The sequence below is a fragment of the Heloderma suspectum genome, chromosome 3, assembly GCF_057233095.1.
Source record: "Heloderma suspectum isolate Gila_16-S chromosome 3, 16-S_ref, whole genome shotgun sequence".
Classification (NCBI taxonomy): Eukaryota; Metazoa; Chordata; class Lepidosauria; order Squamata; family Helodermatidae; genus Heloderma; species Heloderma suspectum.
The window spans coordinates 86,508,176-86,580,264 of record NC_139460.1 but is presented as its reverse complement, the minus strand read 5'-3'; the positions used below and the strand labels follow the sequence as shown (position 1 = coordinate 86,580,264).

The 72,089-nt window shown below is 42.8% G+C and overlaps 2 long non-coding RNA genes across 3 annotated transcripts; one reads left to right on the top strand and one right to left on the bottom strand.

Moving 5' to 3' along the window:
• Nucleotides 1-15,990: 15,990 nt before the first annotated feature.
• On the bottom strand, nt 15,991-40,306 carry LOC146349869 (uncharacterized). Of its 2 annotated transcripts, XR_014789106.1 has the most exons (4): nt 40,171-40,306; nt 32,181-32,432; nt 23,078-23,152; nt 15,991-16,366 (listed from the first exon to the last, which is right to left on the bottom strand). It is a non-coding gene; the product is annotated as an uncharacterized LOC146349869 (long non-coding RNA). The 2 variants fall into 2 exon arrangements; XR_014789105.1 differs by lacking the exon at nt 32,181-32,432.
• LOC146349868 (uncharacterized) lies at nt 37,201-40,960 on the top strand. Its single transcript, XR_014789107.1, has 3 exons — nt 37,201-37,501; nt 39,095-39,176; nt 40,754-40,960. It is a non-coding gene; the product is annotated as an uncharacterized LOC146349868 (long non-coding RNA).
• Nucleotides 40,961-72,089: the final 31,129 nt, after the last annotated feature.

Here is a 72,089-nt window from a genome sequence, read left to right as displayed (position 1 = left end):
AAGATCTAGCACATTAACACCAATGGCTCTCTGTGAGAAGAGAGCCATGAACAAATAATATACATTATTTGGCTGTGGTTTCATATGTTCTTATAATTATACAGAATGCCTCTCCTGGCATGAACCAACCCATACACTGCACTGGCTCGGAGGCAGCAACAAGGGAGCTGGCCTTTCTGGTCGTGGTTCCCATTTATGGAATAATCTCCCTGACGAGGACCGCCTGGCACCAACATTGACATCTTTTCGGCGCCAGGTTAAAACTGCCCTCTTCGCTCAGGCATTTGGCAGTGTATAATGAGTCTCTGATTGTCTCTGGCTAATTGTTTTAAATTGTTTTAGGTATACGTTGTTGTTGTTGTGTGTGTTATTTGTCTTGTGTCATTATGTGAATGGTTTTTATATTTTACATAATGTATTTTGAAGGTTTTTTTAATTGTTGTGAACTGCCCAGAGAGCTTCGGCTATGGAGCGGTATGGAAATATAATAAATGAAATGAAATAAAATTATTGGGACAATGGTTTCATACTTTAAAAACACTCCCCCCAATTACATATGTGATATGACTAAATGCTGCATATTCCTTCAGTCACTACAACATCAAGTAATATTGTGCATACATGAAACAGCCACCACAGAACAAATGCTTTGGATGAAGCTTTCATAGCTCCTCAAACAGAAGTGTTTTTCATGGAGAGAATTCACATCTTCAGCTGTGAACTGACAAGTGGCATTGGTGGTAGTTTCTGTGTCGCTGTCGTTCTTCCACCCTCGCTCCCAAGGGAGTCCGGGGACCTATCTACATGGGGTATTTACTCCTGCTGCGGCTCGAAGACGATTGTGGCAGATGACGCATGCCTGTCTCAGTGGCAAGCACACTGTTTCTTGCTGTAAAATCCAGTGTTTTGGAAACTGGCTTTCTGACAGATTTTCCCATCGCAGTGGCTTCAGAGCAACTTGGGAGTCTGCGTGACCTGGACTGCCCTCGGGACGCTCTCCTGGGAGCAATGCTGATTGGCAGAAGGGAAAGTTAGGCGGGGGGAGAGCAGAGGGCTAAACATGTCTACCAGGAAGTAACTTCAATTGCACTTTGCCAAGTACAGGAACAGAGGGGTTGGGAGAATTGCACTGCACTGTTATAGAAGCGCAAAGGTGTGCTCTTATGGGGGTTCGCAGGTACACAGAGCCTTACTGATTTCAAAAGCTGATAGCCCCCTAATGACCCCTGATCCCGCAGAGAAGGGCTGGAGATGAGAGGTGTGAGGAGCAAGCCTCCGCTCATTCGCTGCCCCACACCTATGCAGTGGACGATGTTCATTTTTACTCGTGGGACTCCACCCACCCAACCCCACACTAATGCAGTTCCAGGTGCTGTTTGCCCCATGCAAGTGGGTTTTGTTTTAATGTATAAACTGCTTTACCAGCTACCATTTGCCCCAGGAGGAGCTAACCTGATTTCATTAAAATCCGGATTTAAACAAAATCACTTCAAAAACTGTCACTTTGTAGATTCAGCCCAGGGCAGTCCACAAGATAACAATTTTTTATGTAATAAAGACATCAACCATAAAAAAAAAGCAGCACACACACACAATCTTACGTCACCAAGGTCCCAGGGTCAAGCTGCATTTCAAACATCCGGTTGAACATATACATTACTAGTTGTTCTCTAAAACTCAGCAATGTGGGAATCAGCTGCACTTCCCCAGGGAGGGACTTCCACAGTTGGGGTGCCACCACTGAGAAGCTCTTCTCTTGAGTCAACACACCATGGGCGATGCCCACTTATCGGATGACAAACAGGGCCTCCCCGGCTGACTTTAAAGTACGAGCTGTCGGTATGGGGAAGGCACCCTTTTAAGTACTTGGGTCCAAAGTAATTTAGGTTAATCACCGAGGCCCTTCACACATTGCATGTTTGAAGTCTTTTGCAAGTACACATAAACATATAATTTATGGATGCAACATAATTTCATTGTTTGAAAACATGTCTATTGCTGTATTGAGTAGCATGCAGATAAATCCAGATAATCAAGACCAGCCACCATCTCTGCCTTTATTCATTTATTTATTTCATGCTTCCCAACAACATTTTCAAAGCAGTAAACATCATGACAACATCAACACTGAAATTTCCAGGCACAATTCAAAGTGCTGGTTATGGCTTGGGACTAGGCTACCTGGAAGACTACCTTCTCCCATACGTGTCTTAAGATCTTCAGGAGAGGGCCTTCTTCCAATGCTGCCAGCTTTAGAGGCATGTTTGGTGGCAACACAAAAGAGGGCCTTCTTGGTGGCTGCTCCCAGGCTGTGGAACTTCCTGTCGAGGACAACTGTTGGCTCTCTCTGCTGTCCCTCTGCCAGCAGATAGATGTTTTCATTTTAAGCAGGCCTTTAGTGTGTAAGCAGCTCTGTTGGGTTGGTTAAACTATAGAATTTGCTACCTCAAGATGTAGTGATGGCCACCAATTCGGATAGCTTTAAAAGGGGGTTAGTTAAATACCAGGAGGGGAAGGCTATCAATGGCTACTAGTCCTGACAGCTATGTGCCACCTCCAGTACCAGAGGCAGTAAATGTATGTACACCAGTTGCTGGGGAACATGGGTGGGAGGGTGCTGTTGTGCTCATGCTCTGCTTGTGGGTTCCTGGGCAACAGCTGATTGGCCACTGTGTGAACAGAATGCTGGACTAGATGGACCTTTGGTCTGATCCAGCATGGCTCTTCTTATGTTCTTATGTTACTGTTTTTATTCCATTTTTGTTGTGTTTTTAATTGTGTTTACTGTATTTGTTTTATTATTGTTTTAATCAAGTTCTATTTGTCTATGATTGTAAGCGGCCTAGGTAGAAAGATGGGGTACAAATCAAATAAAGAAGTAAAAATAACAGTAATTACTGCTCAGCAATAAAACTATAATTGTAACTGCCTGGGCCACACCTCAGAGAAAGCCTGTGTAAAGAGATAGGTCTTAAGGAGATGTCTAAAAGTCAGAAGAACTGAAAATGCCTGTCTGAAGTCAACGGGAAGCATGCTCCAGGGGATGGGTGCTACAACATTAAATGCTGTATTACTAGTGTTCTTAAGGTGAACCTCAGGAGGCACCTGCAAAAGTACGCCTACTGAGGGTCACACAGGTCAGGCAAGAACATAAGGGACGAAGTGAGGTAACCTGGTCCAAAGTTGTTTAGGGCTTTATATGTTAACAACACAGCTTTAATCTTGACCCGACAGCTCAGTGCAGCCAGTGCAGGGTTGTTGTGGTTTTAGCAAAGGTGTTACATGCTGTCAAAAGGAGGCCCCTATTAGCATTCCACACCAGCTGCAGCTTCTGGACTAAGGCCAAGAGTAGCCCCATGTAGAGCGCATTAAAATAATACAGTATTGAGGTTACCAATGCCTGAACCACTGTGGCCAAGCTATCACAATCCAGGAACAGCTGTAGCTAGTGAACCAGCCAAAGCTGGTAAAAGGCACTCCTAGTCACTTGAGCCTCCAGTGACAAAGATGGGTCTAGGAGCATCTCCAAACTATGCACCTGTTCCTTCAGAGGGGGTGCAACCCCATTCAGAACTGGTAACCAACCTGTGTACCAGACCTGTGACCCACCTACCCACAGCATTTCCATCTTGCCAGGATTTAAGCTCAGTTTATTGGCCTTCATCTAGCCCACCACTGTGTCCAGGCACTGGTCCGGAGCCTGCATTGCCGCATCCAATTTAGATGTTGTAGAGAAATAGAGTTGGGTGTCATCTGCATACTTATTAAACCTTGCTCCCCAAATGACTGCTCCCAGTGGGTTGATATAGATGTTTAATAGCACTGGGGACAAAATAGTGCCCTGCAGTACCCCATAGCATAAGGGCCCTCTTCTTGCACCACTCTCTGAGACCAATCCTGTAGGTAGGAATGGAACCACTGAAATACAGTGTCCCCAGTACCCATCCCACAGAGCCAGTCCCTGTTCAACAGTGGTATTGAAAGCTGCAGACGGATCGAGTAAGAGGAGCAAAGTTGCACTCCCCCAGTCCCTATTTTGATGAAGATAATCCAACAGGGCGATCAAGCCCAATTCGGTCCAAAAACCAGGCCTGAACCCAGACTGGAATGGGTCTAGTTTATTGGTTTAATCCCAGAATGCTTGCAGAATGTTGCCTCGCCACAACCCTCTCAATCACCTTCCCTAAAAATTGGGTATTCAGGACCAGGCAATAGTTATAACAAATCCTTGAGTCCTGTGTGGGCTTCTTCAGGAGCAGTTGCACTACTGCCTCCTTCAAGGCTGCAGGCACCGCCCCTTCAGGCCCCACACCCTGGGCTCACCTGGTCATGCCCACTGGCTAGTCTTAATTAGCCATGAGGGAGAGGGATCAGGAGGGCAGGTGGTAGGCCGCATAACTGCAAGTGCCCTCTCCACGTCATCAGGCTGCATTAACTGAAATTGATCCCACAAAACATGGCTAGATGAGGCACTGGACATCTTACTCAGATCTACCATGGTGCCTAGATTGCTTCAGAACCAGATGAGGCTATCCTCATGTGTAAAGATCAGCCTGGAGGTTTACCGCTGAAGGTGACTCTTTTACATATATGTACATAAATATACATAATTGAATATTATGAAGTGGACTCTAATTCACAAACACTTATGCCATTTTATATACACACACACACACACACACACACACACATATATATATATATATATTTGTTGTTGTTCAGTCATTCAGTCGTGTCCGACTCTTCGTGACCCCATGGACCATAGCACGCCAGGCCTTCCTGTCCTGTGCTCTCTCCCGGAGCGTGCTCAAGTTCATATTCATTGCATCCGTGATGCTATCTAGCCATCTCATCCTCTGCCGTCCCCTTCTCCTTTTGCCTTCAGTCTTTCCCAGCATCAGGGTCTTTTCCAGGGAGTTTTCTCTTCGCATTAGGTGGCCAAAATATTGGAGCTTCAGCTTCAGTATCTGTCCTTCCAATGAGCAGTCAGGGTTGATTTCCTTTAGGATGGTCTGATTTGACCTCCTTGCAGTCCAGGGGACTCGTAAGAGTCTTCTCCAGCACCACAGTTCGAAAGCATCAATTCTTCGGCGCTCAGCCTTCCTTATAGTCCAGCTCTCACAGCCATACATTACTACTGGGAAAACCATAGCTTTGATTAGACGGACCTTTGTCGGCAAGGTGATGTCTCTGCTTCTTACTATGCTGTCTAGGTTGGCCATAGCTTTCCTCCCAAGGAGCAAGCGTCTTTTAATTTCATGGCTACAGTCACCGTCTGCGGTGATCTTGGAGCCCAAGAAAGTAAAATCTGTCACTGCTTCCATTTCTTCCCCTTCTATATGCCAGGAAGTGATAGGGCCAGATGCCATGATCTTCGTTTTTTTAATGTTGAGTTTCAAACCAGCTTTTGCACTCTCCTCTTTCACCCTCAACAAGAGGCTCTTGAGATCCTCTTCGCTTTCTGCCATTAGGGTGGTATCGTCTGCATATCGGAGGTTAAGGTACCATAAGACTCTACAGTAGACAAACACAGCTGCCCCTCTGGAAGTCTTTATGTAAGATGATACATAAGTGCAAGACCAGAAAGGGCCATAAAAGGTCATTTAACTCCCCATTCACTGAGGCAAGATCAGTGATGCTTAACCATCCCTGGGCTTCTTTTAAAAAAATCTTATGTGAGGGAGTTCATGACTCCCCCAAAACGCTGTTCCATTGCCTGTGTAGTTATAACGACTTACTACGTTTTCCTAATATTTCAGCGTTTTAAGGTTTTAAAGCTTGTTTTTGCTATCCAACTTTTTTTGTGGGCTGAAGAAAAAAATATCCCCATCAATTTTTCTAGAAACTTTCAGGAAGGGTGGTATTAGCTGCTCTGTATTTATTTTTTCACTTTCACTCAGACATCTTGTCTACAAAACCATTTTCATTTTTATGAGTCACTTCTGATTCTATTGGCAGACTGCTCTTAATTTGTTCCTGCTTGCTGCTAGCTGTACATTAACATGGAGAACAAACCTGCTCAGAGCTGGCTCAAGGAGGGCCCTTGGCCAAGACACTGCTTCAGGTGACACCATGATGCAGGGATAAATTAAGACAGCAACTGGTATCTGAATGGTGCAACAAGACTTTTTAATGTGTGGGAAGGTGACTGCAGGCAGATGCTTCCTCTGCAGCACACCCAGAAAAAGAAGGGGGGAAAGAAAAAGGGACTTCTGTCTGAAAAAGCCAAGGTGGGGAGAGGCTAGTGAGAGCAGTAAGGAGCTAGGAAAGACAATAGTAAGTCAGCTGGAGTGTAAGGGAAGCCAACTGGGAGCAACCTGGGGGTTATGTGCTTGTACTGGGAGGGTTAAGTGCTTGAATGTCTGAATAAATGAGGGCTGCCTGTGTGTGAGGAAGAGAGGAGAGAGAAAGGATTAGGAGACAGGTGGAAGTGATCCTTAAAATGGGTGATTGTGGTTTTTCATGTGCTTGCAGTGAGGAGGAAGAGAGAGGGATATGTGCGTGTGCGTGCATGGATACGTGTGTGTGTGTGTGTGTGTGTGTGCGAGAGAGAGAGAGAGAGAGAGAGGATGGATGGAAGGAAAGAAGGAAGGAAGGAAGGAAGGAAGATGGATGGGGGGATGAGAGAGAGAGAGCATATTATTTGTGGTGAGCCAGTATGAGAGAGAAAATGGGATAGTGGGGAATGAGCTGGCTGGCAGAGGAGGGAGGTAAAGAAAAAGTGTTGGCCTTCTGTGAAATAGATTTCTGCTGGTGCTGAAAACTGTGGGTTCAAAGGAGTGTTGAGGCTCAGACCCCACCTGTGCCTCATGCTCAGTCCTTTGGACAGGTTACTTGTCCTTTGTGACCAGCCTTGACTCTCATGGCAGCCATTTTGTAGGGGTGCCCAGGACAGTTCCTCAAATTGCCAAATGTGCCCATGAGTCCAAAAAGGTGGCCTACCTTAGTCTAGTGACTAGAAGCAACCAGCTTTCCACATCAGTGCAGCTGCAGTGCAGTGAGATTGCCACCACATTTCATGAATTAATCAATCAATGGTACACATTTTTAAAGGCTCAAGTATTTTTAAGCCCTTCATCCTCATGGATACCAGGGTGTATACAATGGGCATGATTAAAATATGCAATTGCAGTGTCTGTGTGAGTGTCAGCAACAGAGTGAACATTTCTGGCACAATTCACACAGCATGGATAGAAAATATAATAAATGCTCAGGAACACAGTTTCAGCAGTATAAATTATCTAGCTCTAATTGTTGCTCTGGGGAGGAAAAACAGATCATAAATTTCCCTTCTGTTGTATTTGGTTCTCCTAGTTATTGTAACTACTGGATATTGTTTTACTTCTTCAGCTCCACCACAAGAGGGCAATAGCATTCCCTTCCCACATCTATCAGTTCTGAAATCTATGCACCAGGAAACAAAAGAGGGCTTCTGAGGAGACCATGGGGTTCCTACTTGCCATGAGCCAATCTACATTGCGCCCGCCATTGCAATGAATTCGGTGTCCTGTCAGGTTAAACGCTCTCGCATTAAAACATGATTATTCACACTCACCCATTTTCCCCATTGCAGTGCTTCATTGAATGCGTGAGCTCGGTTCACACTCGAGCGCTGTGCTGTTTTCCTGCACGCGCTTTTCTGATCTCGGATGCTAAGCAGGGTCGGCCCCAGTCAGTAGTTGGATGGGCAACCACCTGGGAATCAGGCTTCCTGCATTGAAGCTTCACAACTTCGAAGCTTCGAAGATCATGCCTGAATTAGAAAAAAAAAAAAAACATCGTGGAGAAGCTCCGATTCTGCGAGGATAATGCCTTAATTAAAACAGCAACAACATCCGGAGTGGGGGATAGGAGAGGGGAAAACTTAATCTCATTTGAAGGGATAGAATAATCCCCTGCTCAGTGCAGGAAGCCTGATTCCCAGGCGGTCGCCCATCCAACTATTGACCAGGGCCAACCCCGCTTAGCTTCTGAGATCAGACAAGCGCATGCACATCCAGCCCTTTGCTTGTTGCTGAGGAAATGGGGGCTGCTGAGGAAGCTATGCAATCAGTAGCTGGAAGAAGACATGGGGCCGTCAAGAGCTGTGATTGGACAGGAGGGAAATACAAACACCACCGTATATGGACAGGCGGGGGAGGGGACTATGACCGGATACGGTAGCGAAGGCGGAAAATCAGAGCACATTAAGGGGAAATACCGGGATATTAGGGTATTGAAAGCGGGAGCACGGAAGTGGGAAATTCTGGTTCCAATTCGAGGCGGGTACTGCGTAGTGTGAAAGGCGGGAGGTGAAACCTCATTGGAAGCGAAAAAAGGCGGTAAGTGTAGATCCAGCCCATGTCTCCTACAGGAAGAAAATAAAGCCATAGAATTGCATATTTGAATACACTGAATTGTTGAGGTATATGCAAATTTAATTTGCCTATTGACCAATTCTCTTCAGCAAAGGAGATCATTACCTTGTCGTGGTGCTGGAGCTTGAGCACCTCAATGATGTCATGAACTAAACCGTGAAGAGACACCCAAGATGGGAAGGTCATGGCAGAGAGGTCAGAGTAAATACAATCCCTGGGGAAGGAAACGGCAACCCACCCCAGTATTCTTGCCATGAAAACTAAATGGATCGGTACAACCACAGATATGTTGGTATACCATCGGAAGATGAGACTCCCAGGTCGGAAGATGGTCAAAATGCTACTGGGGAGGAACAGAGGATAAGTTCAACTAGCCCCAGATGTGATGATGCAGCTAGCTCAAAGCCAAACAGACGGCTAGCAGCCGATGGTGCTGGTGGTGAACGACGAATCCGATGTTCTAAAGATCAACACACCATAGGAACCTGGAATGTAAGATCTATGAGCCAGGGCAAATTGGATGTGGTTATTGGGGAGATGTCAAGATTAAATATAGACATTTTTGGTGTCAGTGAACTGAAATGGACTGGAATGGGCCATCTCATATCAAATGACCACCAGATCGACTACAGTGGACAGGACGACCACAGAAGAAATGGAGTAGCTTTCATAATTAATAATGAAGTGGCCAAAGCAGTGCTTGGATACAATCCAAAAAATGACAGAATGATCTCAATTCGAATTCAGGGTAAGCCATTTAACATCACAGTGATCCAAATATACGCCCCAACCACAGATGCTGAAAAAGCAGAAGTAGATCGGTTCTATGAGCATCTGTAGCACCTACTGGATAGTACACCAAAAAAAGATGTTATTTTCATTATAGGAGACTGGAATGCTAAGGTGGGTAGTCAAACGACACCTGGAATTACAGGCAAGTGTGGTCTGGGAGAACAAAATGAAGCAGGACATAGGCTGATAGAATTTTGCCAAGACAACTCACTGTGCATAACAAACACTCTCTTCCAACAACCTAAGAGACGACTTTATACATGGACTTCACCAGGCGGTCGACACCGAAATCAGATTGACTACATCCTTCGTAGCCAAAGGTGGCGGACATCTATGCAGTTGGTAAAAACAAGACCTGGAGCTGATTGTAGTTCAGATCACGAACTTCTTATTGCACAATTTAGAATCAGACTAAAGAGAATAGGGAAGACCCACAGATCAGTTAGGTATGAGCTCACTAATATTCCTCATGAATATGCAGTGCAGGTGAAGAATAGATTTAAGGGACTAGATTTAGTAGATAGGGTCCCAGAAGAACTATGGACAGAAGTTCGCAACATTGTTCAGGAGGCGGCAACAAAAAACGTCCCAAAGAAAAAGAAAACCAAGAAGGCAAGATGGCTGTCTGCTGAGACACTGGAAGCAGCCCAAGAAAGAAGGAAAGCAAAAGGCAACAGTGAGAGGGGGGGATATGCCCAATTAAATGCCCAATTCCAGAGGTTAGCCAGAAGAGATAAGGAATTATTTTTAAACAAGCAATGCGCAGAAGCGGAAGAAGATAATAGAATAGGAAGGACAAGAGACCTCTTCCAGAAAATTAGAAACATCGGAGGTAAATTCCAGGCAAAAATGGGTATGATCAAAAACAAAGATGGCAAGGACCTAACAGAAGCAGAAGAGATCAAGAAAAGGTGGCAAGAATATATGCAAGATCTGTATAGGAAGGATAACAACATTGGGGATAGATTTGAAGGTGTGGTCAGTGAGCTAGAGCCAGACATCCTGAAGAGTAAGGTTGAATGGGCCTTAAGAAGCATTGCTAATAACAAGGCAGCAGGAGATGACGGTATCCCAGCTGAACTGTTTAAAATCTTGCAAGATGATGCTGTCAAGGTGATGCATGCCATATGCCAGCAAATTTGGAAAACACAAGAATGGCCAACAAATTGGAAAAGATCAACTTGTATCCCCATACCAAAAAAGGGAAGCACCAAAGAATGTTCAAACTATCGAACATTGGCACTTATTTCACATGCCAGTAAGGTAATGCTCAAGATCTTGCAAGGTAGACTCCAGCAATTCATGGAACGAGAATTGCCAGATGTACAAGCTGGGTTTCGAAAAGGCAGAGGAACTAGAGACCAAATTGCCAATATTCGCTGGATAATGGAGAAAGCCAGGGAGTTTCAGAAAAACATCTATTTCTGTTTTATTGACTATTCTAAAGCCTTTGACTGTGTGGATCATCACAAATTGTGGCAAGTTCTTGGTGGGATGGGGATACCAAGTCATCTTGTCTGCCTCCTGAGGAATCTGTATAATGACCAAGTAGCAATGGTAAGAACAGACCACGGAACAACAGACTGGTTTAAGATTGGGAAAGGAGTACGGCAGGGTTGTATACTCTCACCCTACCTATTCAACCTGTATGCAGAACACATCATGCGACGTGCTGGGCTTGATGAAGCCAAGGCTGGAGTTAAAATCGCTGGAAGAAACATTAACAATCTCAGATATGCAGATGATACCACTCTGATGGCTGAAAGCGAAGAGGAGCTGAGGAACCTTATGACGAAGGTGAAAGAAGAAAGTGCAAAATCCGGGTTGCAGTTCAACCTCAAAAAAACCAAGATTATGGCAACCAGCTTGATTGATAACTGGCAAACAGAGGGAGAAAACGTGGAGGCAGTGACAGACTTTGTTTTTCTAGGTGCAAAGATTACTGCAGACGCTGACTGCAGCCAGGAAATCAGAAGACGTTTACCTCTTGGGAGGACAGCAGTGACAAATCTTGATCAAATAGTGAAGAGCAGAGACATCACACGGACAACAAAGGTCCACATAGTTAAAGCAATGGTATTCCCCGTAGTGACCGATGGCTGCGAGAGCTGGACCATAAGGAAGGCTGAGTGAAGGAAGATAGATGCTTTTGACCTGTGGTGCTGGAGGAAAATTCTGAGAGTGCCTTGGACTGCAAGAAGATCAAACCAGTCCATACACCAGGAAATAAAGCCAGACTACTCACTTGAGGGAATGATATTAAAGGCAAAACTGAAGTACTTTGGCCACATAATGAGAAGACAGGATACCCTGGAGAAGATGCTGATGCTAGGGAAAGTGGAAGGCAAAAGGAAGAGGGGCCGACCAAGGGCAAGATGGATGGATGATATTCTGGAGGTGATGAACTCGACCTTGGGGGAGCTGGGGGTGGCGACAGCTGACAGGAAGCTCTGGCATCATGGGCTGGTCCATGAAGTCACGAAGAATAGGAAGCAACTGAACTAATAAACAACAACAACAATTGACCAATTCTAGCAAAGAAGCCAAGGTAGGTGAAATGTTCTGTGTGGCAAAAAAGACAGAATAAGAACATAAGAAGAGCCATGCTGGATCAGACCAAGGGTCCATCTAGTCCAGCATTCTTTTCACACGCTGGCCAACCAGCTGTCGACCGGGAATCCACAAGTAGGGCATGAGCACAACAGCACCCTCCCACCCATGTTCCCCAACAACTGGTGTACATAGGCTTACTGCCTCTGGTACTGGAGGCAGTACATAGCCATCAAGACTAGTAGCCATTGATAGTCTTTTCCTCCCAGAATTTGTCCAACCCCCTTTTAAAGCCATCCAAACTGGTGGCCATCATTACATACTGTGGTAGTGAATTCCATAGTTTAACTATGCTCTGTGTGAAGAAGTACCTCCTTTTATCTGTCCTGAATCTCCTACCCAACAGCTTCATAGGATGACTCCAGGTTCTAGTATTTTGAGAGAGGGAGTTTCTCAAATTGGGATCTGAACTCAGCAATGCTTGTCACCTCCCATTTTGCTGTCTTTGTGGTTTCAGATTGGACCCTAGTTAGCCTCACAGGTTGTAGGTTAAATAGGACTGTTATAAACTTTTACTGTTTTTTGCCTTATATTTTACTTCAGGATTTTAAAGATACATAAAGTAACACACACACTTAAACATGGGCATTCTTGAGATGACACCAGTGCCAGCTCCAGGTTTTTGAGGGCCCTTGGGCATGACACCTGCCATGGGCCCCTCCATCAGTGAGTCTATCTTCTCACCACCATTGTCACCAGCTTCCATTGCTCCGCATCCTCTTTCTCATCACTTGCTGCCATTTGTGTGCTTCGCAGGCAGAGAGCCAGTGAGCAAGTGGGCACTCGCATCTCCTGCTGCTCCTTCTCACCACCGCTGTTGTTTGAGCCAGAGGGAGAGGCAGGTGAACAAGAAGGTTGCAATGCTGCAGAGGAAGAGCAACTCTTGCCTCTTATGGGGTGTGGATCCTCAGCAGGTGCTCAGTCATGCTTACAATTGATGCTGGCCCTGGATGATATACATGTGGTGGAAACACATGGTGGGAAGGAAACATGATCTCAATGGCAGAGATGCTCACTTATCACATACCTGTGTGGGAGCCCTATACTTATACCTGGCAAATATTTCCAAAAACTTAATGCTTTGTTTCGTAAATTCTTTTGGGCTTCCTCTCCACCAAGAATATCTTTGAAAAGGATGCAACTTCCAGTTAATGAAGGCGAGTTCGATTTTGCTAGCTATGCATCGGGCCTATTTGCTGACCTGTACTAAATGTTGGTCTTTTCCACTCAGATTAGATTTTCCACCTTGGTCAGTGCTGGAATCTTCTTGTCTGGAGCCTCTCTTTAAATGGATGGCATTAGGTTCTCGGCATATTAAGGCAGACAGAGCTCCTCCCAAAATTTTGGCAGTTAGAGAAGTGTGGCATATAATGTCACGCCAATTACAGTTTGATCCATTTTACCATGCTAAATTGACTTTATGGGGAAATCCAGATTTAAGAATTGGCAAGAAAATGTTTTTATGGCGGACCTGGACAGATAAAATTATCTTTACACTGGATCAATTAGTTGGGGTTGATTATGAGTTTTTGTCATTTTCAACTTTGCAAGATCAATTTGATTTGCCTGCTACAGTGGGATGGCAATACTTGCAATGGAAACATTTGTTGGTATCTAGATTCGGTCCTGCCTTTTTACTGCTTCAGAGTCCCCTTTGCTACTGGAAATACTTATTGAAGCTGATCAGATATATCGTCCAACAATTCATGTTTATAAATATTTATTCTCAATGAATAAATATAATACAAGTGGTTTACAGCACAAATGGAACAGGGAATTGGAACATCCCATTTTGTTTAATCAATGGACTGCTGTCTTGGCATCTGTATTGGACATTTCAACGGATCTTCGGTTACACCTTGTTCAGCCAAAACTTTTGTTTCAGGTCTATTAAAAAGACACAACTTCTTTTAAATAAATGCTTGTCAAATTCGAGTAATTGTTGGAGGTGTAATGCAGTCTATGCTTCTCTTATTCATATGTTTTGGAAATGCCCAATGGTTGCCTCCTTTTGGGAATAAGTTATTATATGGATAAATCTTGTATTGGAAAGCCTATATGCCACTCTTAAGCCTATATGCCACTCTTGAAATACTGATGTAAATGTTCTTTTACCTGCTTCGTGGAATGTAACACATGGTCAGCGTAAATTGATTCTTCGTGCCCTTTTGGTTGCTAAAAGACTGATAATACAATACTGGAAGAATAAAAGCTCACCACCTATAATGCAACTGAAGACTTAACAACACTAGCAACATTTGAAAGAGTGGCATATAGGCTTAACTTGAAAATGGACTTATATGTGGATATTTGGTCTGCTTTTACTGAAGTTTATGTGTAACCTATTTTTTTCATTTTTTCTTTCTTTCTAGAATAATGTAATAATTGAAACTGAGGATTTTAGAATATGTTATTTTTTAATTATTATTTTGGTTTTGTTATGTTTTCTATTTGTTTTGTTAAAATTCACAATAAAAAATTTGGAAAAACCCGTATCATGTACCTGAAACCTGCAAGACAGCTAGGACAGCAGGGGTGGCAACACACTGCCAGTGAGCTGCATGTGGCCCCCGCCACACTTCACCGCATTGCTAAGAAAGAAAAATGGGGGGAAGCTGCGGTTTGCCACCAAACTTCAGTGGCAAACCACTACAGATGCTTAGAGTAGACAGTTTGAAAACAAGCCTCTGTAGCGACTCTATTACCTCAGCCATTTGCATCTGCACCTCTTCCTCTACTCCATTTTAAGACTCTGGCAGTGCTAACGTCATGAATTTGCTATCAAGTCAGTCTTTTTTCCTTGTCATCTCATTCCCGATTGTGGCTGTCTAGCCGCGGGAGGGCTAAGCGGGGGAGGAGGCTGCCATACGACACATTGGATGTGTCGTACAGACATTTCCGCCCTCCATGCCCCCCCGAAACGCTCCATTTTGGCTGCTCCGCACATGCGAGTGCGGAGCACGGGGTTTTTCTGAGCTGCCTGCGAGGCAGCACAGAAGTGGGGGAAGGTCAGTTCTCCGGGAACTGACCTTGGAGCCTGTGCTCCGGAAAACCAGATAGCTATGGCCATCTAGCCGCTGACTAGTGGCTATAGGTTTGCTCCCTCTGGCTACAATCCTGTACACATTTACCAGGGAGTAAGTCCCACTAAACTCAGTGGGGTTTACTTCTGAGTAGATATGTATAGGATTGCATTATAACAGTGTCATCTTATGCATGTTCAAGATAGGACTAGATGAATCAGTCTGTTTCCAGCCAGTGTCAGCTTTGCATTCTCAAGTCTGTTCTGTCCAATTTCTGCAACAGTTCATGATTTAGAAAAACACACACACACACAACTTTTTGCATTTATTTTCATAACTTTCCCCAATATACATATTTTGTATGTAACTTTCTCCTAATGTATACATTTTTGTATGCAATTTTTTTAGGTGTGTGCAAGCTGAAGGTGTTCTAATCTGCATATTAATCTGGGAAGTGCAAATTATGTCAGTTTGCTTAAAAATGTGGACTGAACAAAATTCTCCGTCATCCCTGGTTCAAGATAATGGATCTTACTCCCACCCAGGAAGGCACATACCAGGATAAGCATCCTTTTTGGGCCATGGACACATTTGGCAATTTGAGAAACTGTTTGGAGCACCATCACAAAATGACCACCAGGCATGGCTAGTCACAAGTAAACTGCCCAAAAGACTGAGTACAGGGCAGAGGTGCGGTCTGACACACTAAACAATTCCTTTTGAACCCACAGTTTTTAGCACTGTGAAACCTCTTTCATAGCAATCCCAGCTGCCAGTAAAAAAATACGTTATTTTCAATAAAATCGGGAGGGGTAGGGCAACCTGGCGCGTGCCAAGAAAGGTTTGTGAGGGTGCATTGGTGCTCACAGGTGCCACATTGTATCTAAAATGCATAACATAGTAATTGCCTGCATACAGATACTACAGCTACAAATGTTTATCACTGAATCTTCTGAAATCTCCTTCTTTCAATAAGCTACTTACTTCTTAGCAATGCACCCTTCCCTGCTACCTCCCCAATTTATAAATCAGAGTTGTTCTGTGACAATTATAAAGCAATGAAGAACCTAATTGGAAATTATAAGATGGGGTTGCCAGACACTGGAAATGCAAAACTCCTGATTTACTCCTTTTCCTGTCCTTTGTACATTGTAACACAAATGCACTAGATATTTTATTTATTTATTTATTTATTTATTATTTTATTTACAATATTTATATACCACTCCACATCAAAGATTTCAGAGCAGTGAACAACAGATAAAAGAATAAAACATGATATTAAAACAATTAAAACATTTTAAAAGAAACAGATTCCAAACTTAATAAACCGCAGCTGGTCACTCAAGGAAGGCCTCTCGAAATAACAATGTCTTCAGGAGGCGCCGAAAGCCTCACAATGCTGGCGCCTGTCTGACGAGTTCCACAGGAATGGGGCCACCACACTGAAGGCTCTTTTCATGGTGGACTCCAGCCAGGCCATAGGTCCATGTGGAACCACCAGGGACATGTTCTCTGATGACCTCAGTGGTTGGTTAAGATGAGAACAAAATGGGATTTAAAACTTCACTGCTGCTGCAGCTGCTATAAAGAAGGTAGGATGACAGAGGACAGAAAACATCTTTATAACTTAACTTGAAAACTTTATTCAGATTACTAAGAGACCTATTGTGCAACCTTCAGTGTGTAGCTATGTACATATGAAACCACCAAACAAAGCACACATTTCATTGACTAAAAATCTAGGCATTTTCTACAAGCTGTTCTTTCAGTCTTTGTGGACAAATTCTAAAACCAAAAGAAGTTTGGTCAAAACCGCAAATTCTTTCTATTTCCATGTTTGACTAGAAACCTAACTGGTTGTTATGTGGTTTCTGGTTACTTGCTCAGGGTCCACCAGCTGTGTTAGTAATGAGACTGCCACAGTCAAGTATTGGTTAATAAATGACATAAATAACAGTGTAAATGGCAAGAGCCAATGCCAAGCTTTGGGAATCAAACTGAATTCAATATAAAAGACTGTTCTAAGAATGTCCACAATAATCAGCTTTTTAAAAGGCCTTTTGACATGGAATGAATTACTATGTCAGCATGTTTTTTTTCCTACAAGAGATTATACTCCTTTCCAAGTTGAGTAATTATATTCCACTGAAAACAAAGATAATTTTTAATAAATGATACTGGTTTGTAAAAAAAAAAACCCACCACATCAATTAAACAGCAGGACCTCTGACACTGCGGACACTTAAAAAATAATCTCCTCAGAAGATAATAAACAACTGAGGGAAGAGAGTTTGTCACTCGTTGCTAGGGTGTCTTGTTGCACTGTGAATGTCATAGTAAAAGCAGGAATAATTACACATTTCAGTGGCAAAGTGAAGAACAAAAAGGTAAGGACCAGGGAAAAGCAACAACTCTCTTACCTACACTTGCTGCTCTGGGTGCATTTAGTAAAAGAACTGCATGTGGTGGTGGTGGTGGTGGTGGTGGTGGTGGTGATGATGATGCAAAATTTGGATAACTTTCCAAAGACACATCATTTCCCCCATTTCCAACATTCAGGCTGGGAGTACCATTGCTTATGTAACCAAAACGGCACAGTCTACAGACAAACGGGAGGTATCAGCAGGTTTAGGGGAACCCAAGCTTTGTAGAAGTACAACAAATCTTTAGGGGGGAAAACCCCTAAGGGTTTTGGGGGAACAGTCCAGTGTGCTCAGTGGTCATGGAATGTTGACTGGCTCTTGAGGAATAAAACAGAAAAGCAGAATAAAGGGGAAATAGAATGGAGTGGCTGAAATCTAGCATCTGGAGTTCGGAGTTATATTGTCTCTGTACAGGGAGATTCCATTAAGGTATTAGGGCTAACAACTATTGTTAGACCTATCTTCACACAAATAACTTGACAATAGTTCTGAGAGCCAAACAAGATATGAGGCTAAACACAACATTAGGAGCCATCCATTTTTTAATACAAGGGGTAAGGGTGATTTTCATCAGGACCTCAGCATGTGGGGAGGGGATGCTGAAACACTTCCTTCCCTGCTATGAGCTCAGTGAGAAACAGTTCCCTGTGCTGCTATTAGCCCCAGAAAACAAAACCTGCAATTGGTGCCAATGAGAGCTTTTTCTCTGGGGCTAACAGTAGAGCAGGTGATGATTTTCATCAGAAGCATGGCAGGAGAAGGTTAAACATCCTCATACACTGCAGCCCTAAAGAAAATCTCTCCTGCTCCTGCTTTTAATTTAAAAACAACTGATGGGCTTCCTTATTTATGTATTATATTTTAATCCACCCAATAACTGATGTTCTCTGGGGCAATTACAAAAAGCTAAAAGAATATGATGCAATACAAAAAAACAAAAACGAACAGCATAGCAAATATATAAAATATATTTAAAAGCCATAAAATCTAAAACTAAACTCTAAAATAGACAAAAGAAAGGTCTTTGCCTGATGCCAAAAAGATAACAAAGTAGATGCCAGGCGAGCCTCCTTGGGAAGGCATTTCATAAATAAATTGGGTGCCGCAACAGAGAAGGTCCTCTCTCTTGTAGCCACCTGTCTAACTTCCTTCAATGGGGGCAACTAGAGGAAGGCCTCCAAAGATGACCTAAGGGTTCAAGCAGATACGTATGAAAGAAAACAATATCCTTTCCCTACTTTGACACATTTACCATGGCCCTTAGTCCAACGGCTATTATTCACAAGACTAGTTCATGCAGTAGTTAACTCCTACACTTAAACTTTTCTGACCTGTCCTCAGCCACGCATGGGCTTATGAGCTTTTCTACACGAAAAATTTATTTATAGCATTTATTGTGCTCTCATGATTCCTTACACACAGTTGTTTATGGGTTCTTTAGACAATGACGTGATACTTTAGTTTTACTTCTGTTTTTTAAGAGCACTTTCCCAGCGGTGTTAGAGCAGGAAAATGGGGCATTATTTCTGAAAGTGAAAGAAAAGGTATTTTCCTATGTGTACAATTGTGTTATTCTTCTATAGAGGTTAAGTAGCAGAAAAGCAGGAAAGAAAAAGCTCTTTGTGTAGAGCTCAGATCTCAATTCTGTGACGAATCTGAAAGCAGATAGTGATTAACAGCAAAAGTGAAAGAAAATGTATTTTCCTACTTGTGTAATTGCGATATTCTGCTATAGCACAGCACCACCTAGAGGTTAAGTAGTGGAAAAGCAGGAAATTGAAACCTTTTTGTGTAGAGCTCAGATCTTAATTCTGTGACAAAACTGAAAGTAGATACAGTGATTAACAGCACTGTGTAGAAAAGCTCTGTTTTCTATGAAAAAACATAACATATGAAGTGACTATAACATATGAACACAATCCAGCAATTTCCATGAGCATGGTGGCACTTTTCTCATGCTATCCATTCACATATTCTGTTTCTGCACTTGCAGCGTGCACTCAAAAACACTTGGCATTATTCATGCGCATAAAACAACAGTGTGAACTATCCCCCAGGTGTTCTGCAAACATTCTGGAAACATTGAAAAGAAGCAACATTTTCCACTTTCATTATCAACTTGTTCACACTCTCCCATCTAAATACACCACTGCCCACAACCAAACACTGCCCGGACAAGATTATATTTTTCAAATGAGTACATTTCCTCACTAATTCATGAAGAGGTTGTAATTAGTTTCATTTTAGAGGAAACGTTTTTTCCCCTGCTGCTGGTTAGTTCAGAGGAAAAGGAAATCACAGGAAATCCTGCCAAAAAAAAAAAATAGACTCAAACAGAAACGTTAATGACTAATCAAAAGTAGCACAAACTGTGACATCCTGTGTCTGTGCCAGATAAGGAAAATATGGTTGCTTCCACTTGCCTCAGTGCTTCATATCTAAATAGAGAGGAGTTAAGTCTCACGCCTGAAAGTGGTGGGGTTGGGTACACCTACCCACAGCGTTGTATGAAGCAAGGATGTCCTTGCTTCACTCCTAACCGTTAGAGGGCTGGGGCTGGTTAGTGGTGAAGAAAATACATTTGACTATTATTATTTCACAGATTCCTGAGCTGAGTGCTAGCTGTGAACACATATTTGAGTCTGGAAGCCAATTTGATTAGAGATCATAGGGAGGTTCACACAACGCCTTCCCACACGCATTGAAAGAATATGTGAGGGGGGGCAGTGCACACCACTGCACACTATCTGCTGCAACTGCACACCAGTCACGCCTGCAGCCAACATTACCTGTAGCATAAACACAGTTTGGACAACAACGCATGGAAAAGGCATAGGAATGGATGGCGTGGGAAAGGACTTTCCATAGGTACTGATATATGCATGTAGAGCTCCTCCATGCAAGGAGGGACTCTGGACCAATCAGAGTTCCCCCTCGCATGGAGGATCTCTATATGCATACATCAGTACACATGGAAAGTGCATTCTTACGCCATCCAAATGTGCATACCACAGGGAAGTGTTTCTGCCATGGCAACAGCAGCGAGGGACATGATCTTGATGCATGGTGGCAGGGGTGGAGCTAGTGCAAGTGCCTCATGACCTCCCCATGCATTCTTTCCACGCATGGCATTTGTGGTGGAACAGAAAAGATGAATAAGTATATTGTGAACAATGATAGCTCTGCATTGCTACCTCCAAGGGCCTTTTCTCTAGCAGCACCTCAACCATGGAATGCCTCCCAAGGGAGGTCAGGTTGTCTCACTCCCAACTGAATTTTAGGTGGGCGGTAAAAACTGCACTGTTTCACTGGGCCTCTGATGGATTTTAACATCTGGTTTCTTTAAAAGTTTTGTTTTGGCTTTGACTGTGTTTTTTTTTTTATTATTATTATTATTATTATTATTATTATTAAATTTATTAATCGCCCACCTGGCTGGTCACCCAGCCACTCTGGGCGATGTACAACGTACAATAAAACAGTTTAAAACAATAAAATTCTACAATAAAAACATTTTCTAAAATACCCTAACCCACCCCAAATGCCTGCCTGAACAACCACGTTTTTAATGCACGACGGAAGCTCATTAAAGAGGGGGCATGACAGAGTTCCCTAGGGAGGGAATTCCACAGAGTGGGGGCCACCACAGAAAAGTCCCTCTCCCTCGTCCCCACCAGTCTAGCTGTCCTGGCTGATGGGACAGAGAGAAGGCCATCCGAGGCTGATCTTGTTAAGCTGTCTGTCTGGTGCTGCTGGAGGCGCTCCTTAAGATAGGCTAGGCCGGAACCATATAGGGTTTTAAAGGTCAAAACCAACACCTTGAATTTGGCCCGGAAAACAACTGGTAACCAGTGCAACTCCTTCAGCACTGGAGTGATGTGATCTCGCCGGCGGCTGCCTTTAATCAGGCGAGCCGCCGTGTTCTGTACCAGCTGCAGCTTCCGAACTGTCTTCAAGGGTAACCCCACGTAGAGTGCATTACAGTAGTCTAAACGAGAGGAGACCAGGGCATGTACTACCGATGGGAGCAGATGGTTGGGAAGGAAGGGGCGCAGCGCCGTATCAGATGGAGTTGATACAGCGCTGTCCGGCTCACAGCTGACACCTGAGCCTCCATGGACAGCTGGGAGTCCAAAATGACCCCCAGACTGCGGACCTGGTCTTTCAAGGGTAGCCGTACCCCATTCAACACCAGGTCAACATCCCCTAGCCTCCTCTTGTCTCCCACCAAAAGTACCTCGGTCTTGTCAGGGTTCAGCTTCAGCTTATTCCTCCCCATCCAGCCACTCAGCGTCTCCAGACATTTGGACAGGGATTCTACGGCCAACCTTGGTGAAGATTTGAACGAGAGGTAGAGCTGCGTGTCATCCGCATATTGATGACACCGCACCCCAAACCTCCTGATGATAGCCCCCAGCGGCTTCACATAGATATTAAATAGCATCGGAGAGAGGATGGAACCCTGTGGCACCCCACAAGTGAGTGGCCACGGGTCTGAAACCTCCTCTCCCAGTGCTACCCTCTGGTACCTGCTGGAGAGGAAGGACCGGAACCACTGCAATACGGTGTCTCCAATGCCCAACCCCTCCAGGCGGTACAGGAGGATACCGTGGTCAACGGTATCAAAAGCTGCTGAGAGTTCGAGGAGAACAAGGAAGGAGCATTCACCCCTATCCAGGGGTGTTGTCATTGCATTGTTGTTTTAAAGTGCACATCGTCGGTTGGGCAGAACAGTGATTTGTAAATTAAATAAATAACTCTTTGAAAAGTTATCGAAGATACATAGTCTCAGGTTTTTTGACGTGGACCCTATGGGTGTGTTCAGTTGATCACGGGGGCAAAAGATGCCATCATGGCTTCTTCCCCCACTGCCACATGTGCCGCATGCGTAACTGTGATTTGCTTAATTACCCATGATGCAGCATGGATTACTGTGTCATCCAAACCTAGCATGGTGCACAGCAGGGGTGGTTTCTTAAAATACCACAACACCCTACTACAAGCCATGGGTTTTGGCATGGGTAAGAAGCCACCCTCACTACGCACCACGCCGAGTTTGGACAACACAGCATTGCACTGCAGGTAATTAAGCAAATTTCAGTCGCACACGCAGCACACGTGGGGGCATGGGAAAAAGCTATGATGTCATCTTTGCCCCAACGATCATTCAAAACAAATCCATAGCTTGGATTCTATGATAAGTTAACTTAAGGAAGTTTGTGGAAGGAAGGTTCCTCATCCTCTCTCCTGTGCCCCCCAAAAAGCCTTTCTGGAGGGTCAGCGAGCGGTCTCCTGAACAATGTGGTACAGGGGGAATTGCCCCAAATTGGGCTTGGATCCTACGATAAATTAATTTAAGGAAGTTCATGGAAGGAAAGTTTCCTTTCTCCTCCTCTTCCCAGCAGGCTATGCCCCATCCTGCATTGCTCAGAAGGGCTCCCAAACCATTGAGAAACTTTTCAGGGGTCACAGCTGGGTGCATGTGGTATATATGTCACAACAATGAATAGATCTAAAACATCATGCTACAAAGAAAATATTTTAATTTTTCAGGATTTGTGCTCATCTAGAATTGTGGCGATGGCCCAGTCTTCTGGGTGGGACATTCCTCACAGGGAATTCAAAAAAGGTAGTGATGGGCAATTTTTCATCCTCTCTCTTTGGAGGCTTCAATGTTGTCCCCATTCCTATCTATCATCTACATGAAGCCAGTTGGGGAGTTATTTGGAAAGACGTTTAGGTAAAGAATGTGCTTTGCATGTACAAGGTCCCAGGTCCAATCCTTGGTATCTCCAGGTAAGGCTGGGAAAGACTCTTGTCTGAAAACCTGGAGAGCCGCTCCTAGTCATTGCAGACAATACTGAAATACCTGTACCAACGGTCCAACTTGGTATGAGGCAGCTTTCTCTCTCTCTTCTTTGTAACATGACCATGGTCTAGAAGTCTGCAAATAACCAGCATAGAGATACGTATTGTTAAGTACTAGTCATGATAGCTATATACTACCTCCAGTATCAGAGGTAGTATACTGGGGAACATGAGCAGGTTGGTACTGTTGCACTTGTGTCTTACTTGTGGGCTTCCCTGGGCTTCCCACAGGCAGCTGGTTGGCCATTTTGTGACTGGAATGCTAGATTAGATGGACCTTTGGTCTGATTCAGCATGGCTGTTCTTGTCCATTGATGGCAATTTCCTTTCATTACTTACGTTTGTAGCCTTGGGGTGCTTCTGGATCGATTGCTGGAAATGGACCTTCTGATGGCAGCAGTGGCTATGAGTACATTACATCCACTACACACCGCTTCAGACTGAACAACCATTCTTCCTGCCAATATTTATTTATTTATTTATTTATTTATTTATTTATTTATTTCATTTACATACCACCCAATAGCTGAAGCTCTCTTTGCTGCTTGACGCCATCAATATATTTTACACAGCTGAAGACAGTGGGCTGCCTTCCTATGTAGTGGGTTACTAGGTTTTTCCCCCTTCATGGATCACTGCCTTGTTGTGGCGAAGGGGCTTGCGTAACTCAGTGAAGCCATAAGCTATGCCGTGCAGGGCCACCCAAGATGGACAGGTCATGGCAGAGAGTTCTGACAAAATGTGGTCCACTGGAGAAGGAAATGGCAACCCACTCCAGTATTCTTGCCAAGAAAACCCCATGGAGCCTATCACAAGGCTAAAAGATATGACGCCGGAAGATGAGCCCCTCAGGTCAGAAGGTGTCCAATATACTACTGGGGAAGAGCAGAGGGTATTTCCAAGTAGCGCCAGAAAGAGTGAAGCGGCTGGGCCAAAGCCGAAAGGACACTCAGCTGTGGATGTGTCTGGTGGTGAAAAGAAAATCCGATGCTGAAAAGAACAATATTGTTTAGGAACCTGGAATGTCAGATCAATGAATCAAGGTAAGCTGGAGGTGGTCAAACATGAGATGGCAAGATTGAACATCGACATCTTAGGAATCAGCGAACTAAAATGGACAGGCATGGGCGAATTTAATTCAGGTGACCATCATATCTACTACTGTGGGCAAGAATCCCATAGAAGAAATAGAGTAGCACTCATAGTCAACAAAAGGGTGGGAAAAGCAGTACTGGGGTACAATCTTAAAAATGATAGAATGATCTCAGTACAAATCCAAGGCAAACCATTCAACATCACAGTAATTCAAGTCTATGCCCCAACCACTGATGCCGAAGAAGCTGAGGTTGATCGGTTCTATGAAGACCTACAACACCTTCTAGAACTAACAGCAAAAAAAGATGTCCTCTTCATCATAGGGGATTGGAATGCTAAAGTAGGAAGTCAAGAAATCACCGGGATAACAGGCAGGCATGGCCTTGGTGTACAAAATGAAGCAGGACAAAAGCTAATAGAGTTTTGCCAAGAGAACACGCTGATCATAGCAAACACTCTTTTCCAACAGCACAAGAGGCGACTCTACACATGGACATCACCAGATGGTCAATATCGAAATCAGATTGATTATGTCCTTTGCAGCCAAAGATGAAGAAGCTCTATACAGTCAGTAAAAACAAGACCTGGAGCTGACTGTGGCTCAGATCATGAGCTTCTTGTTGCAAAATTTCAGCTTAAATTGAAGAACGTAGGGAAAACCACTAAACCATTCAGGTATGACCTCAATCATATCCCTTATGAATATACAGTGGAGGTGAGGAATAGATTTAAGGGATTAGACACTTAAATAGACAGAGTGCCTGAGGAACTATAGACGGAGGTCCGTAACATTGTTCAGGAGGCAGCAACGAAATCCATCCCAAAGAAAAAGAAATGCAAGAAAGCCAAGTGGCTGTCTGATGAGGCTTTACAAGTAGCTCACGAAAGAAGGGAAGCGAAAAGCAAGGGAGAAAGGGGAAGATATATCCAACTGAATGCAGAGTTCCAGAGAATAGCAAGGAGAGACAAGAAGGCCTTCTTAAATGAACAATGCAAAGAAATCGAGGAAAACAACAGAATGGGAAAGACTAGAGATCTCTTCAAGAAAATCGGAGATCTCAAGGGAACATTTTGTGCAAAGACAGGCATGATAAGGGACAAAGAAGGCAGGGACCTAACAGAAGCAGATGAGATTAAGAAGAGGTGGCAAGAATACACAGAAGAACTATACAGGAAAGATCTGAATGTCCCTGATAGCCATGACAGTGTGGTCACTGAACTTGAGCCGGACATCCTGGAGAGTGAAGTCAAGTGGGCCTTAGGAAGCATTACTAACAACAAAGCTAGCGGAGATGACAGTATTCCAGCCGAGCTATTTAAAATCCTAAAAGATGATGCTGTTAAAGTGCTGCATTCAATATGCCAACAAATCTGGAACACTCAACAGTGGCCACAAGACTGGAAAAGGTCAGTTTACATTCCAATTCCAAAGAAGGGCAACGCCAAAGAGTGTTCAAACTACCGCACAATTGCGCCAGCAAGGCGATGCTCAAAATCCTACAAGCAAGGCTTCAGCAGTATGCGAACCGAGAACTACCGGAAGTACAAGCGAGGTTTCGAAGAGGCAGAGGAACTAGAGATCAAACCGCCAACATTTGCTGGATGGAATGAAAAACATTAGTTTTTCTGGAATTCTCTTGGAGAAAGCAAGAGAATTCCAGAAAAACGTCTATTTCTGCTTCACTGACTACGCTAAAGCCTTTGATTGTGTGGATCACAACAAACTGTGGCAAATTCTGAAAGTGATGGGAGTACCAGACCACCTTACCTGTCTCCTGAGAAACCTGTACGAGGGTCAAGAAGCAACAGTAAGAACCAGAGATGGAACAACCGATTGGTTCAAAGTTGGGAAAGGAGTACGACAAGGCTGCATATTGTCACCCTGCTTATTTAACTTATATGCAGAGTACATCATGAGAAACGCTGGGTTGGATGAATCACAGGTCGGAATTAAGATTGCCGGGAGAATTATCAACAACCTCCGATATGCAGACGATACCACCCTAATGGCAGAAAGCGAAGAGGATCTCAAGAGCCTCTTGTTGAGGGTGAAAGAGGAGAGTGCAAAAGCTGGTTTGAAACTCAACATTAAAAAACCCAAGATCATGGCATCTGGCCCCATCACTTCCTGGCATATGGAAGGGGAAGAAATGGAAGCTGTGACAGATTTTATTTTCTTGGGCTCCAAGATCACCGCAGACAGTGACTGTAGCCATGAAATTAAAAGACGCTTGCTCCTTGGGAGGAAAGCTATGGCAAACCTAGACAGCATAGTAAGAAGCAGAGACATCACCTTGCCGACAAAGGTCCGTCTAATCAAAGCTATGGTTTTCCCAGTAGTAATGTATGGCTGTGACAGCTGGACTATAAGGAAGGCTGAGCGCCGAAGAATTGATGCTTTCGAACTGTGGTGCTGGAGAAGACTGTTACAAGTCCCCTGGACTGCAAGGAGGTCAAATCAGTCCATCCTAAAGGAAATCAACCCTGAGTGCTCATTGGAAGGACAGATACTGAAGGTGAAGCTCAAATATTTTGGCCACCTAATGCGAAGAGAAAACTCTCTGGAAAAGACCCTGATGCTGGGAAAGACTGAAGGCAAAAGGAGAAGGGGACGGCAGAGGATGAGATGGCTAGATAGCATCACCGATGCAATGAATATGAACTTGAACATGCTCCGGGAGAGAGCACAGGACAGGAAGGCCTGGCATGCTATGGTCCATGGGGTCACGAAGAGTCGGATACGACTGAACGACTGAACAACAACTAGGTTTTCATCAACCAATGGATTGAGCAGTTGCACTGGATTTCTACAATTTTACAGGCACATGAATATACCGGTCTTAACCCACAGTGCCCTAGGTGGCTTTAGCACTTCATACTTTAAAAACTGCCCTTTTCCCTATGTGCCCTTGCAAATACTCTAAGCAGCCGAGGATGGCTTGGTGCTGATGCCCACTACATGAGTACAAACTTTTCTGCAGTGATGGAACTCCTGAATCTGATAGATCTTGAATCTGAGAATCTTCCAGAAGTAATGCAAGATTTTTTTTAAAAAATAAGTATTTTCTAGAGTTCTGTTTAGGGATGCTGGAGAAATTTGAGCTGGACTAAAATGAGCTCAGATTTCTAAGAATTCGACCTGCAGAATCCACTGCAGAGCGACCTCCTCAAGCTGGGGGAGTCCGTGAACTTTTGGATCTTTTTTTTTTACTTTCCTGAAATGTACACATATTTATTCATAGGAAAATACGCATGTTTCTGCTGAGGAAAAGTAGAATGGAATGGGAGACAGTACGCTAAAGTTCACGGATTAGGCTAAATTATGTAAATTGTTGCAAACCCGCTTACGGAATTATTTGTGTATTTTTCCGCATAATGAAAAAAAATTCAAATCCATCTGTGAATGGACAACGGAACAAAAGGCACATGACAATCCACAAAACACAGGTGGAGCAGATTTTACACAATCCATACATCCCTAGTGATGTTTAGTTCTGAGAGCATTCATAATTAGTTATAACATTTTAACTAATATTTTAAATGCTATAATGTCATTTTAAATATTAAACTTTTTTAAAAGTCCTACTCACAGGGCAGTTTTAAACCTAAATAAGCAAATAAACCCTATTAGAAGCTATCTGGGAAAACCTAAATAGTTTATTAATTACAGTGTAGGTTTCAGTTTTATGAATGTTCAGCCAAGTTTACATTTTAGTCATTGTAGATGTAAATGATTATTACAATAAGGTCATGTCAGAAGAAGAATAGCTCTATAATAATGGAATGCAGAAGTGAGGTATAGAAAATAGCAGGAATAATGTTTGTGAAGGATAGCCATAGTACTCTCTATATATTGTACCTAAAGGATGGCATACAGAGATGAAAAATGTATTTATTCGTAAAAGTCATGCCACATAAAATAAATTTTAAACACATGTTTTGTAATCACATCAAGCCAATAGGGTATATTTGATCTGGATCTGGCTTAAGATCTCAGTTGATCCAGTAGATGGCAGGGGTGGGGGGGATGAGTTGAAGGGTTCTTTAAGAAATATGCTATACAGACAGCACATTCCTATATCAGGGGTGGTTTGTGAGTTATGGTTGAATTGAACACACAAAAGCAGGGAGATCATTTTTCTATAATGCCAGGTCCCTTTCAAACCATAATGTGCCTTGGGCAAAGGAACCAGCACATGTGTGGCAAGTGACAAAGGGAAGGAGCCCATTGGGGCCTATCAGCCTAGTTCAGTGAGGCTTGCTCCCAGGTAAGTGGGTCTAGGTCTGCAGCCTAAAAGGCAAAAATGGTCTCTCAGAAGGAGACTGATAGAGCTTTGCTTTTCCATTTCTGCTCCTATTAGGTGAGTATTAGGGCTACCGCTTTCTCCCAGAGCGGTTTTGGAGGCATTTGCCATCTGTGACCTTCAGATATAAATTGGCACAGTCATTGTTACTGGTACATTGTACTTCCACTTCTTCCACCTTTTGCATGCATGGTCACTTCCAAAGCAACAACAGAAAGATTAAGCCAAAGGTATCAAAAGCAAGACCTGAGGTCCTGATCAGGTCCTTTAGGGCTCCCTAATATATATGGCCTACAGCAGGGATGGGCAGAAAGTAGATCTCCAGATGTTTTGGACTTCAGCTCCCAGCGTTCCTGACCATTAGCCATGCTGGTAGGAGCTTCTGGTGGTTGATGTCCAAGGCATCTGGAGATCTACCTTCTGGCCCACCCCTGGCCTATAGCATTCTTAAAATACTTCACATAAATCTCTATCCTCAGAGCTAGGAAGCAGATAGATGTCCTTGACAGGACAAAGGTGATGACTCATCAATGACAGCTATTGTGCACCATAGCATTTGATATATTTTTTAAAAAAGAGTTGTAAAAAAAAATCTAATGTTTCAACCATTAGTACCAAACTGAGGCCAAATGTTTTGGTGGAAGTATGATGGCAGTCCTCTTCAGTGGACACTGGGTGCTCCGATGTCAGTGGGGCGTTGGATCCATTCTGGGTTTCAGTCAGAACTCTAAAGGAGCTATCCAAGGTGCTCTGCACCTTGGATAGCTCCTTTAGAGTTCTGACTAGATCTGACTGAACCCTGCAGCGGATTCACTGCCACATTGATGTTGGAGCCTCTAGTGGTCCTCAGACATCAGCCTGTTGAAGTTCAGCACCCTTGACGTAAGCTATTCAAGCTGCAGACCTTTTCCCACTTACCTGGGAGTAAACCCCATTAAACTCATTGGGACTTACTTCTGAGTAAACATGTACTGACTGGATTGCACTGTAAAAGTATAGTATGGGTGAATGATACTCACCAAACCAAGTCATTTATGTAAATTTAGGGTTTACAGAGTTTGCTCTATGTAGCATTCTGAGAAAGATAAACATGTTTCAATAAATAGATTTTTCACACCCTGTTTCCAGAGAAACCAAGAACAGCACTTTTCCCCCAAAATGTTTGTGACTTACCTTCATTGCTCCCACTCCCTTCAATATACATGTACACTTAATTAATGCATATTCAGGAGCCCTGAATAACCCTTCATTATCAAATCCTTCACCATTGACTTCAATAGCAAAAGAAAGGCAAAATCAGAAAATGCAGAGCTGGATGAGGAGGAACTACCATTACCTCAACAGAAATGTGCTAATGTGAAACACTTCGTTTCCTAAGCACTGTAATATCTGTTTTTGAAGTAGATTGGCTTTATTTTGTAACATACTTCCAAGAATGTACTGAAAGAAGGAGCACAAGAAATTTTAAAAGAAATCAAAATGCAATGCACCTTGGGGTATAATGGGGTCTGCCTGCACACAACAACTGTTGGACTAGGAACTGCCCATGTAAACAGGTGCTACATCGTGTTAAAAGCTGAATCCAGAGCCTTGTGCTCAAAGTTCCCAACACTGAATCATAAACTGCAAATATAGCTCAATATGAAGATTACGACTATCGGTCTTGGCCACACCAATGAATTGTTTGGAATACCAAAAACTGATTCCAGCCACCTGTACCCACATGTGGATTCAAAACTGACAGCAGTTACTAAGTTGATTGTGGGCAGCTAGTTGCACACAGCTGGATCATGACCAATGTCCACTAGTGGTATATAGTACATTTTGTTGTTTAGGAATATATGAGACATAAACAGCAATGTTTCAACCATTAGTACCAAACTGAGGCCAAATGTTTTGGTGGAAGTATGATGGCAGTCCTCTGCAGTGGACACCGGGTGCTCCGATGTCAGTGGGGTGTTGGATCCATTCTGGGTTTCAGTCAGAACTGAAACATGGTTTCTGAACTACACATGGTTACTCAGAAATCTTTGAATTAAATAGGACTTACTTCCAGGGAAGTGTGTATCAGCTAGATACAGGCAGCAGTTTTCAGCATATTGGAAGCAATGATTTAGAGTTAACTACCTGTGGTATGTTAATTTTTGTATCTCCCCACTGTCTCTAATCAAACCCATTTTTCAGATTTTCATAGTATTTCATGCTGTAGCCTGGTAAAGTAAAAAAAAATCCCCAGAAGCATGGCCAGTTACATATGTGCATTTTGGTTGACTCTCATAGGTTTAGGAGAGTGATTATGATGACTTTCATACTCCCCTCACCTCCGACGCCCCACTCCCTCAACGCCCCACTATGCACACCACAGTTGAGAAGTATGCAAGGCAATCCAGTGAGCTTTTGAAAGCTTGTGCCTTCCAGCTGGGAGAAGACTGTTCCTTGGGCTGCTTCAGGTTTTCCACACCTACACAGATCCTAGATACAAGCTTCATACACACCTTTAACATACATCCATGTCTCAAATACAGCCTTTTTCTATAATGTTGAACTTTAAGCCAAGCCAAGGAGACCGCCTCTGCATTCTTTAATATTTAATGTTTTTAAGATAAACATCTTTTTAATGGTCTATGGATGTATATTCACCAGAGATTGAGTGGAAGATAAGTTTACATTAGTTTTAACTTCTAAATGAAGCTTCAGTCACATATAGTAGATTTTTAGTTTGTGAAAAAAATGACACATGCACAATAATCATTTTTTCAGAAAGAGATCATCCTTGAGGCAAGATAACACAGCTTACTGCTGTGAGAGGAGGGAGCAGAAAACAATGTCAAGGAGAGGGAAAATGAAATCAGTTCCCACTGTGTATTAAATCAAGGGAACTACACAAATCAAAACAACCTTGAAGAGTGGAAACCTCCCTGTTCTTTCTCAGAGCCTCTGCTCTCCACATTTCACTTGGCAAGCTTTAAATCAGAAAAACAGAACAGTCACCATTTCACAAAAAGATAAGCCACAGGCCATTCTCAAGGCATTCTAACAGCCCAGTTTCCTCCATGTATTATGGATAAGTAAAACCAACAATGTAGAATCCCACCTGAAGTCTGGATGAAGAAGCCAACCAGCCCAGAATGTCAACATTAACATGACCAACCGAAGCCACTAAATAAACTGTCAGGCTGACTCTTTTGTTTGGATGGAGAGGTTCGTGTAACTCCCAAACACGAATAACTCACTTTTGAAATATGAGAACTTGAAAACAGAAGATCTGCAAACGTTGCTTAGTGATTAACCACGTTGGCGGTTTAAGTACATAAGAACAGCTGTGCTGGATCAGTTCAAAGGCCCATCTAGTCCAGCATTCTGTACCCACCCTGGCCTGTAGGCCAACCAGATGCCTATGGGAAACCCACGAACAGGACATAAGCAGAATAACTTTTATTTATTAGTATGTTCATTCATTTATTACATTTCTATACAGTCCAATAGATGAAGCTCTCTGGGTACCTCACAAAACAACACTTAAACCCATAAAATACAATAACATAGTAAAACTCAATATAAAAATGTTAAGTTTAAAACAAAATAAAACTAAAGTTAAAAACCAGAGAAAAAGCCAACAGCACTACAAAGATCTAAAAACACACAAATACAAACATGTTAAAAACTGAAGGACTAAAACGCCTGGGAAAATAAAAAGGTCTTCACCTTTCCCTCATGTTCCCCAGCAACTGGTACTGCAGATAGTACGTATATAGCCATCACGACTATTAGCTGTTCATAGCCTTATCCTCCATGTCTAATCCCCTTTTAAAGCTGTCCAACAAGTTGGTGCTCATCACTACATCTTCTGGAAGTGAATTCCATAGTTTAACTATGTGCTGTGGGAAGAAGTACTTCATTTTATCTGTCCTGATTCTCCCACCATTCAGCTTCAGTGGATGATCCCAGGCTCTAGTACTGTCACAAAGGGAGAAAAACGTATAAATATCCACTTTCTCCACAACATACATAATTTTATACACCCCTATCATGTTCCCCCTTAGTTGCTTTTATTTTCTAAGCTAAAGAGCTCCAAACGTTGTAACCTTTTCTCCTAGGGGCATTGCCTGAGGCCCTTTATTAATTAAGTAAGTAAGTAAGTAAATTTAGTAATCGCCCATCTGGCCGGTCACCCAGCCACCCTGGGCAATGTACAACAATAAAAACAGTTTACACAATAAAATTCAACATTAAAAACATCACATTTCTAAAATTACCCTAGCCCACCCCAAATGCCTGCCTGAACAACCATGTTTTTAATGCATGGCGGAAGCTCATTAAAGAGGGGGCATGGCGGAGTTCCCTAGGGAGGGAGTTCCACAGAGTGGGGGCCACCACAGAGAAGGCCCTCTCCTCATCCTCGCCAGCCTAGCTGTCCTGGCTGATGGGACAGAGAGAAGGCCTTGGTCATTTCCAGCTCTACAATATACTTATTAAAGTGTGATGACTGGCACTGTACATAGTATTCCAAGCGGGTTGCACCATTGTTTTGTATAAAGGCAGTATGATATTGGCTTAATCCTTCCCCCTGTACCAGTTCCCACTCTCCAAAGTTGCTATTTGCACTGCAGAGAAAAACAAACAGGCTCTATAGATATGGTTGTATGTTTACCCATGCAGTGCCCAATGCAGGTGTCCCAACAGGATTTTATTTTGATAAAAAATGGCATCAGGACTGAGGAAGGCTGTTTTTCTACTCCATATTGGAAGAAGTGACATGATCAACATGACCCCTGCATAATTCAGGACTTCATATTTACAGAGTTGGGATGGAACCTCAAGATTAGCACAGTGCTCAGGTAAAATGACAATTGGACCTAACTGAAAAGCTTTTCTGCTGCAGCTAGATGTCTTTTGAATCCTCACATTTAGACATTTGATCCTAGCTTTATGAAGCAGACTGGGTCAAACGGTTAATACATCAATAACATATATTTCTTCCTGCAGCTGAGAATAATCAGTAACCTGCTACCTTTTCTCATTTTTGTTCCTATAGTGAGCTTAATCCCAACTAGACATTGGCCCAGATCACACGATCATTGCGCCCAGCACATCCTGGCACGTGCTGGGTGCCATTTTACCTGCCTTGGCGCAGCTTGTCGTGTCCTCCAAAACTGGGCAGCATGGCTTGAGGGGGAAACAAACTTCAAATAAGGTGTGGCCTGTAGTTGATTGTGCCAGCCATCAAGGTGCAGAACCGGGCCACTATCTCAGCAAATATATGGTATCCACTTTCCAACTGAACGTTTACTGAAATGTTGGAGAATGTGAGGCCAGGGTACTTGCAAGGGAGTGGCAGTGGGTGGGAGGTAGGGATGCTTCTATGCCCACTGATTCTCACTGATTCCCCATGCCTATGCCCTCCCCCCAAATTCTTCCCCCCGTCAGACTCATGTTTTGCCTGCCTGGAGAAAAAAAGAAGTTTCAAATGATTGTCCTGAGCATTTATAGGGGAGAACCAGCAGATGGGGGAGTGCCCTGCCCTACATATGAGCCAGTGTGACGTAGTGGTTAGAGCTGTACTGGGACTGGGGAGAACAGGATTCAAATCCCCACTTGGCCATGAAGTTCACTGGGTGACTTTGGGCCAGTCACTGACTCTCAGCCTAACCTACCTATAATGTATCTTTATGGGGCTGAGGCCTAGTGTTGTTGCTATGTTGAAGGCCTCTTTTAGTAGTAGCTGCCTGGTGACGTTTTGAGCGGGGAGAGAGAGAGACGATCGCTTTGAACATTTATCGATGGGTAAATTCAGTTTTGATTGGCTATGGGTTCTAGCTAGTGGAAAAGAGCAGTTGGGGAATGACAGCTGACAGTTACGGAGTTGACAATTAGGCATTCAGGGACTCTTTTGTTAGAGAGTCAGAGAAAAGGCCAGTTGGTTTGTGGGTAGTGTTACGGAAGGACTAGGAGAAAGCTGAGGAGAAAGTGAATAGCTGAGGCCTGAATACTAAGCTATTCTTTCTCTGGGGGATAACCATGCATAGCTGATGAAGACCAGGAGCAGGGAACAGGTGGCTGTACTATGCCAGAAGACTGCCCTAACATCTTGCCAGAAGGTTACATAAGCAGGCATTAAACCCAGATAAACAGTTCAAGCAGCCAGAAATACAACAGGAGAAGCTTTGGGAGTCAGAGGAAGACTGAACCCAAGAGCTGCATCTGGATGTGAGTGTATTTGGCTAGGGGGGAGGTTTAGGGAATTTGGCCTGAGGTAAGAAAGTAATTAAGGGCCAATCCTATGGCCGCTAGTCAGCGGCTAGACAGCCATAGTATAGGTCAGTTCCCGGGAACCGACCTCAGGTTCCCTGAGAACCGACCTTCACCCCTCCCACGCTGCCTCGTAGGCAGTGTGGAACAGCCCCATGCTATGTGCTCGGAAAGGGGCGTGGAGTGGCGAAAACGGGGCATTCCTGGGAGTGTGCTGGGGCGGGGAAGTCGGAAATCTGGTAAGACACATCCAATGTGTTGTCCGGCCGCCGCTTCCTACACCCCAACTTCCCATGGCTACACAGCCAAAATCGGCTGTCTAGCCGCAAATGCAGGGCGGCTGAGGTGTGGAGGGGTCAATCCCCCACACACTTCTCCTGCCCTGCATTGGATAAGCAGTAGCCTCTGAGTTCGGAGGCGGCCGACTAGCCCAGTAGGATTCCTCCCTCGGAGCCTTGTAGCAGCAACAGTGTCTTAAGTCTTTAAGAATTGTCAGTAAACAGTCTTTTCAAAACCCCAGAGTAATAATAGTATTTTCTTATGTACAAAATATCCCTTTAATAAACCAGTTTGTTCATCTTATCTCTAGTGGTGGTTCCCATCTCACACCTAACCCTCTTATACCAATACAAGCTAGTAGAGATTTTAAAGTATTCTAAGAGAATTGGTGGCAGCAGAAAAGGGTCAGCTTGTGGAACTCTCTCAGTTATAGTGGCAGAGAGTTCCTTAGGCCCTGAAATAAAAGTTTTTGGTAAAAATAAGAAACCCTACAGGTGGGATTTCCCAGTGAAGAAGCAGTTTCCCCATAGATGTTGGCAGTGTTGGAGAGAAAATCCCCCATAGTGCCCTCTTTTGTCCTCTTTTCTAGTGCAGCAATGGCGTGACTCAATATAAAGCAGTTCCTAACAGACTAGGGGAAGGGAGCCTCAGGCCTGGGGGCCAACTCAGTCCCTCTGGGATTTCCCAGATTATATTATTATCATCATCATCACCATCATCGTCATTTCTATACTGCCCAATAACCAAAGCTCTCTGGGCGGTTTACAAAGATTAAAAACATTAAAAATACAGTATACAGAGTTTAAAACAGACAATACACACGAGAGAACATATATCTAAAATGTCTTCAAACAAGCAATCTCAAGCAAACAACCATAACCATAAGACAATCCAGGATCGATTAAACTTATGTGCTGCCAAACACCTGGGAGAAGAGAAAGGTCTTAACGGGGAGCCGAAAAGATAGCAATGTTGGTGCTACCCCCTTTCTCCCGGCCCCACCCCCTTTCCCCCAGCCCCCTATTATTCGTAGTTCCCCAACTTTTGTGCGGTTTTCCCCATTCTTAAAGGTCAAAATGCCTCTCCTAAGGCTCAGTTACTGGCAGTAGGAGCTTTAAGTGAAAATAGGCTGGTGGTTTTTGTGATTTTGCCCCCACCCCCTTTGCTTCGACCCCACCCACCAGTGGAATCCAGCCACTGCCCCCCCCCCCAAGCTTTCCCAAAATTGAATTTGGTCCTCAGGCTGAAAGAGGCTGCCCATCCCTGTTTTGGGCTATTACAGCCTTCCCCAACCTGGTGCCTTTTGGATGTGTTGGACTACAACTCCATCCAGTATCCCCAGCCAACATGGGGATGCTGCATGGCTGGCTAGATGTGCTGGGAGTTTTAGTCCAACACATCTGGAGGGCACCAGGTTGAGAGAGGCTGGGCTATATTATAGGTGACACTGTCAGCCCACATTAAAGTGTACTAGAGGAGTGAAGCTCTCCTGCACCACACAGGAACTTTTTTCAAGAAACTTGCCCTGGCACGATAACTGGCAGTTATCAGGGCCCTGGAGTCATTTCATAACTTTCTATTTAGTGCTTCGTACTTGTCAGCTTCAACCTGGGCTTGCAGCTTTCAAATTATTAGCTCTGTGTGGTGCCACATTTTTGCTTTAAGTAAACCCAGAGAAATCTGATATTTCCCCCATGTCACAATAGGCAACAGTCCTTAGAAAGCAATAAGGCTTCCCCCTTGAAGGAAAAGAGTAGTGTTCATCCTCCAACTATATATATATATATATATATATATATACACACACACACGCGCGCGCATATAACACATCATTCTGGAAGGTCTCGTGGTAATCCTGAAATCCCCCTTGGCTCTCCTATAAGAGAATGGGATGGATTTATAGATCTGTTTCCCTCCTGTTTGTTTCGTATCCCTTTGCAGTTACAATATTCATAATGAATCAGCTGCCAATAAACTCACAAGGATAGGCAGCAGGCTTATCGGGGTTTTCCCTCTCTTCCCAGTGAATTATATGAAGTCGGAAAGAAAAGAGGCATCTAAAAATAATGCTCTTAACACCCTACGTGCAGATGACTTTCTCCAGTTTTCCACTGACCTGCTGTTGTATGCTGTTCTTAGCATTAATAGCAAAGCCCTGAGCAGGCTCAGTACTTTTCCATGAAACGATGAGCTCTCTGGGAGCAACGCTGTATATCAGAGGAGAAGGACATGTCTGACCTGGCTCCATTTCAGAGAATAGCAACTGAAAACCTCACGGCCTATTGTGTTGACTTTACAGGCTCTTTATCTAACTGATGGTTTTCATGCTTCATTAGGTCTGGGAAGGGGGGTCGGAATGCCTACGTATCTTCTAAACTTCGTTAGCTGAAAAGAAAACTATAATGGATAACCGGCTACACAAATTTGCAGGGAAATGCCATTGGCTACATGGGTGCCCCACCGGAGGAATAACATGGAACTGAACGGCTCTTTTCTTTGTGAGGAATCTGAGGGCCTTTATGAGGGATATTCCCTTGAGGGCATATTCACACATGAGGTTTAAATTGCCTTTGGGTTTTTCCCATGCTATTTATATGAGCGGTGTAATCAAAATTAATGCAAAAATACAAAGACCAAAAGAGCATTTGAAATTTGAATGAGCGTGCTAGGCAACAGTTGGTGTAATGTTTGCATGAGAAAGCATTTTAGGTCCCCAAAGCAATTGCTTTAAATCTCATGCGTGAAAACGTTTGCAGTACCATACTACGTGAGATGTTCAGCTGTATGTAGTTTCCCCCTCCCTGGTGTTTTCTTGTTTGTATAAAATGCAGCCAAGGAAGCTACCTTTCATTTTTAAATTGATAATCCTACCAGCTCTTGTTCTTTCCCTCTCTTTCAGGGCCAAACTATATGTGATTTCAAATGCATCATTTGCAGTTGCATGAATTTTTTTAAAACGGTAAATGGTGGCTGCTGGGGAAAGGATGCGTAATCCTTTCCTCTTGCACTACAGTTCCGACAAAAATCAGCCCTATTTGGCAAGGGAGGGAAGCTTGGCAGCCATGGAAGCTTCCCTCCCAGGGTTAATAGCAACTTTGGTGAATGTTTTTTCGTTTGGATCATGGTAGGGGAGGAAACAATTAATCATCCCTCTCTCCACATGCCACAGTCCCAATTGGAGCCCCCACAAACTTTCCATTTTTAAAAGATGCACACCATTGGAAGTTTAATGTCATGTAGCTTGCCCACCCCCCATTCTCTCTATCACACATATGCACATGCGCGCACACACACACACACACACACTTGAACACATATTCAGCTATAGAGCAATAATCAAGTTACAGGAAGCACATGTTTGTACTAAGATATCACTCGCTCAGCTAAACACATGCTTGATGGAAATCAAAGTTTGTGGTAAAAAACGCAAACAACCATTTTACTACAGGCAACACATTTTAGGACATTAACAGAATTTGGAATATGTAGTCAATGTGTGACTCAATGGCAGAAACAGAAAGAAATTCAGAGGACCAAGGGCTGGTGAACAGGGAAATATACCTGGAAGCTGGGGAGGAAGGATACATAGCCAGACAGGCAGCATGTTATTTTCACAAATAATGAGATTTAGAAAACTGCTTTCTCACACACACACACCGCTTTTTTTAAAAGATGGGAATCGCTGGGTATCATGTGCATCCTAGTGATGGGTAAACAGCACTGTTTATATTAAAAATGACAGCTAAACAGCCATACTATGTTCCCACTGCAATCAACAGCAAAATTCAAAATTATCGGGAGTGTTCTGGATAGAAGTTCTACAGTGGCTATGAGCAGTAACAATATAATGAGGTGACATATACTAAGCATTTATACCAACGCAAACAGAAAGTAGCTCCTTTACACCTCCAGCCACAGTGTTCCAAATAACAACACCCATAGACTCCACGTGCTTGGAAACATGTTTGATGTGCTTCACAATGCTCCATACCAAAAATATATTCTAAAAAAATATATTATTTCTCAGGCACCTCAGATAGTAGCCCTGTCTTTCAGATAAGTTAGAAATGAACCTTGTTCTTTTTTTACAGATGGCTTTCCTGCTTGATTTTCCAAAGCTCAACATTAGGAAGCTGGAGCTAATCACTTATTTCAATGTGCCTTGAACACAAAGTAAGTGAGGGCTATATATCTTGTTGCAAGATCTGTTTGTGATTTAAGGGCATTTCAATATTTCTAGAAAGTAAAATAAATCCCCCCAATAATCACATCATGTATTGACTAGTAATAGTCAATAACAGCAAAACTAGTAACAGCAAAACCCCACATAGACTAGCTCCACCCGCTCCATCTCATACTCAAAAATAGGGGTTCTAAATCAGATGGAGGGTGATGAAGACTGTGACAGTGTGGACAGGGATAGAATGATCATCCCCACTCTCCCTCCTCACATATAGGGCCTACACACTTTTAGAACATCTGAGGAGGAACTGATTTTTTCCCTTGAAAACAGTGGGGAGGGGGGAATTTGGATTGAGGCTAGTGCTGAGGGAGGGGCCTGCAACCCTTTCCCCAAGTGCCATTTCTCCCATTCGATCCCCCCCCCCAGCTGCTATTAACAAGGGAGGAAGAAACATACAGGTAAATGGGAGTGCTTTCCCCAATGAAAATATGCCATACATTATTACTACAACCTTATTCCACATCTCCATTCATTTCTCTCTAGAATTAAAAAAGATGGAAGTGTGATCATGCCAGAGCCAGGCTTAGCCCACTGAACCATTTAAACACCCATGTTGAAATGATTTTGCCAGGCACTGGGACTGATTGTCCTCTTTCTGCAGGGTGCCAAGCATACTGTTAGTACAAAACAACGCTTACATAATGATAAGCAGCAACATTCCTTTAAAAAAAGCGGGGGGATAGAGTTCTCTATATAAGATAGGTCAGATCATCCAGGTTGGATCATTAATGAAGAAATAAATTAGCCATACTCATTGGGGCTCATTCAAAGACAACAGGATTTGACCCATGATATAGTGGGCTTCAAGCCAAGTCCATTCTGTTAGGTGATTTTAACAGATTTTAGGAACCTGGATGTGAATCAACACCAGCCTTGCTGAATATGCCCCATCTTTAAGACTTATTTGAAATGTATTATTCTTACCATGTGTTTGTTCTGATACCTGGATTCCTTCATTTTACAGTAAGGCAAAACGAAAGCCAGTTTTAACAGCAATTTCTTAAAAAGTTGATGTTGTTATTCCAAATCCTGTAATTCCCCTTTCGTGATGAAAATGTTCAAGGTACCCTAAGGGCATTTCTATTTATAGGCTGTCAGCTTCACAGCTCAAAGGTTTTTAAGGATCATATATTAACAAAGATTATCTTTGAAGTCCTATAGCCCAAAGCCAGGGTTGTTCATGAGACAACACATAATACAAATAGAGAGACCTTCAGGGTATTAGACAAATATGTTATAAAATCAATGATTTAGTTACAACTAAACTCTTGTTTTTGAACCAAGGGTTGTTTTGTAAAACCTCTGTCATTGGAAAACTCTTCCCATGACTTCTGATGTCTATGTGAGAAAGCTGGATAGCCACAAGACACTGTATTATAAGGACCATATTGAGAAAGCAGAATACCACTTTGGAAGGCTACAAACATCAGCTCTCTTATTTTGGGAAGGGAAGAGTTCATTATTCTGAAATATATGTATGATGTGCTTTGTTGTAAACTGCTTCCAGGACATAGCCAGTGAAAGGAATGTAGCCATCTGTGAAGAGACAACTCTACCTAATGAAAGCAGATCTAGGCTTGGTCATCCTGGTCACATCCAAAATAGACTATTATAATGTACTCGACATGGGGCTGCCTTTGAAGATGACACCAGTAACTTCAGCCTTTCATGTATTAATAGATTATAAACTAAACTACTACGTATTCCACCTACTAAGAAAGTGTATCTTCCTTATTATTGCTAAAATTGCTGCAAAAGGTGGGAAGTTTCAAATATGGGCTAATCCTAGCTCCTGCTGAAGTATATCAGTAGAACGTTACCAGCTCTCATATTTTGTCAGGTACTAAGAAGTATTGCCTCAGGGCATCCACATTGATAGTTCTTCTTACAGAAATCTTAGAATCAAGAATTGAAAGGGGTCCTGTGGGGTGATCCCATAACAATAAATATATCAGAGGGCAATAGCCTACACTGCACATGGACAGTGGAACAGAATCCTAGCACAACAGGAACCAGGGGTTCCTGAAACAACTCACTTGTTTCTGGAACAGGGCAGTTCAATGGAGCTCACAGAAGGGAGCTCTGCTGACCTGTCCCATTCTGGAAATGAGTGTTTCCACTCATTTCCAGAGTTATGGAAATGAGTGGAGTGGTTGGCCAGTGTGTGAACAGAATGCTGGACTAGATGGACCCTTGGTCTGATCCAGCATGGCTTTTCTTATGTTCTTATGTTGTGGAAGACAAAGAGGCCCTTTGGCACATATAAGAACTTCCCTGCACTTAGACTGTTGCCCTCTTTTTCTAACCACAGCTCTTCATGTTGCCTAACAAGTGGCTTCTGCCATTTGCTTGAGTTTCCACAGTAATTTTTGGGGGGTGTACAGGGGATGCATTCCAAAGGGATGCATTCGAAGAAGAGAGTGTCAGCACTGTGACGTCCACTTGAATGTGCCTGTACGTTGAAAGCTTCAGTTAGCTGGACATCCTGGTATATATATAAGTATTGAAGTGAACTAAGATTTTAACACAGCAAATATTTTACACAGTACCTGGATTTCAATATCAATGTGTTAACTGTAATTAGTGGGGAAAAAATAGACAAATCTGGTTTCTAGCTGCCACATTCTACACCAATTGCAGTTTCCAACCCACCTTTAAGGGAAGCCTCATGCTGAGCACATTACAGTAGTCTAGCCTGACTGTAACAAGGCATGTGTCACTGAGACAAGGCGTGTTTCTACATTAAGCAAAAAACACGCAAACCCCCCCCCCCATCCTTTCCGGAGCTTCATGCTTTCGGTTTCTTTGCAGGATTAGGAAGGGCTTCTTTACATGGCAGCCATGTGGTTTGAACTCAGGGAGTGCCTTCCTCTCTCCCTGGCATGTGTGCAAAGAAGCGGGGGGGCGGGGGGCGGCATCTTGTTTCAATAGCTTAACTTCTGCTGTACTGTTTTCTCACAGCCCCCAGGAAACCTAACCTCTGACTTACTTCTGAGTAGACATAAAATGTAGGATTGTGCTGCAAGTCTGCAACCCTTGGCACACTTATATGGGAGTAAGCAGCATTGAACTCAATGGAATTTACTTCTGAGTAGACATAAGATCACCCTGTAAGTCTGCAACCCTCAGCACACTTACTTGGGAGTAAGCCCCACTGAACTTAATAGAGTGCTCTGAAACAACAGAGGACATTGCTTCTGAACTTGGTGGGGTGGGGGATCAGATGTGTCTCCCTTCATTGCAGGGAGACATTTTTCCCTCTTCTCCCTCCAACTGAGAAATGCAGAGCAGGAGACGCAATGGGCAGGCGATTTTCCCCCTCACTCCTGTCAAATCTCATCCTGACCGCGTCCCCAACAACTGAAAACAAATGGCCACAGCACGCAGACACAGCAGTTTCTTCCGCTATTGGAGAATTTCACAGGGACGTCATGGCGATCCTGTTCCATGGGCTGGAAAAAATACCACATTTTTTGCGTTTGGGGAAAATATGAGATAGGCTGGAGGAAATGGCAGGAGACACCCTGGAGGGTCACGGCGTCATCTAAAGAGCCCACAAAAATCCGAGAGAGAGCCATCTCAATAGCAGGATAAAAGCTCCGTGTGATGAACCCGGTCTGCCTTTTCTAGAAAAGGTCTGCCTTTTCTAGATAAGGCCACATTCTGAATTCAGTTCTGTTGTACTGAAAGTACCTAAAGTACAAGTGCAAAAAGCTGATTAAGGAGATAAGAGCAAACATAAATAGATTCTTTAAAAATAGCATTGATTTTAAAAAAAAATGATTGTGAAGAAACCTTAGTCTTGAGCTCTATTTCCTATTCAGCTGTGGATCCACTAAGTGGCCATGGGCAAGTCACTCAGCCTCCACCTACATATGCCTTAGTTTCACTTTTTAAAAATCTGGTTCTTCTCTAATAAATGATTTTTACTTTAATAAGCCAGATGTTCAAAAGGTATTGGTTTTCAGAAACAACCTGTCTAGATTGCTTATTTTCTAAATCTAATCAAGCAAACTACAGTGACTAGGCTCATGAAATTAAACAAATAAATAATAAAGCTTAAATTATACTATGAACAGGTTATCCTTTTCTTTTCTTTTCTTTTTGATGGTGTAAATCTAGCTCCGAACCTTAAATTCAAGCAACAGAAAAGCCACTAACCTTTAAAATCAAAGCGTGAGGGGGTGGGGTGGGGGAGCTTAGAACTTTCCTAGTATCAGGTGAGCTATTACCATACTTCACGCTCCAGAAAAACAAGGCTGAATGATTCATGTGCATTGTTCATTAAAAAAACAACAAAAAACCCAGCTATGGGAAGTGGGGAAGTGATCAATAGTTCCGTAATCCATCCCAGTAAATAGTTGTTGAACAGCGTAAAATCTGCTACAGTGCCTGTTGCAGTCAATATTATGCTCTTCCTGACTATCCAAAGACAGCTTTTAAGCATCAGAAAGGTTAGCATAATTCAAACATTTGCCATGTGAACAAATTCTCTTGGGCTGAAGGAAAGTTCTGTTTCACGCATGGCTTGAGCAACACTAGGCCAGAGCGGTCCCATGTTAGTTGGACGGAACGAGAAACATAAGATCACTATAAGAGTTGTTAGTTTGTTCTCAGAAAAGCTCATGCCCCAATTGTGAGTCGAAAAAATGCTGAGGCATGCTGGGAGTTGTAGGACTCTTTTCTGTCTACACACGCATGGGATTGCACCCTTAATTTAGAGGGGTTTGCAAAACAAAAAGTTGAGCTTCCTTAATAATCTCAGGAGCTAGGCCTTTGAGAAAGAAATTATCTCACAGTGTGAGACCTAGCAACATAATAAGTGCCACCGCTGGCACTTATTTTTGAGAGATTGCACTGACAAAGCTTCTGTAAACAAATGCAATGACAATGCAAACAGATCTGCTTCTATCCCTTCTGTCAATGCAATCTTGCATAAAACTGTTTCTGGTCAAACAACAACAGACACAAAAGTGAGAATTCAGTTCACCTTATCCACCGGTGGATAGATTAATTATAGAGCATACTTAAGAAATTACCTAAGAACCTACATTCCCCCACCATTTTAGGGGCACTAGATTTTATATCACACACTGAATAACCAAGCATATATCACCCTGATATTGCACTAAGAATCCTGGCATCCAGCCTATAAATAGCCCTCATACATTGTTGTTAAGTATTTAAAATTCTACTAAATTTATAACTGCAAAGAAAAGTCTGGAAATAGGTAGTCTTTATGAGCTGACTGCCCACCCCACCCAGCCCCAAAAGGTGGCAGTCCAGCCCAAGTACCTATTCATCTTAAACACATTACGACTTTTGACTGCTAATATTAGTTGGGTTTTAGTAGCTGAGATGCCACTACACTCATCACTGCAGCACAATGACAAGGGGAAAACCATTGAGACTGCAAAATATCATCACATCATATGGCCATGAACTCAGCACTTACTATATTGGCCACTTGGAGTGGAATTTGATTCCAATTATACTTCAGGACCCCACTCTTTTAAAAAGTGTATTGTAAGATTTCAGTGCTCTTACTGTTTTAAACGTTGGTATATTATTTCAAAATTTAGATGAAAGATAGGTAATATCCCTTATAAGTTACTACTTCTAAGCAGCTAGAGATAAGAACACCTGACAAAAGCGGGTGGGGGGGATTTTAATGAACATTTGTCATTGTCGAAACGTCTCCCCTGCCCTTTGGTGATTGTAAAAGGTGCAACATTTCTTCTCCTTTTCATTATTGCTGTGTCCTCCTAAGAATATTGTATTGTTGGGAAACTGTAGTTACCAATTAGGTTGTTGGTACTGTTTATTTCATTTATAAAGACAAAAATAAAATAAAAAGTATTTAAAAAATAAAAAGTAAAAGGTGCAACATGATTCCTCATTAGCTACTATCACCCATATGACCAGCCTAGGAAGCATTGTCCTCACCTTCACTTATTACTTTTCTACACGAGCCTGTTAATTGCTATATCTACTTTCGGTTTTGTCGCAGAATTCAGATCTCAGCTCTACAAAAAGAGCTTTTCCTTTCCTGCTTTTCTACTACATAACTTCTAGGTGGCACTGCGCTATGGCGGAATAGTGCAAATATACAAGTAGGAAAATACCTTTTCCTTCACCATCAGAAATAATACCACATTTTCCCTGCTCTAAAAAAATCCAGGAAGGTAAAACAGAAGTGAAACTGGAGGATCATAACATTGTTTAAAGAACAACCATGAGTAAGGAATTATAAGTGCACTATAAATGCCTCATGTAGAAAAGCTCTTAGCATCATTTGCCCTCAGTGGTGTTAACATGTAACCAAATCTGACTGGCTACACTACATTCTGCTGAATTTAGTACAGTTACATCTCACTTTCTTTCTATCATGGTACTCAAGGTGGCATACCTGGGGTTTCTAGCGGTCTTCCATCCAGGCACTGACCATACCCCCTGTTTAGCTTCAGCAAGGTGGCTGAATCATGTGCCCTCAGACCATGCTCTAGAACAAAGATCCCAAGTTGGCTGGGATCATTCTAGGAGGTAAAAGTCCTCACCAGAAAAAAAAAATGGTGCTGAAGCAGCAGCATATTAGGGAAACAAATGTCAGTCAACAGAAATGAAACAGGTAAATAGTCGTACTTTTCAAGAAAGACTTCTCCCCCATAACTCTGTAAGCACTATTCTTGCTCTGAAAATTGAAATGGGCACAGCACAGCCATAGAAATGCACCTTTAAAAACTTGTATTATGTTTATACAACAATCCTGTGCGATAGGTTAGGCAGAAAAGTGGTGATTTGCCCAGGACCACCCAGTAAGCATCATCACTGAGTAGGGACCACGCACTTTGATTTGTAAAGCAGATATTCCTGTGTTTGTTTTCAAAGCTTAGGGCTGTCTTTCAAAGGCACATAATTATAGAGGAGAGAAAAATGTCACTGTTCCAACTTCAAAACCAATTCTAGCAATTAACTTGTCAATGGCAGCATCTCTCTCTTTACAGAATATGTTCCATGGATTTAATTAAGTCCTAATGCATTAAAAAAAATAGGAAAGAATGCTGAATAACTCCCTTAAAACACAATTAAGAATTAGATCTCTGAATGGAAATAGACCTATCGATATATAGTACTTAGGCAGCTGGTCAGCATAGCTAGTCCTCACATTTAGTATGAAAATTACCTATTTCCCCAGCATCCCAAGCCTACGAACTTCTGTGCTGGGTCAGAAGCTCCCAAGATCTGACACAAGAGTTCTAGTGCTCAGAACTTTATTGGTGTTATTGGTGTTCAGGTGATCCTTAGCAAGCACTACTTTATTGGGTAAGCGACCTGTCCTGGACAGGGTTGCAGTCCCCCTGAAGGAGCAGGTGTGTAGCTTGGCAGTACTCCTAGGTCCATCCCTGTCACTGGCTTTCCCTGCCTTTCCTGGACAGGGATAACCTAGGCACAGTAGTACATGCGCTGGTAATTTCCCGATTAGACTACTGCAATGCACTTTAGATGGGGCTACCCTTGAAGACGACTCGGAAGTTGCAGCTAGTGCAAAATGCAGCAGCTAGACTGCTGACCAGAACACCTCATCAAAATCATATAACGCCAGTTTTAAAGGAATTGCACTGGCTGTCAATACGCTTCCAGTCGGAATTCAAGGTTTTGGTGATGACATTTAAAGCCCTAACCGGCTTGGGACCTTGATATTTGAGGGAGCGCCTCCCCCTATATATGCCTGCCCACAAACTGAGATCTGTTGGAGGGGCCCTCCTCTGCGTCCTACGAGACATACACTATGGTGGGATGTGGGAGAGGGCCTTCTCTGCTGTGGCACCCTGGTTGTGGAATGCCCTCCCCTTGGAGGCCCGATTGGCGCAGTCATTGGTCTCATTTTGGTGCCAAGTAAAAACATGGCTTTTTACCAAAGCCTTTGAGGGCTAAATGTATTCCCTAGCACATTGTTTTAACTGTTTTATTGTTTTAGATTTTAACTGGTTTTAGCTTGTTTATAATAGTTTAATATGTTTTCGGGTGTTTAAATTATTTGTTGTTTTATACTGTTTAAATTGATTTTATCTATATGCCGCCCTGAGATCTTAATGATATAGAACAGGACAGAAATGTTTTAAATAAATAAATAAACTTAGCACGGGTCTATTTCAGGACATGGTGGGAGAGGGAAGGGGTGAGCAGACACTGAGATGAACCCTTGGACTGGCCCCGATGCATGATAGAGAGGGCTTTTGGAGCATCTCTAAAAGAGAGGGCACAAACTAACATATTATGTATTATTAATAATGTATCATCATCATCTCAATTTCTATCCTGACTTTCTATATTAGAGGCAGCTCACAACAAAGGGCACTCTCCAAGTAGGCCATTGTGTAAGTGGGGGCTGTTGGCAATTCAGTTCAGCAAGCGGTGCCCACCACTTGTACAACAGGGATTTAGCACTTCTCTAGGAACTAGAAAGGAGTGGAAACACTAGTTTCTGGATTGGGGCAGGTCGGTGGAGCTCCCTTATGTGGAACAGAATCAGTGGTGGGCTCCACTTGCGGAGCCGTCTGCTTGGATACTGCCGAATAACAATAAAAATACAAAAACAACAAAGAGTCTTGTGGCACCTTAAAGACTAACATATTTATTATGTCTAAAGCTTTCATGGACCATAGACCACTAAAACTCTTCATTGTTTTTGCTGCAACAGGCTAACATGACTACCCTTTGGGGGGGGGAAATTAATACAAACAATTAAAACAATATATAAAAATAAAATCAAAAAGAGCAGATAAAGCTGATAAAAATTGAACCAACTAATGCTAAAACAGCAAACAATAGCCAGTTAAAGCAAGCACAAATCAGCTTGACAGGCCAAAGGCCTGCTGAAATTTTAAAAAATGTTTACGTCGCATCAGCAGTATGTACTAAAATTATGTTCTTAATTTTGATTTACTTAATTAAAACAATTTATACCCTGTCTCTCATAACTGATAGAAAGCAGCTAACAAATAAAACATAACATGTAATATAAAATAAAAACATACAATATAATAACATTTTTAGATTGTTAACCCCTTGGCATATGTACCTGTTCTCCCGTTCTTTGTAATAGTTATTATTGCTACTATTACTTAGTTATTGCTGCTACTACTATTCCTCCTATTATTACTACTACATGATAAAATCAGTATTAATAATATTTTTTAAGTTCTAAAATATTAAAAACAATACAAGCACATAATGAAACACATTAAATCTTAAATGCTTTTCTCAAATTTTGCAGGCACCAACAGGTTTAACTTTATATTTCATAACATAATGCTCGCCGGAGCTTGATGGTTGTATTCAAAAGGACATGCCTGATGTGGTTCAGGAGATACATCAACACATCTCCATCTCTTTAAAGTGTTTGCAAGCATGGGTTTGGGGGTTGTGGCAAGGGATCTCAGCGGCTGCTGAGGGAGGGGCACAGGGGAAAAAAACTTTTTTAAAAGATCCTTTAGGTAAGAACCAGGTAATCAGATACAATCCTGTCAGCTTGGGAACATTCTCAACAAATTCAGAAAATGGCCTGACTCCATTGCATCAGTGCAGCTGCAATTTAAAAGAAGAGTTTCAAGAGAAGAAAATGTTTGAAACGCAGTTAGAATATAGCAGCCTTCCCTACTCTGGTAGCCTCCAGATGTGTTGGACTACAACTGCCAGCATGGGAGTGCTGGGAGTTGTAGTCCAACTTTATTCATGTGATTCAATTATTTTCCCTCTCCCCTCCCCACCCCCGCATATATAGTTGGATGCTTCTGTACTTTCCATGGATTCCAAAGACTTGGTTTATTTCATCTTATGGCAAGATTTATTTCAAAATAGATTAAAAAGTTCTCTCAATAGTTTCATTTTAGTTATATATATAGCTGTAAAGGGACAAGATTCTGTGGGATAGCACCACAAATTTTTGTAGCAACAACAGATCAAGGAAACTGAAATTGCAAACAAACAAAAATATGTGATGAGGCCAAAAGGACTGGAAAGTTCAGCTTGCAAATAGAATAAACAAACAAAGAAAAAATTAGCTTTCCAAATTAACATTCATTTTAAAACAAAGAAATCCCACATTTTAACAGCACAATACACAAATAAGGAAAAAATAATCATGTGTAACTGGGTCTCAGCATTTAAAGAGCAACATTCACATTATTTATTGTTTATAATAAACAAATATTTTTGTATATTTGTTTTATATTTATATGGGCATATTTGTTTTATATTTATATGGCCATTTCAATAATTAATAAAGTGCTTATCTTTCATTCTTAAAAAAATCCTGTGAAATAGATGGGTTATTACACCCATTTTATATAGCAGGGAATTGAAGCTGAAAGGCCACCATACTGTTCAAGTCTAAAATGGGATGGGCACAGAGAGAGACTTTAAAACTCTGGGGCTGCAATCCCATACTCATTTACCTCGGAGTAAGTAACTCAGGGGTCCTTTACAGAGAGCTTTTATTCTGCGACTGAGATTGCTCCTTCATGGAGGTTTGCGGGCTCTTTACATGACGCCATGACCTGCCATGATGCTCCAGAGCGTCTCCTGCACTAAATGCCCTTTGTTCCGTTTTTAAATACATCGCAGATAATGAGCTATCAAATTACCCCGTTGTGTTCTGCTTCAGTTTCCTCTGTGAAAAAAGTTAAAGTGGCGAGAAGCAAGATCAATGAAAGATAATGGGAGACTCAGATATGGGGGGAAGGGGAGGGGTGAAAGGAAACCAGTATAAAGGGAGTCAGTTGTGATCCTGCATTTAAAATAGAAGCAGAAAGCCCCATTTTAATTGCAGGATTTTAGGCTGGTGTAGAGATGCCCTCAATGGCGCTTACTTTCTGCATAGACATGCATAGGGTTGTGCTGTGAATATCAGACCAAAGGTAGAGTTTCATAAATTTAAGAAAAGTTGTCCATGGACCTCTGCTACCTATCTCCAGAGCACTGTGTTATCAAAGCATTAGCATTTCAACAAAGAACACTGTGACATCACTAAAAGGCAAGGCATGCAAAATGAGAGGTCAAGAGTGAAGAGAACCAGTGTTAGTTAAATGGGAAAATGAACCTCTCAAACTAGTTTTGTGTGAATGTTACCAATGCGAGACAGGAAGGAGAAAAGAGCCATGTTAAAATCAAATGTACATTCTAACCAGTATAGGTTTTGTATTTGAATTTTAGATGTAATAAATGCAAAAAGCTCTTTTAAAGATAGGTATGAAAATGTTAACCATCACTTCAAATGCATAGAGAACAGGACTGGAAGGGAAGTACAAATATTCTGATGATGAGATACATGTTAATCTGGATCAGTGGTGGTAAATTTTGAAATGCAGGCATTCATCATGGCAGTCCCCATAGCCACACGCATGAGGAGAGTCCAAAAACTCAGGCACATATCAACAAACCAGTTCTAGCAGTTTTCATATCCACTGGGAGCAGGTCTTTTGTGAAGCTAATGGGTTTTAGCTGCCCATTCAAGACCAAGCCACCCCCAAATACTTTGCATTACAGCAGGGAACAAAAGATTGTTGGGAAAATTCATTTCCCCCGCCCCAGCTACTGTGAGGATTGTAGCTAAACTCAAAGGAAGTCTGAGGTGGGATGGCAGATAACATCAGCACCCCTGCAAATAAAAAAAATGCCGGCACTGCGTCCCTGTGAGCCCTGGCTCCACTTCACCACTGGGCTTAACAATAAGGACCACCATGGCTCTCAGTGCTCTGACTCACTGCAGTTCAGAATCACAGTTAGTCATCATTATAAACTGAATGAAATACAATCTCTTAACACTGCCTGTATTGTTATGAAATGCAAATGATCATTGCAAACTCTCCCAGCCCACCTAGTGCCACTTAAAAAACCACATGTATTTCATGCAGATTTCCAACAGTCAAATATTTTGTGGTGAGCTATAATGAAAATGGCATAGCTGAACAATGGCCCAATACAGCAAGGTTCCATGTGCACTTTGAAGTGGGCCTGCATGCACATATCCTTAGCTGGATGGGGAAAGCACATGTTCAAACTGCTGCAGCAGCATGCATGAGTCCCCTGCCCAATCTGGCAGACTGGGTTGAACTTGTATTCATGAAGCCCCAGTTAGATGCTCTGAATATTGTTGATCAGCTGTTTAGGCCAAGGATGGATTTAGGACGCTCCCAGACAAGGCTTTTATGGTGGCATTGTCCTCATTCACAGAGATTTACTGGGGCGAGGGTCCAGACAACAATGTCTAAAAGCACCCCTAGATTCCATTGTTTCCCACTCCTTGCCATCTGACTAGTATATTCCGAGTATCTAAAAGTGACTGCATGTATGCAGCATGTGTTGCTTTGGATCAGAGCCTTATACTGGAGACTAGTGCCTTTATATAGAACCATTTTTCTTTCTCCATGAGGAAACATGGTATTTTCAACTTTAAAACTATACTGAAAGCATCCTGACTTTAAGCATATGTTTACAATAATACGAGAAAGTTGATGGGAAAAGTAAACATAACGTACAGCTGTCAAGAATTGGCATTAATATTGTAATGGTTTTATTATCAATTTCTGTGAATAGGACTAATGCACATACATAGCACATTATCAAGGAATTATTTGTAAAATGTGTACACTTTTCTAGCCTGTTGTAGAAGACATTTTTACCCATTTTACAGATACATGTGAAGCTAAGATTAGTTCCAAGGGCAGTGGGTAAATAATTGACAGAAAACTAGTCAAAACTTATACAGAGTGGAACAGTAAAGAAAAGTGAACCAAGAAGCAACAATCTACAGGTCAACGTCATACACATGCATGAGGTCAAGGAATTAAGCACATCCAGAGGCTTCTTATTAAAGCCTAGTGACTGTGCCCAAACATAACATTTCATTGCTCCAACATTTTTAACTGAAACTTCAGCCACTAATTTTGCCTCCCCAGTGCAAAAACACTAGCACTCAGCTGCAGTATTCCTGTAGCAATAATACAGCCAGGAGGGATTTAAAATACAAACAAGTGATTTATTAGGATAATAATGAGGATGACCTATATAAACTAGGGAAGCAAAAGTTAATGCTTTTAAAACTATCTGACATGATCCTTAATGAGCCTCGATATTCTCAGTGTCGTACAGCCAGGAGCTAGCCCTCAACCCACACCCCACCAAAATGGGCCTGCACTCCAAGCCTTGGTGACTTTACAAAAAGTAACAAGCCTACCTGGGATCAAAGTTTTAAACTGCTGGGGAAAAGGAGGAGTCTCCTCAGGGGAGGCCTACAGAAAATGGGGTTCATTTCATTCATACATTGATTAGATTTCATAATATAAAAACTTTAATTTTGAAGAATTTAAAATAGTTTAAAAACAATCAACAATAAAAGTACCAGGACCTGATAAAAAAAAAAAACCTAAAACACTCGATCATGTGCTGTCAAATGCCTGGGAATAGAGGAAATCTTAACCTGGCACAGAAAAGATGACAAATTTCTTGTGACTCACAGTTCCAACATCTAGAAACAACAGTTATAATTAGGTATTTGCATACTGAGCATGCTCTGCTTTGGGGCAATTTCCTCCCTTTGGTTAAGCTGGCCAGGGCCCTGTTTCTACGACAACGGAAGGAGAAGGGAGGAGTGGCTCACCCGCATTTCTTTAGGGGTCGTTTTTGGTCCAGGCAGGGCTCCACGAGGGTGTACATTGCACCATTCTAAGTGGTTTCACATAACTTATTTCTGGATGGGATGGGTGGTTGGAGTGAATGTCATGTGAGTGGCAGGGGCTGCTCAACCAATAAGAGAGGCTTCCCCCTGCTCCAGGCTCCGTAAGGAAGGTGTGAAGTAGTTACTTCCCCTTGTGTGCATTTGTAAGACAAGCCTCCCAATGAGCCCCAAGCCTCATTGAACACAATGGGTGTTACTTCCGAGTAGACACACATATGCTTATGCTAGGAAAGAGGGGGGGCGGGAGAACACAGGAATGGGAAACTAGCCCTCTTTCTAACCAAACCGATACTGCACAGGATTGCTACAACAAAGCTGTGAATTAGTTACTTCCTAAGGCAATAAAGCAAACAATGGAGAATCTGAGCCTCGAGATTGTGCTTAACTGCACTTACGGAATTGGGCTTTAAACTGTGCCATTTCAATTGAGGGGGATCTCTGTAAGTACTGGTGTGGGCATTCAGAGGGCAAGCCTCATTAACCACAATGGGAGTTACTTCTGAGTAGACACTAATTGGTTTGTGCAGGGACGGGAAACACACAGGAAACACCCCTTGACCGGGGTCACGGTGAAAGGCACACCCCTGAGCAGGGCTAGCATAGCCAAGGTCAGTGCGGGGGTTGGGGCACACAGCAACTATCCTGGGGGGAACCCGACTTGAGGAAAAGAATCAGACTTTATGCAGTCTCAGGAAATCTGGTTTTTCCCTGATAAACTCTGGGGTAGTTGCTGGATAGCTACGACGTCATGTATCCCTAACAACCTACACACACAGCCAGTTCGGAGTAAATCGCTCATGGAAACAGACTCAGGGAAAGAGCTGTTTTCTGTTAACCCAACACAAGTAAAGGTTAAAAACTGAGTTCCCAAGATAAGTAAGTAGATTTGGCCTGCACTGAATTCCACTCCTGTTCTTACAGGGAGACAGGCTCTTTGACCAACTCAATAAAACTCTTTTGATTCAGTTAAGAATATAAGATCAGTCTAAAGGCCTATCTAGTCCAGCATTCTGCTCCCACAGTGGCCAACCAGATGCTTGTGGGAAGTCCAGAAGTAGGACACGAGTGCAATGGCACCCTCCCGCTCATGTTCCCCAGCAACTAGTGTTCAAAGGTATAGTGCCTCCAGTCCTTGAAGTAATACACAACCATCATTACTAGTAGCTATTGATAGCAGCCTTATCCTCCAAACAGCCAGCGCATTTATCCAGGGTCAAAACACAAGATAAGAAAAAGGAGATTTGCAAAAACAGACATCCTTCCCCCTTCTCCTTAGCTGCAAGTGTTCTTAATTCTCGTTAACAATCTCCATACCTCTGCAAAAGGCCAAGTCTTGCATTTAGCACCATACATTTCTGGGACACTGAATTTCCCAGACTGCCTAGTTTTGTGACCTGATATGAAGTCTCTGGATGAGATCTCTGAGCTTGAATTGTTGGTCCATATTTCCAGTTGTTGTTTTGTGCTTGTGGCACATTGCACTAGTCTGGATTACCTTGGTAGATTCATATCAACTGTGGGTACTTATGTTCTTTTTGACATAGAATTCTACCCCTGTGTAAGAAAGAACTGTGAGAGAAAAGGTCTGATCCTTACACAAAGGCAAGAGAGAAATATAAAGCTATGCCAAAAGGTCCAAATATGTATAAAATGGGTGGGGAACCCACAGCCACATTCCCTTGCAACTGGCCTTCTGGGCGGTGGGGGACAGGGGCATGCCAGATGCCCCTGTCCCCCACCGCAAAACTGGGGAGGTCAGAGTGGGCAGGTTTACCTCACACTCACTGTCTCATATGCAAACACACATGCATTCATACACATCCGCATCCAACACACACACACACATACGCATCCATTGTCACATATAACACACACCCATTCATTTGCACAGACATAACATTCATACACACACATTCTCACACACACACACACACACCCCACTATTATTCTTATTATTCTTATTATTATTAATAATAATAATTTCATTTCTATATGACCCAATAGCCAAAGCGCTCTGGGCAGTTCACAACAACTAGCCTTCTGTTGGCTTTTTACAGTCCAGGCAGCAATTTGGGGCGTAGGGTCAGGGGGATCGTAGCATGTGGGTGGGGAGGGTTAACTCTTTCTTCTCCACCTGTGACTTGCCCATAAATCACATACACACACACACACACACACACACACAGCAACTTACACTTGAAAAAGGACTCCCATTGGTGCCAACTGAAGACTTTTTTCAAGCTGAATTGCTTGGAGCAGGCCCCCACTCTGTGGAACTCCCTCCCTAGGGAACTCCGCCATGCCCCCTCTTTAATGAGCTTCCGTCGTGCATTAAAAACATGGTTGTTCAGGCAGGCATTTGGGGTGGGTTAGGGTATTTTAGAAAACGTTTCTATTGTAGAATTTTATTGTTTTAAACTGTTTTATTATACACTGTACATTGCCCAGAGTGGCTGGGTGACCAGCCAGATGGGCCATTAATAAATTTAATAATAATAATAATAATAATAATAATAATAATAAATAAAAATAAAAAGAAGAGGAGGCCACGGGCCAGTTAGGGACAGTCTGCAGGCCAGAGGTTCCCTGCTCCTGGTATAAAACAATCAATCTAAAAAGCTTCCTGCATATCTAATTCAGATTTGCTGTGGAATATAGTAAAAGTATACCTCTTTTTAATTCATGTACAGCTGACACATTTCAAACAGAAATCTTCATCACTGAGGACTTCATGAAACATATTTTTATTGTACGATATTAATAATAAATCTTAAAACACTGTAAAACCAAATCCTAAGCAAAAGCCCCTTCCCACAACTCTGTGTGCAATAAGAGAGTCATCTTTAGCTCACTGCAGTAAAAGAAAAAGATCAAAATGGCTGCCCTCTACCCTGTATGGGAAAGGGCAAATCACTTCCATGTATATAATGTGCCAATGTTACATGCTTGCATACGTAGACTTAGAAGGGGCCATTTAAGCCATCAAGTCCAAACCCCTATTCAGTGGAGGAATCCAGTTTAAAGCATCCCATGTAAACACTGGCCCCATCTACACGGAGACACTTTCCAATGCAATTCAGTTTAAAACCGCGTTTTCATCAAATTGGATTTGCTCCGCACACGCAGCCAATTAAAGTGGCGTATACCAGAAAAAAAGAACTGCTTTGGCATGGCAGACTGCACAATAAACAGCATTCGTTTGGGCAGATGTGGGTGGAGTCTCGCGGCATCAACAAGCTTCCTTTTTAAAAAGAGAAGTCATTAAACTTATGCTCCTCCAGGTGAGTGAGATTTGAAACAAAAGGCAAAGCAATTCCCTTCCCCACCCCTCCCTCCGCATCTGTGCTGAGTACGTGCAATGGAAGACAATGAGAGTTACTTCTGAGTAGACATGTTTAGTGGGCTGTTTTCAGCATGCTGACTTTAAGTCTCCTTTGGGGCAAAACAAAACACAATCAGCAGAGGGTAAAGCCACCTCCTCTTCTTGGGTCCACCCTTTGATGATGCAACTTTCCCCTCCTCCTATCCAGCTGCCCACTCACCCACCCAAGCTGATGATGAAGCCAGTATCACTAGTTGAGGTCACACAGACTCCCAAACCGCACCAAAGCCGGCGCGACGGGAAAATCCACTGCAAAACGACTTTGGAAAAGTGCAGGTTTTACAGAATGAAAACCCGTGGTTGAGGCAGAGGAGGGGAACACTGGAGTAAATCCCCCATGTAGATGGAGCCATTGCCTTTCCTTCCTTCCTTCCTGCCTGCCCCCCACCTCCGCCTCTCTCTCTCTGTCACACACACACATACACACACACACACACACACACACACAACTTTGCTATGTGCCTTTCTGGTCTAACTTTAGACTGTAAGCTCCTCAGCGTACCGGGCATATCTCTTGCCAGCTTTATATTGTTCCATGCATGCAGATCAATAAGTAGCAATAATAATAAATTGCTCAGAAATAAGTAGTAATATTAGTAATGATTGAGAATTATGACTGCATTGTGAGAGTAAATGCCAAACAGACTTTATACTGCCTTGCTAATACTAAGTCTCATTCCAGAGAGAAGTTCAGTCATGTCATACATAGCTCCCATGCTCTTTTTATAAATGTTTGTAAATTATTAATGCCAGGAAGGTATTTATACTCATCTAACTGTTTTAACTGTGTAAGCTCACAAAGTATAATTAACCCCAACATTTCTAGCTGCTGACCATTTTTATCTTTCTCATAACAGTGCCTTCTCGTCTGTCTGTCTGTCTGTCTGTCTATCTATCATCATCATCTATCTATCCACCTATCTTAACAATAGCTTCCCATCTTTGGTACAACCTTGTTACCACTGCCAAGAAGGCCCTATGTGGAAGAAGCAGTAAGAGTCTGTTGCCATTATCTAGAGATAGCCATAGCATGTACGCAAGCTAGCTGTGCCTATATAAGGAAGTTCCTTATAGTCACTGCCAAAGGCATAAGCTCTCATGTGATAAAGATCACATGATAATGAGATCACCCAGGTACCGTGATGTTACGTTTGTGCCTCGTTGTAATGAAGTGATTGGTTACGTTAATGTTGCAGAATGCCGCAACTGGCTGTGTAATCTTTGTATTGAAATGGTCCTGAAGGCAGAACCGTCCCACCCAGAAGCTGCCTTTCATGTGTATATAAACAAGTGCCACCATTTTAAGTTGCTGTTCCTGTCTCAAGAGAGCAACCTCATGCATGAATAAAGTGCTTTACCCACTCTCTGAACATGTGTGACCTCCAGTCTCGGATCACTTTATTTCCTGACACCTGTCATCTGGATAGCCCTGCATCATAATCCTAACAGTGGAGGGATCCAAAGCAGGGCCTCCATGGAATATCTTGCTATGAGACAGACATGGGGGGCAGGGAAGCGAAGGGGACTGAAGTCCATGGGCACTTCTGTATTTCCTAGGGCTGCACAATAGACTGCAGTTTATTCACTCATTTGGTTCAATGGGAGAATTTGAATCTTGAAATTGCACATGTGATGCTGCCCCAAATGTTTTCTGTTGTTAGATTTAACAGCAGATAAACCGGCACACAGTTACAGCTGAGAAAATAATAGCTGTTGTATTGTCTTCATGCAACAATTCCATCTCTTGTATCAGGCTGTTGCCACTATGAAGCTTATGAAGGAGTTATTGTACACTTTTATAGCCTGCACACAAGAGGATTACAAAGTGGGAATGGGGCATATAGCCTGCTTGTTGAGCTACATCACTTTTACAGCAGTGGAGGTCTACTGAGTACGGGGAAGTAACAACCAGTTCACAGATATAGCATACCTCCACAGAAGGGGACAGTTTTAAAAAAGAAAAGTCAGCAACGTGCTGACTTTCTCGGGTCATTTGGGGAGAAAACAAAACACGATCAGCAGAGGGTGAAGCCAACTCTTGTCTTTGGGTCCACCCTTTGCTGATGCAACTTTCCCTTCCTCCTTGCAGCGCTGCTCCCCACAGCTGCCGCCAAAGCCAGTATCACAAGTTGAGGTCACACAGACTCCCAAACCACACTGAAGCTGGAATAATGAGAAAATCCGTCACCAAATGACTTCGCAAAAATGTGTTTCTTACAGCATGAAGACCTGGGATTGATGCAGACTGGGGGTTACATCATGTGTCACACTGATGTGTGAGGCATAGTAGCACCAGAGTAAATTTCCTGTGTAGATCCACCCCAGGAATATTTGCTTGAAGGCTAAGGCTGCAATCCTATGTACACTTATTTGAAAGTCCCAGTGAACAAAGTGCAAGCTAGCTCTGAATCCCACTTTACTCACTGTTGAACAATGTCATCCAGAACTTCCGAAATGCGAATGATAGTAGTTTGGTAAAATAGTGTTTATCCATGACATAGAAAATAAATGTCCATGTTATTTGTTTGGGAAAGTCATGATTTGGGAGAGTCATAATTTGAGAACTGAACAGATTGATGAGGTAAAACAGATGGAAGGCATGAAATGTAATACAAGATCATCCAAATGGGCTCCGTGGATGATCTTGGTGAGATATAGGATGGCATCTCTTTGAAGCTAGTGCCTGTGTGGACTTGCTAGTATCTGGATCTAGCAGGAAGCCCAGAATAATAAATATAATAGGGATGTATTGTATCATTCACAGTCAGATATTTCTCCCCCACCCCAATGGTTCCACGGGGGAAAGTCTTTTATAAAGAAAAACTGCCTTTGATGGTGTTTGATAGATAGTCATAATTTAGTTTTGGCTTTAACATTTTTGTTTGTATTAAATCCAGGCATCCTTCTCAGCCGTAGCACCATCTCTTTGGGAATCCCTTTGGGATTTCCCCCTTAGAGAAGCCCATCAGGCTAATACCCTCTTTACCTTCCATAAACAAGTGAAGATGTTTTTATCTCAGAAAACATTTGGTGGGCTAGGGTTGTTGTTGTTTTGATTAGGTGGGATGAGTTATGTTGCTGTTGCTGTGTGCTCCATGGTTTAAGGTGGCTTTAACATTGATATTCTACTGAATTTAATATTGTTTTAAAATGTTTTATTGCTTTACTTGTTTGATAGTGTTTTATTGTTACAATATTGGTAGCTGCCCTCAGGGCTACAGGGTATGAGAAAAGAGATTTTTTTTTTTTTTTAAGTAATAAATTAATTGTGAATGTGCAGCATTCCTTCCAACGGATTCTGTATGTAGTCTGCTAGGCTATCTTGCAGAATATCTAGACTATCTTCTAGAATATCTTTAGTGGCAGATTTACCTGGGTAATTTAAATTTTCTGCAGATGATGCAAGACTGAAGCACCCACTAAGCTGCACAATTCCCGGAGGGCACCCATTTCACCAGGGAAACATGCTATGATTTCATGCCAGGAGGTAGCATTTCTTGGAAAGCTGCCACCATGCCTGCCAGTTAATTGAAGATGATCACTTTTCTGCAAGGCACCATTTTGAAGGCATATAAAAATAATTCCTTCTTTTGACATTGGGAGTTCCCTGTGGCACATTTCACACTGGAAAAGAAATCAAACATCATGTGGGAAGAGCCGTGCTGTACTCTTGAGATGCCCAGACCTGAAAGAAAATGATAAGTCAGGGTGTCAACTATTTCAGTTATTTATATTGCTCATATTACCGTGACACTAGTGTGCCTCAGAGCCTTTAGTCTAATTATTCTCCGCATGCTCAGCAAGGTCAAAAAATGATGCTCTCTCCATTTTGTGAAAGGGAATCAAGACACATGGACAATATATACCAGTCATTTACACGAGTATAGTTCTATTCACCTCCCTGGGACTTAGCTTACACATAGTCATAATGCTGGATAGCATGGAGTTGAACACAAGCCTCCCATCTAGAGCATTTTATGCCTAAATCCTAGCAGTAACTTTTCCCTCAGAAGAAAAAGATCATGGTGACTGGAAACTCCATCTCCAGTTTCAGCACTCTGCAGAAACAACCAAGTCAGCTGGAGAAATACAGCAAACTACACATTCAGGAGAATCGCGTGCTACAGCCCTTCTAGGACTGCCACTTCAGAATGCAAATGATACATATACAAATGTTTCTGCATTTGAAAAGATAGCACATCAGTGAGAAGCCTTGGTGAGAGCACTTACTCCTGACATGTTACTTTTCCACATACAGGGACTTTTTGGCTTGGGGGAGGGAAAGAAGATCCAAACGTGATACCTAACCTGCATTTTAAAATGGTACAGTCTTAGAATTGATATTCTATATGATGCTTCTGAAGATATAGATCAGACTAAGGAATGTTTATTAAAACAAGTTGGAATGTGGTAAATTCTCATGCAAACAATTGGAAAATATACAGTGTGGTCTGGAGGCTAAAGAGCTAGATTTTGGATCGGTGTTCAAGTCCCATGTCTACCATGGATTAATTGACCTGGTTCACAAGTACTGCTAAACCATAGTTTAGCATTACAAGGTTGAACCGTAACTCCCCTATCCTCCTCTAGCTCAACCATGAGGAGGAGACTGGAAGCTTCTGCTTCCATTTTCAATTAAGCACTGTTTAGCATGTTGTCCAAACCAGAAACTGTGGTAAATCTTAATTACGGTTAGTGGAAATAGGTAAGGTTCATAAACCACAGTTGAAGTTGGATTGTTTCCACTAACCATAGTTAGGTTAATCACAGTTTATTGTGTTCAAGTGACAGAACAAACTGTGATTAATTAAAAAAATGGAAGCAAAAGCATTGGCAGCTGCACGGGGGATGGGGGGGAGCAGCGTGCGAGACCAAAGCTTGCCTAGGCTTGTTCTCATAATGTTAATGTTATGTCTGAAGCAGCCCATTGTGTAAGTCATTCTCTCTACACCGTAGCAACCTGCTTCGCAGCTCTATATGATGCATAATCTCTATGCTCTGGTAATCTCCAAATTAGATTACTGCAATGCATTCTACAAGGGGCTGCTTTGAAGACGGTTCAGAAGCTGCAGCTCATGCAAAATGCAGCGGCCAGACTGATAACAGGGACCAGACGGTCCAAACGTATAAGACCGACTCTGGCCCGCTTGCACTCGCTACCTGTATGTTTCCAAGCCCAATTCAAGGTGCTGGTTTTAACCTATAAAGCCTTACATGGCTTGGGACCACAATACCTGATGGAGCACCTGTCCTGACACGAACCTACCTGTATACTACATTCAACATGATCTAAGGTCCTCCTCCAGCTGCCTACACCAAGGGAAGATCGGAAGACGGCAACAAGAGAGAGGGCCTTCTCAGCGGTGGCCCCCAAATTATGGAATGATCTCCCCGACGAGGCCTACCTGGCGCCAACATTGTTATATTTTTGGCGCCAGGTTAAGACCTTTCTCTTCTCCCAGGCGTTCAGCAGCATATGATAAGTTTTAATCGATCCTGGAATGTCTTATGAATAAGATTGTTTGCTTTTGACATTGTTTGTTTGAAGTTGTTTTAGATAAATGTTTCTTTTGTGTATATTGTCTGTTCATGTGTTTTTATGTAAATGGTTTTTAATCTCTGTATATTGTACTTTTAATGTTTCTGTCCAGAGAGCTTTGGCTATTGGGCAGTATAGAAATGTTAATCATCATCATCATCATCATCGGTTTGTGTTGGGAAACACAGGGGACAAGAACGATCTCCTTCTCTCTTTCTCTCTCTCCCAGCCCTTACTTCCTTAAATAAACAATCCTTTCCGGAACACAGTGTTCTAGCTGCCCTGCTGCAATCAATCGAAGCTTCGACATCAAGGCTCTCTAAATGCGTAATTTCAATTCATGGGAATCTCAGTTCGCATTTCGGGAACAAGTCTCATTCACCATAATGAATCAGTTACTTCTGAGCAGACAAACATATGTTTGTGCTGGGAAAGACAGGGAGGGGAAACAAAGGGAGGGGAAACCAGCCCCCTTTCTAACCCGATGCTGCGCAGGAACGAAGGTCTGAATTGGTTATTTCCGAAGGCAATAAACCAAACAAGGGAGAATCACAGCGTGGGGAAAGCACTTTACAGCCTTTAGGGAATTAGTGCTTTAAAATGTGTTATTTCAATTGAGGGGGATCTCTGGTGTGCGCATTCAGGGGACAAGCTTCATTGACCACAATTGGAGTTACTTCTGAGTATTGTGCAGGGATGGAAAAAACACATGAAACACCCCTTGACTGGGGACATGGTGAAAGGCACACCCCTGGGCAGGGCTAGCACATACCTGAGGTAAATGCAGGGGTTGGGGCACACAGCAACTATACTGCAGAGAACCTGAATTAAGGAAAAGAATGAGACTTTAAGCAGTTTCAGGAAATCTGGTTTTTACCTGATAAGCTCCATGGTGGCTGCTGGATAGCCATGACATCATGCATCCTGATGACCTCAACACGCAGCCAGCTCAGAGTAAATCGCTCATGGAGACACCCCCCAGGAAGTGGGAGAGGAGAAAAGTCTAAGGACAGCTAGGGTACAGGACCTTGCGTTTTGCAAATTTTATTTTCTTGTAATGCCTTTTGTATCACTCAGCTCTACTGTGTAATTAACTGTAGTTGTTATTGCTTGCTTCCATCTGCCAGTAAACTGTTGTGGTTAAACCCTGTGTCTAGAGTGTCAGTCACCCCACATCTGCAGCCTAAACCCCATGTCACTGTGAAGGGGAAATTTAAAAGAAGGAAGGCGGGACTCTTACCGAGGCAAGAGATGCTTAAGGAGTTTTGCTCAGGGGGTCCAAGTCATAAGTGGAACCTTCACACTAGTAAAGGCTGGATTGTCTGCTGGGAGGGAGTGGCACTTTGAATCAACAAAAGCAGGTACTTGATTTTCCAAGGCACTTATAGTTTAATGTTCAGAGGATGAACAGGAAGCTTCTGTCTGTGTGGGCCCTTTGTTGATGGGATTTATTTCCATATAGTGAGTTTAGTAACATTGTTACAGACAACACTGATAATGTATTCTCATAGTTGTGTGTGTTGTGCACTATTCCCATGTGTAATATTACTGCATTTGCCATTTCATTCTCAAGCAGCTTTCAGTAAGCTGCTTAAAATCAAGGACAGTTTCCACCACTACCCCACTGTCTAAATCATCACAGCAGTAGCTCATTTTCAAGAGGTATTGTGCCAGCACATGATGGGATATATCAACACCTGTGCCAATGCTCAACATCGATGATTATGCTGGGGGTGCAGCACCATTATGCAACCCCACTGTTCAAAATTAGATTTCTGGCAACCAAAATACAAGGCACCTGTTGTGGAGCTTCAGCTTTTGCTTTAAATATCACATTGTCAGGAGCACCCTAGCTGCCTCTTACAGTCCCCGCTAGTAGCCAACTCAGGACACAGACGACGAGGATTCTTTCCAAGGCTTTATTCCTTTTTAATGACTGTTACAGATAGTAATCACTAACGACTAAGCAAGGAACTGCACTGGGGTAGATAGCAGAGTAGCCTAAGCTCCAGGTAAGGCAGTTGGTCCCCGTTTGAAGGAGAACCGTGGGAAGACTCTGAACTTATGGGCTATGGAGAGATCCTCCCTCTTACCCTTGGGTCCTCGGGACGCGACCATTGTTTGAGCACCAAACGAGCGGAGCGCCTCCTTTCGGTGCCCTCCATCTGTCACCGCTCCCTGCGTCTGCGCCGAGCATCCAGCAAGCCCCCCTCCGGCGCTCTCTCAGGGTCACTATCTCTCTCAGGAATGCTGGCAGGAGGAACCTCTGCCAGCTGCTGTGCTTGTGAGAGATGAGTGAGCTCCTCTCCCATGGACTGCTTTCTTCCTCAGAATCAGAACTGCTCTGGGGCTCTATGGGCTCAGTTTCCACCCTGACACACATGCGTATATTCTGTCTTGAAGTAAAATTTTCTTCTGCATAGATTTCTGCTTCCATTGCTGTAAATCAGGGGTGCACAGCCTGCATCCCCCTCGCAAGCCCTTAACTGCAAACCCCCAAGGGTGCCCTGACCACAGAATCATAGAATAGTAGGGTTGGAAGGGGCCTACAAGACCATCGGGTCCAACCCTAAGGGTGTCCACAGGAATTTTTCCAGGGTGGGGCCAAAGCTACACTGCAGTTCGTGGTTGTACTTCACACACATAGTGTGCCAGTACAACACACCTGGGCATTTTCCATGTGTGCACTCTGTGTTGCTTAGCATCACATTCCATGATATTTAGAACCCTACACAGAATAGCAGAAAATCCTCTGAATTTGATATTGCCCAGTGCAATTTGGCATTTTGTCTTCTTCAGGAGCAAAAAGATTTTGTTCTACTTGTTTTAGTAGTTCAAAGCATGTTGTTTCAGACATGCAGTTTGAAACAGTCAGCTCAGAAAAGAATCCCACAGTAGATATATTTAGAGCATTAAAGAGATAAAACTGGAATTTGCAGCTGTGAGACCCAAACATGAGGGCAGGGGGGAGAGAACAGATGGATTGAAAACCAAGAATTTCATAGATGGATGTTCTTATTTAGAAAAGAAAACTGCAAAAATAGCCAAACATCTGCACATGACATCCGTGTGCCCGTTCATCTCCTTAGGGTTGACAAGACTTCTTGATACTACTGTGCTCCCACTCAGAACTCTGCTTATACACTGGTCCCAAGCATATGATATGGAAGCACTTTCACTGATGTATCAGTGATGCACGCTTCAGTGTAATGCATTTAGGATCACTGTGTTATTGCTACAGCTCTGATTTAATTTAATCATTGATGCTTTCCATGCATTTCTCCTTCTAAAAGTGTTTTCCTCATTTCAATCTCCATATCTTTTGAGACCAACATTGAACTCCGGGAGCATATTCTCTATGCAGTGTGTGTGTGGATTTACTGATTACCTTTTGTACATTACAGATTTGCAAGCAATCCTTTATTTTCTCTCCTATCTGTATATGTATACCCACTCATTGTGCTCCTGTCTGTACACCTCACTGCTAATACTCTTTTTCTCTCAAAAGTCCACCATTGGTCATGTTCCTTTTTCTCTCATTCTGTCTCCCTTTCAGCTTTTCCACATCAGTGATCACCTTTGGAGACCTGGACATTTCCAAACTATTTCCTTTGTTATCTGTTCCTTCTTTTTCCTTTGTTATATCTGCTTCTCTGACATCTTCTCTACTCGGAGGAAATCAATTCTTTTTTATATAACATGCTCTTCTCTTTTGTGGTTCATGGTTTCTCTCTACTAATTATAGATATTCAGGGGAGAAGCAAAATTAAGGGCGCAATCCTATATCTTTTTGCCCCTGGGGGCCACATGTGAGGATAGGCGGTGGACTGAGTGCTGTATGCCAGTGGTGGGTGTGGCTGAATGCAGCAGTGGGCAGGTGCCCGTTGGCAGTGAGCAGGGCCAGGGTTGGCAGCCCCCTTGAATCCCAGTCACACACACCTCAATTTTTCCCAGCACCAATCAGCTGGGCAGAGGGAAGCCACGTGACTTAAATGTGGAGATGACTCCTTCAGTACACTCTCCTCCCTGGAAAATCATGCTCCCATTAGCCCCGCCAAACAGCTGTTTGGCAGGCGCAGGGGTGGGAGAGGCATGATGGTGAAGGGGAGCCAGCATGTGGAGTCATCCTTGTGTGCAGTCTTCCCCGTTGAAATTGTGTTCTTCACAGCCCACCCCAAAGCTCTATATTGTACACATTTCCCTGCTGGGAGTAAGCCCCATTGAACTCAGTGGGATTTGCTTCTGAGTAAGCATGAAAGGATTGCACGCTCTCAGTTTTTAGCTCATCTCAAAACTTTGTTTCCCACAGTTCTTCAGTTCACCCTCTCTCATTCATTCCTTTCCCAGACACCACCTAACAGAGCTGTGCCCCTAGCTTTTCCATACTTCCCGTACATTATTGCCCCAGGCTGCTTGATGATCCTACCACCCATATGCCTTTACCTATACTCCACACTAAAGGCACAAACTAGAGGGGCCAGGTAATGTTGAAAACATACCTGCATGATGGCTCCTGAACAAGGCCAGCCCATGGGGATAGGGGACAGCTTAAGCACAGGGGGGTCCTGTATTAATGAGGCTGGGGCTAAGAGGGAGGGCCCAGCTGTGCTGGTGTGTTCAGGCCATCCTGGATTCAGCTGCTGTGGAGTACCTGAGTGCATCATTAGCTGGATTCTTCCTTCTCCTTCCCAGCCTCATATGTACAGGATCATAGAAGGGGCTTTTGGAGCCCCACTGTGCACAGCCTCCAGAAGAACCTCTCACTGCAACCTGCAGAGCACAAAGAAGGAGCTGGATCATACCCAAAGTGCTTGACTTGAAAGCAGTTTGCACTTCCTGCACTATACCTCCAAAGCAGGTTTAGAGAAGGTAGAACCTTATCAGAACACTTTTTATAGTTAAGGTAATCAAGGAAACAGAAGAAGCAGTAATAACTTTGCCATGTCCCAGTGAAAGAACAGAACAAATAAACCAGTAGACTATATTTGAACCAACTATGATAAGGAATGCTGAGTGCAAACAAAATTTTGATTTACATGAACGGTTCATCTGGCTGAATACTAAAAAAAACAAAGAAAAGAAAAACAAATGAACAAGGGGAAAAGAATGGTAGTTTCTGTGCTGTATCATGACAGCATTCCCCTTTATTGTCACATCTTCCCATTTTCAGTCCCAATACAGAGGAACAGGATGCAACTGATGCTTAATTACATCACACAAGTGGCACCAAGAAAGAGAAAGCTGTAAATGTAAAGAGATGTCTATGTAGTGAAGCTACATAGAGATGGCCTAGAGCAGGGGTGCACAACCTTTTTGGACCCAAGGGCTACACATGATGCTAATTCGGGGGGCGTGGACATGCACACACATTTATGCACCCACGCCAGTGATCCTGATGCAGAATGTTCTTTACTCACTGCTAGCAGTAGTGGGAAAAGAGCACTTTGTATCAGGAGATCGGGGGGGGGGGCATGGAGAGTAGATGCAGCAGGGAAACTGACAGGAGGGGGGAAATTCAGCAGAATTCAGTCAGATCACCCATGAGGGGTCACAGTAAAGGCCTTGAGGGCCATATATGGCAGTGGGCCACAGCTTTTGCACCTTTGGCCTAGAAGTACTAAGTTAACATCTATCATTCTGAGCACATAGCATGCTTGAACATATGCAACACTCATAGAAGTACCTGTTTCCCTAAGAAATGGGAACTTTACACAAATTTGTGTACTGACTATTGTACTGATCTTTCAATTGCTGAGCCCTCTTGACTAACAATAATAAAGCATCACAGAGAACAAAAAAAGATACTGAAATAGTCAATAGGGGTGGAGTAGGATTAACCTCTCATTTGTTATGTGTGTTCTATTGTTATTTTTAAATTGGGGAAAGACAAAAACAGCCTAAGGATATGAAAGCACCATTTTAATAAACTAAAAAGCATCTGTGATTGCCATCTCCAAAAGAAGTCTCTTGTGGTGTTTAATGCTTGGGTGGCATGATGCCTTCTGCAGAGGCTTAGAAAAATATAAAGCAAGTACTTGATGTCAGATTGTGAAAATAGAATCATAGAATAGTAGGGTTGGAAGAGGCCTATAAGACCACTGAGTCCAACCCCCTGCTCAGTGCAGGAATCTAAGTCAAAGCATCCCTGACAGATGGCTGTTCAGCCTCGTCTTGAATGCCTCCAGTGTGGGAGAGCCCACCACCTCCCTAGGTAATTGGTTCCACTGTTGTATTGCTCTAACAGTCAGGACATTTTTCCTGATGTTCAGCCAGAATCTGGCTTCCTGTAACTGGAGCCCATTATTCCGTGTCCTGCATTCTGGGATGATCGAGAAGAGATCCTGGCCTTCCTCTCTGTGGCAACCTTTCAAGTACTTGAAGAGCACTATCAAATCTCCCCTCAGGCTTCTCTTCTCAAGGCTAAACATGCCCAGTTCTTTTAGTCTCTCCTCATAGGGCTTTGTTTAAACACATCTTTACAGAAGAAAGTAATTTTGAAGCTGATCACTCTCTTTTAAATATTACATTTTAATAAACATCACACCATTTCATTGGCACACACAGTGCACCAGTGCACAGCTCTGTTAAATTCATCAGAAGCAAACCTACTCATGTAGCTTCCATTGTGCATTGTGTTGCTGTACCCAATAACTAGCAATGAATTTTACCAAGTAAACAGTTGGTCTTTGTATGAAAAAAAGGGTATTCTATTCCATGGCTAAAAATACCTTCAATAGAGAATTACTTTGATAATCAGGCATTTCATTTTGTGCTTCACTACTTCTCATCTCTCCCCACCACCACTACTTTTTCTACTAGTACTGCATGTTTTCCCCAGGCTTTGCAGGCATGGGCTTGCATTTGTACATATAGAAGAGCATAAGAAGAACCATCTTGGATCAGACCAAAGGCTTAGCTAGCCCACCATGCTGTTTTCCACAGTGACCAACCAGATGCCTATGGAAAACTCACTTGCAGGACATGAGTGCAATAGCACCCTCCTACCCATACAGCTGGTACTGAGAGGCATGCTGCCCCTGTTCCCAAAGATAGCATATAGCCACCTTGACTTGCAGGCATGGATAGCCTTATCCGCCGTGAAGACCACTGTTCGAACAAAATAAATGCAAGGCAGGTAGTTACGTTCCATAGTGTAGCCATAGATTATACAGCACCCTATAAAATGAAGAGGAAATCATGTGCGCAGTCCATTCTGTCATGGGCACAGCTGCATCGTAGGGCAGACACTGGCATAGTGGGCCCTCTTCCGCAGGCAGGCTTCAGGTGCGCCTGTACCTCAGCCTGCAAGCTGTTACTTCCCACCATGAGAGGTGCTCTTGCACCTCTCATGTACTTATCCAGCCAGCCCTCTTCTACCCCCTGGCCTTAGCCCACAAATTACTCACACTCCAGGCAGGAGTAACTTACAGTTAGGGTGGCCAGGTGTGCTAGCTGACAGAGGAGAGTGCTCTGTTTTGGAGAGTTGACAGAAGACAGTCCCCTGCTTGAGTGTCCTCTGTTTGAAGGGCTGCCCAGTCCACATGTGGTTTAAACTCAAAGAACCATAAGGTGTGAGAGCAGGGGCCTTGACATTGGCCATCAATGGCCAGCACCTGGACAGCAGACTGAGCAGGCACACAGGTCACCTAGTCAGTCTTCTCCACTATGGTAAGATATATTGTATTCTTATTTAAATTAGAGTTACTGTTTCTAAATGTTTACCTATACATATACATTTGCATATGCAAATGTTATGCGAATTGTTGCCCTCTTTTTTAGTGATGTGTTTCCTCTTCTTTGGCAATGGGCAAGTGGCCACCCTACTTGCAGTTTGGGGCCAAGAGTAGAAGACAGCCAGCTGAATGAGTACATTAGCTAAGATGGTGCCACCCCTGCACAAGAGAGATTTGGGAGAACCCTGAGGTTTGTAGAAGTACAAAAAATATTTAGGAAAAAGAGTCCCCATGCAAGGGGGACCCCCCCAAACAGGTCAGTGACTGAGCATGCTCAGTAGTCACAGAATGCTGGCTGACTGTTGCGGAAGGGAAGGGAAAACCAGGTGGGAGAATGGAATGGAGTATCCTGGAAGAGAGCATGGCTGGCGGGCTGGCTGCCTGGCTTAAAGAGTGAACAGGAGCATTCCACACCATACCATTTTGTTGCAGGTCCCACTTGTTATAGATTCTTAATTTGGTAATTGCTCTGAGAATCCTGTTGGCTTGAGAAGTGGGGATATAACAGTGGGATATAACAGTAAAATAACTGGGTTGGGCTTACTGGTGATAATATATATGACAAAATCTAATGATGATAATTTTTTTATCTGTTTAAAAGCATACATCTCAACAATAAAAGAGAATACAATATTATTGTGCTGAAAAAACCTAACCATACCAAAAAAATAACTAATGCCAAATGGACAAAATGCGTTTCGACATACAAGTCTTCCTCAGTGGCCTAGCAGAATCATAGAATCATAGAATAGTAGTACAATTAGGACATGGTCCAGTATAGAGAAGGTATGCCAGAGAATGAAAAAACACATGTATGCAAACAGACTGTATACAACAAATTCCTCACAGTTACTAACATTAGATACTGCAGTAGTTCTACCTGGGAATATAAAAACAATATTGTGTTTAAATCGTTTTAAAATTATGGTTAAAAGCTGGTATTTAGGTATATCTTAAAACATTAGAAAAACCTATTAAAAATTAAAAACTCACCACATTAGAAGTCTTGCCAAACCTCCAGTGCATGTACCAGCCAAAGCATGGGCATGTTATGATATTAAGTAAATTGCAAGGGGGCCAAAGGCTCCAATATAAACAACTATTTTTGAGGATGGCAAGAAACTGCAGTAGTCCTAAAAACAAAGAAGTACAGATAAATACATGCCAATTTTAAAAATACAGCAAGATACAAAGTTACACATGTATATAACCAAATACTCACATACAGACGGTTAACCAGTAAAATAATAGGGTAGCTTTTAATGCTGCCCAAACAGTGGATAGCTTGAAGGCTATTTTCAGCACAATAATATTGTATTTTTATTGTTTGGATGTATGCTTTTAAACCACATTAGATTTTGTCGTATATATTTATTGTCACCAGGAAGCCCAATCCAGTTGTTTTTGCTGTTATATTGCTTAGGGTTGTGGGACACTTCCTGTTTTGTTTGGTCTCTCTTGGGAAGTGGGATATTAAGTGCTGAAATAAAATAAATAAGACTTGTTTTTATTCAAGGCTATTCTATAGGAATGTCATTATTGTGCAACTGTTTATTTCTATTCTACAATTTAACTTGAAATGTTAGGCCCTGGGTTTGCTGCCACATAATGTGTGGAATTCAATAACCAAAAATAATAATTCTCTAATGACCTATATTGCATGTTCTTTGTCCATCCCTTGTAGCTCAGGGCTCTAGGCTACAAGGGATACCAATTAGCATTCTTGCCAAGTCTCTACAAAATATTAGCAATAGCTTTTAACTGTATGCTTTTTTTGCTTTTTTACAGCACAAGCCCAAGTTTCCAGCCAAGGACACACTTGTCAGGGATATTCAACACTGCATCTCTGATTACTGCATCTGTACGTTAGCCGTATCCAAATGCTTGCTTGTGTCATCCACAGATGACATTTTTAGGTGTATATCTAAAAATGTTATGTGTGAAAACACCTTTTCAAACACCTACGGTCCCATTCAGAGACCTGTAGCCTTCAAATGAAGACCTCTGGGACAGAGCTCCCAATTCTTAAACCCTGCTGTGCTCATCCAGCTTTCCCCCTACAAACAGAGGCTATCTGCTCTAACCTTTGCTCTGAAGTTTCTTGGGAACTGAGCCTTTCCCATCTTGAGGCTAAGCAGTAGTAGTCCCTTGGCAGGAGGCCTGCCGTCCAAACATGGCTAAGATAGGTCCAACCAAGATCAAAATAACATGGGTTGATTTATTTATTTCCAACCACTTGCACTTTATTTAGTTTCCATTTGGCTGGGCAATTCTCTGATGTAACTTTTAATTGGTTTAGGGACAAAAAGTATTACAGGAATTATTAAAGAAAATACTTTGTGCTTACCGGATGACTGTTGCAATTTGAAATACTTCATGTTAGTATTGAAGTTAATACATAATACAATAGTTAATACATTGAACCATCAGTTTTAGTTTTGATTTACATTG